The sequence below is a fragment of the Cibotium barometz genome, chromosome 25 (assembly GCF_041138505.1).
Source record: "Cibotium barometz isolate CiBa-2024 chromosome 25, ASM4113850v1, whole genome shotgun sequence".
NCBI lineage: Eukaryota > Viridiplantae > Streptophyta > Polypodiopsida > Cyatheales > Cibotiaceae > Cibotium > Cibotium barometz.
In genome coordinates this window covers 13,667,120-13,739,208 of record NC_141070.1, presented here as the reverse complement: position 1 = coordinate 13,739,208, position 72,089 = coordinate 13,667,120, and the positions used below count along the sequence as shown (strand labels likewise).

The 72,089-nt window shown below is 39.4% G+C and overlaps 1 protein-coding gene across 1 annotated transcript; it reads right to left on the bottom strand.

Moving 5' to 3' along the window:
• Positions 1-40,490: 40,490 nt before the first annotated feature.
• Positions 40,491-61,839, bottom strand: LOC147624263 (stromal 70 kDa heat shock-related protein, chloroplastic-like). The gene is made up of 8 exons (XM_086819233.1): positions 61,200-61,839; positions 59,957-60,209; positions 59,764-59,843; positions 59,509-59,651; positions 59,272-59,370; positions 59,007-59,196; positions 58,440-58,826; positions 40,491-41,159 (listed from the first exon to the last, which is right to left on the bottom strand). The coding sequence occupies exons 1-8, from the start codon at positions 61,773-61,775 to the stop codon at positions 40,776-40,778; spliced, it is 2,112 nt and encodes a 703-aa protein (XP_086675359.1). The 5' UTR covers positions 61,776-61,839; the 3' UTR covers positions 40,491-40,775.
• Between the last annotated feature and the right edge of the window lie 10,250 nt (positions 61,840-72,089).

Genomic DNA, 72,089 nt, shown 5'->3' with positions numbered 1-72,089 from the left:
TTATGGTTTTATTTTGTCTGAGTTATTATGTTTTCTTTCTATTTTGACCATCTTATTGTTCTAAATGTGATTTAGTCATGTGTGAAATTGAAGATAATAGTTGAGTTTAATGATGTTATTTTTTTGTTATTTGGGTTGTTCAGTATTGATTTTCTGACTAAAACAAGTGTGTGAAATATAATTATTGATTAATAGTTATGATATAGTTCTAGGTTATACTGATTATGTCCAATAGCATTATTTCTCATTTTAGTTTAGTTGTGTTATTTGTTAAATTTTTTAGTTATACAAATGTATAAAAGCTAATTTTGGGTCAATAGTTGTTCTTAATGATGTTTGCTTTCCTATTCTGACCATCTAATTATTATTAATGTGATTTACTCTTGTGTGAAATTGAAGTCAATAGTTACGTTTAATGATGTTATTTCTGTGTTATTTGGGTGAAACAAGTGTGTGAAAAATAAACATTGATTAAAAGTTATGATTTAGTTCTAGGTTATAGTGAAGTTATTTCTGGTTAAAGTTGTGTTCAATAATGTTATTTCTAGTTAAAGTTGTGTTATTTGTTGAATTTTTTAGTTGTACAAATGTATAAAAGATTTTTTTTGTTAATAGTTGTACAAGAGAATGAAAACAAGTGAAAAGCAACTGGGGATAATTCAACAAGAGAGAAATGCAAGGAAAAAACATGTTATTTTGGTTGAGGGGTGTATATATCCACCCAATCCAATGACCCAAAGACCTCCATAATTTAGTGGGCTTACATCTTTCATTAAGTGTGTGTGTGGAGGCAATGTAGAGTTATTGGGATATACTAGGAGGCTTGCAATGCAAGCTCATAGTGTTTACACATTTGTTCAGCTCACCGTGATGGGCATGGATGCAAGGATTAAGGAACTCACAAAATCACTAAGTGAAAAGGAGAGAGAGTGTCAGAATCCACAAGATGCGATGCATGTTATGGAAAATGTGGTGCATGTTATCGAGGTAGAAAATGTAGAACTACATGGAAAAATGTAGGGTTTGGAGAAGTATAATAAAAAGATGATAGAAATGCTTGTAAAGACAATGTAGAACTACATGGAAAAATGTAGGGTTTGGAGAAGGAGAACAAAAAGATGATAGCAATGCTTGCAAAGACCGTAGTTGCTGGACCCTCAATGAAAACCAAAGAAGCACGTGAGCGCGCGAGGTTGCTCAAACCACTTCATGAGTTGACTAAAGGTAGTGGGTAATATAATCGGTGGGTCTATGCATGATGTGCAAACATGAAGAATATGTTTTCCAGCCTAAGTGAAGAGCTTAATGATGCATTTGCAAAGGTTCTAAGCAAAGGTATGGTGAATTTTGCATTGGGAAACCCCAAGTTTAAAACATTGGTGATGATGCTACAAGAGTATGCTTAAAGGAGGTAAGCAATACCTTCATAGCTACAAATGCTCAAGACATACATAACAAGGTAGGGATTAGTTCCGAATTCTATGCTATGATTTATAAGGATTGGATGCAGGGTTTAAGGCTATTCTTATCAAGATACGGGTGGTGCCCACCCCTAAACCATTTCATCTGAAGCAAGCATGGAAAAATTTTAATGCAAAAGTCTTGGACACAATTAGTGAGCCAATGCATTTGGAACATACACATATGCTTAATTATGGATCAAAGGAAGTGTCCTTCAAATTCCATGTACACAATGACCATGTAGACAATCACTTCAAATTCCATGTAGACAATGACCATGTAGACAATCACTTCAAATTCCATGTAGCCAATCACTTCATATTGGATGTATGTATGCTACAAGTAGCAATGGTGAAATTCTACAACATACCCTCGAAGAGTGCAAAGGTAAGCTTTATTTATTTTGAAGCTTGATATGAGAGTGAAGTTGTTTAAGGCCAAAATCTTGAACGTGTTAGCTTGACACTAATGAATAGGGCATTGGATCCCAACATTAATTCAAAACATCCTAAATATTTCAATGTGTAACGAGAGAATGAAATATGGTGGCCTATTGCATTTGAGGTGCTAAAGGAGGACCATGAAGTACTAAAGTTTTTTCTAACTTAACAGAGATACCAGATATTGTATGATTTATAATTGAGAAATAACATTTTATGTTTATGAGAGTATTGGGGCAATCCAATGTTTAAAGAAATAGCCGTTCTCTAAATTTGGATTTGGATAACTTTTTCAAAGCGTTCATAGTGTTGATATATTTTAAAAGTTAGTGTCAATAACTTATAGTAAGTCCACTTCTTTCATTTCTCTCCATTCCTCATTCCTTCTAGCTTGCGAGTATGGTGTGTACCAAGGGACCGATTCATTCATCTGGATCTAGTGAACATACTGGCACCAAAAATTATGAAGGTCAAGCTCCTTCAAATGGGAAAGCTACTCTCCCTAGTCCACAGCTACACATAAGAAGAGAATATGGAGACCAGGCACCACCGCTCTTCATGAAATTAGGAGGTTCTAGAAGAGTCCTGAGTTGATTATACTACCCAAGGTATCTTTCTCAAGGTTGGTGCAAGAAATATTGCAATATCTACAAAGGGGAAATCACTATAGGTACTTTTCAAGAGATCAAGCATGTAATGTGGAGGGATGGTTAGCCCAAGCATTGCTTGCTCTTCAAGAGGTGGCTGAAACTTACATGGTGGACCTCATGCATGATGGTCAGGTATTAGCCATCCATGCTCGACGCATCATCACACTCAAGTCCTTAGATTTCTATCTTGTTCATAGGATTCGTAAACAAAAGTGATACATTCAACATTAACCAATGACATGGTTTGAAGAGCTACTCATGCATTGTTTTGTATTTTCATGTTTTCGTTCAATTGTACTGTGACTAGTTGTACTTGATGTGATGTACTAGATTTGGAATTACTATTAAGTTTTTTTTAAATTTCCAATATTCTATCCTAATGTCAGTGTATATTCTTATACATGGTGTATAGTGATTATAATGACCTAAATTTGGTTATGTGCATATATCATGTGGCTTACAGCATGAGCATGCATGTGCTATTTAATATATGACAATAATTTTTTTTGAGAAAAAATTTGTTGCATGGTGTGTAGTGATCAGAATGGGTTGAAATTTGTTCTATGCATGGATCATGCAGCTTACATAGCCTTAATAAGATATCAGCCCGAAGCAAACCTCCACACACGAGCCTTCAGATATACAGACCCTACAGGCCTCTGAGATGGGGCTGATATTTTTAGAGGCGGTATATGATACATCCATGCATACATAAAGTTTGAGCTCATTCTAGTCAAGAAAATAATTTTTAAAAATTAAATGGTTAAATTTATGTATTAAGCCAATTCTTGAAAAGAATAATTTTCAAGTAACCCTCCTTTCACCTCATTTCTTATCTTTTATTTATCTCTCTCACCTCCAAGAGCATGGCTTGCACTAGCAAACTTAAAAGAGAGTCTGGCCCCTAAAGGAGAGACGTGGAGGACCCCCCTCTAAGCACAACCGTAGCAACATCACAAGTGCAGGTGGAGGCCTGGCAATGTGGCTCTCCATGAGTACAAATTTTATTTTAGTTATGTGTTTAATTTGAATTAATTTTCTCGAGTCAACTAATAGAATACATTACAAGACACGTGTTAAAATAAAAAATGCCACAACCCAAATTTCCATTCATAGCAAAAAAAAGTTACATAGTCATCATGGCTATATTCTAGGCTTCTTACTGGGCTCTCTAGACTATGAAGTCGCCTTGATGGTTGGAATCAGAACATGAAACCATTCAAGCTCTACCTTAATGATGGTGGAATCATTTACCCCTGCAATGATGCTACTGGCCACACAGAATGCAAGGGCACCCACCTTTGAGTCGCAAACAAATAAGGTAGCTTTGAGGGTTAAAGTAGAACAACTTTTTTCAAACTTGAATTAGTATGAATCACTACTACATATTAGCCTAATACCGGGGCTTGTACCGGCGCTATTTAACGGGGTCTAAAAAAGCCTCGTCATCGGTATAAGCGCCGGTATCGTAGCATCGGTATAACTGTTGGGTGTTAATACCGGCGCATATAACGGCACCTATATCGACGCTGACCGGGGGTAATACCGACGCTTAAACCGGCATCTATACCGATTCATATACCGACGGATAAACCGGCGTCTATACCGGATTATATACCGAGGCGTAAACCGGCATCTATACCTATGTATATACCGACGCTAATACCGGGGCATATACCGACGCTGTAGCAGAAATTTTTTTTTGGGCAGAATAGTGCTGCCTGGCTGTTGCCTAGCTGCCTGCAATGAGCAGGATCAACAACAGCAAACAGACAGCACCATTCTGTCTACAATAGAGCACAAAAACAACCGTGCTCGTTTGCATATTTTCCTGATCGACAAACAAGAAATTAACTTAAACATTAATACTCAAGAATGTTTTGATCATATTTCATTAGTTTGAAGGTCATCTTACATCATGGTAATGCCTCCCAATTGACGGTCTCTCCTTCTTCTTCAAGCATCTCAGACAAGGCCACAAGGCCATGTTTGTGAGCGTACTTCTCCTCTCGCCTGCTTGGTGGGCGATTCATGGCCAACTCCTGCACACACGATTAACAATTATAACTTTTAAAAAATCAACATTTAGCCCACATACATACATTTAAATAAATAAAATTGCTACAAACACTTACGAATTCATGGCGCATGGTTTCGTAACCACCACTCCCGAGATGAGAAGCCCCTACTGTTTGGAGTCTTGCCCTTGCCGCCTCTCTTTGTTGTTGAAACCTGTCTGGTGTCTCGGTGAGCTCCTGAGCAATGGCTGCCCACTCCCTGTCATCTAGCCAAACAGGTTTCTCCTTCCCCTCTCTGAATGCGTCCCTCGCCTCTGACCTACGATGCCCCATCAAAATGCGAGCTGTATACTGTATCCACTCATTAGAGACGACATTCATAGGGTCAGATGGCTGGAACTCTTGCTTTATCTTTGTGTTTATATAATTTTTCTTCCCCTTGTCTTGCTGATCCCATTTAGTCATGACAGAGTCATGAAACTGTATAGTGCACAATTGTCGAATGCGTGTCTTCATTGCCTTCCCTGCACTATCCATTATTGGTGCCCCATCCCTAATTGTGTAAATCTTGCTGTTGTCATGGTCATGTGCACCCCAGGGAGTGGAAGGTGACCCTATGGGTGTGCTATCAATAGATGAGAGCGAAGGACGACGCTCACGTGGTGGTGGTGTCACAGCATCTGTGGCACTACCACCACAACAACCTCCCCCTGAAGACCTACTACGTGAGCGCCGTCTATGTGAAGAGGTGGTAGATCGAGCTGTAAGAGGAGTGGAAGGCTGTGTGGTATGAGGTGTGGGAGCTGCTGTCGTACCCACGGGTGTGGGAACTGGCGTCGGGAAGCCAGATGGTGAGGCAGATGTCCCTGCTCCAGAACCCCAATAACTCTGAGCCATGGCTCTCTGCTCTGGAGTCATGGACGAAAGAAAACCATATAACTGCTGGGGACTCATGCCCTGCGGTGTAGGATTAAATGAGAAATCTGGACTGTAGTCGTAGGGCGGTGAGTCACCCATGGCCTGTTGGACAAAAAACCATATGACAAACTTGTACGGAATGAAAATTACACGGTAAACAATGAATGAAAGAACCATAAGATAAACATTAACAATGATAAACAACATTGGTAAAACTATATCAACTTGCTCCTACAGTAGTGATTACGATGGTAAACATTAACAATGGTAAACAATGAATCAATGTCATAAAACCATTACAAATATGTCATAACTATTTGCATAATCATTAAGATACATCATCTTAAAAATCATTATCTATTCTATCATCCTCATTAAGATCAGTAGCCCCAAAGAGATCTATGTCTATGTACATTTCAGCATCCTCATCATTAAAAGTCCCTTGATGAAGGATGTCTTTATCATCTATGTCTTCTTCCTCAACTTGTTTTTCAGCTTCCTTGGTTTGCACCTCTTCATTTGGATCTTGCTCTAGTTGCTTCTCTTCATTTGCTTGCTCCTCTTCATTGTTGATATCGGCTTGTTCTTGCTGCTCTCCATTACCCTGTGCATCCACATCACCTTGTTGTAGCTCAAATTCTTCAAAAATTTGCTTACTGCGGGGGGCGACTTGAACCACAAACAGCCAGCGTGGATCTTTTGGATCCGCTTTAAAGACAACCTGCTCACAATGCTCTGGGCGCACAAAAGTATCTTGTTGATCACTCCCTCCTGCGATATCCTCATCCTTTGTTGGGGATGAGAATTCACAGGCGCAATGTTATCAAGATGCGGCTGCACACTTGCTTGGTTGTACGATTGAAACCGTAAATTTTGCAAGCGCTCCATTGGAAATATTCCAGCGTCATGAACATGCTCGTTGCAAATCCTTCGTTTTCGAAAGATTTGGTACTTACATCGCATGCATGGACACGCTATTCTCTCTTCAAGATTGAGAGGCTCCATCTAGCAGGATAACATGTATATGCAGCTCGTTAAACACAAATCAGCTTATCTCCTCTCCATACAAAATTAAATAGAATTTGAACAAGGATGGAGAGAGAAGCTATCTCTATTCATAAATAGCTGTTTATAAAGGCCTTATGCAATAATCTAAATGCATATTATAAGTATAAGCTTGCATAATAAGGCTGCAAGACTTATGCATAAGCTCTATGCATAAGCCTTATGCATAAGTCTTATGCATAAGCTCTATGCATAAGCCATATGCATAAGTCTTATGCACACGCTCTATGCATAAGTCTTATGCATAAGCCATATGCACACGCTCTATGCACAAGTCTTATGCATAAGCCATAAGCTCGGACCTAATCCCAAAAACCCTAGGACTGAATTACGGTTTTGTAAATTCCGCCAGAGTCTCCTTTGTAATTGGAACCAAATCTCAAATGAAAATGCAACTTCTTAAAACTTGTACGCAATACTCTTTGTATCCCACAATGTCATGAAAGATCATATGCATTTGCAATATCCACACAATATGACGGAAAAGGGGCCCCATTGCCCAAATGCATCCACAAAGTCGATGGTGAGGATTGTTGAGGACGCGCGTTGAAGCTTGCCGATCTCCCGGCCAAGCTCTTCTCACCCCTTCACCGAGTTTTCCTCCAAGGTGAAGGTTGAGGCCATTTCTTCACACCGGTGTACCTAATCCCCCTTCGTACCGCTTTACCAAGCAATCACGGCACAAAGAGTTCAAGCCATTCTCCCCTTGGCCTCTCCAACCAATGCTAAGGTACCCTCACACATTGCTAGATTCTATAGAAACTTGAAGTGGTTGCAATGGTGAGTGTAGGTACAAAATGATGTGGATAATATCAAATGATAGAACAAGTTTGTTGGCTTACAAGTATTGAGCATGACTCATGCCCTTTTACAATTTAGAACTCAGCAATAAAGCATGGACTCATGCCTCAATCCATCATCCAAAAGCTCCAACACAAACCAACAATTCACAATGCCCTCACCATGGCATTTGCATAAGCATTTGTTAACCACAATCAAGGCATTTGCAATTGCATTTCAACAATCCCTTTCACATAAGCCTTATGCACATGCTCTATGCAATTACGCTCTATGCATAAGCCTTATGCACACGCTCTATGCATAAGCCTTATGCATAAGCTCTATGCATAAGCCATATGCATAAGCCATATGCATAAGTCTTATGCGTATGCTCTATGCATAAGTCATATGCATAAGTCTTATGCATACGCTCTATGCATAAGTCTTATGCATACGCTCTATGCAAGACTTATGCATAAGCTCTATGCTATATGCCTTATGCACTATGCTAACCCTTAATCCCTTTCACATAAGCCTTATGCACACGCTCTATGCAATTACGCTCTATGCATAAGCCTTATGCACACGCTCTATGCATAAGCCTTATGCATAAGCTCTATGCATAAGCCATATGCATAAGTCTACCTGCGTACGCTCTATGCATAAGCCATATGCATAAGTCATATGCATAAGTCTTATGCATACGCTCTATGCATAAGTCTTATGCATACGCTCTATGCAAGACTTATGCATAAGCTCTATGCATAAGCTCTATGCTATATGCCTTATGCACTATTATGCTAACCCTTAATCCCTTTCACATAAGCCTTATGCACACGCTCTATGCAATTACGCTCTATGCATAAGCCTTATGCACACGCTCTATGCATAAGCCTTATGCATAAGCTCTATGCATAAGCCATATGCATAAGTCTTATGCGTACGCTCTATGCATAAGCCATATGCATAAACTCTATGCATAAGTCATATGCATAAGTCTTATGCATACGCTCTATGCATAAGTCTCTTGCATACGCTCTATGCAAGACTTATGCATAAGCTCTATGCATAAGCTCTATGCTATATGCCTTATGCACTATGCTAACCCTTAATCCCATCACCCAATGGTGTAATAAACATGATCTTGTTTTACGTACATGGATAATAGAGATTGCAAGCTTATTATAGGTTTTATGCATAGATATTAAATTAATCCTATGTGTAAGCTTACAAGAACCCAAAACTAACCCTAAACCATAAAACAAGGATGCAAAAATTCATAGAAAATAGCATAAACAAGAAAAATCGAAAGAGGATCTACCTCTTTTTTGCAAAGCTGAAGGAGAGGATTGGTGAAAGATTGGTGAGGTGAAAGAGCTGCAAAACAAAATATTAAACAAACTAATTAGTAAATTAAACACAAGAAAAAGAACTAATACAAAACCCTAAAATCTCTATGCATGCATTAGGAGATCTATGCATACATAGAGAGCTCTAGATCTCAACATGCATAGAGAGCCAAAAAAACACAAAACCCTAAACGTCCTAATTCTTAAATTAAAAACTAAAAGCAATTGCAATAACATGTTAGGAGAAGGAGAAGAGGAGAAAAGAAGAAAGAAGGAGAAAAGAGGAGAGAGAAAAAAAGAGGAGAGAGAGGGAAAGAGAAGAGGGAGAGAAAGCACCTTCTTCGCGTGTATACTTGCGCTTCTTCTGCGAAAAAACCAGAAAATAGGCTCTCGGCTGTGAAAAACTTACGAGCGCCGGTATATGCTACGGAATATGCGTCGGAATATACGTCGGTATATGCTACGGAATATGCGTCGGTATCGGTGTCGGAATAAGCATCGGTATAGGCGTCGGTATACGCGACGAGAAATGAAAATTTAAAAAAACCCCGCCATACTTGTCTCCTCCAACATGACGACGGACATACCGACGTTCGACATTTGCGTCGGTATTTTGGCGTTGGTATGTCCTCAACCTCTTGTAGTGAATAAGATTGAATGAAGCACCCTTTGTAAGTGCTTTAAATTTCAAGAAATTCTTTGCATACCCTGGAGAGCAACTCTTGTGGTGGAAGACTATCACACCATTGGCAAGTTTACCAATGTACTCCTTGAGCGCACAGTCTTGAACCCTTCCTTGGCCCTCCAGATCTTCCGCTCTGCTTCGACATAAACTCATCAAGATACACAATTTCCTGCTCACCAATAAGAACAAATTTCAGCATCAAACATGCAATGCATGGGAAAGGCAGATTTTTTTTCACAAAATGGAACCAAATTTGATGTGTGGGGCCTCCAAGGCATGTAGGGGCCCTACATGCCTTGGAGGCCTCACATCAAATTTGGGGAGCCTCTGGTAAAAAAGAAGTTACCTTCTCTACTTCGTCAAGCTCCTTCTCCAAGGGCACCTCCACGTCTACTCCTAGAATGGGTCTGTCTCATCGTCCAACTCGATGACAGGTGTGGCATGGTGTGGTTGAGATCTGAACAGTTCCTCTTGTAAGAACTCAAACTATTCATTGAAAATATCACGTTGAGGAGTTACATCCTTAATCTACTTTTGAACGGCGATGATAGCAGAGATGTCATCTACATTGTTTTCATCATATCTCCCAACCTCCTCATGGACCTATGGTAGAGCTTCTTGGAGATCAAAGTCCAAGAACTGATCATTGGCATATCGCACAAGTATATTGTAGAGTTCCTCCTCCCTTAACTCCAAGACCTCCAACGCATTCTGCATGAGGAGGTATTCCACCCCCCTTCAATGGCAATGGCACTCAATGAGGCTAGTGGTGGGTCACAACTTGGCGTTTCGTGAGGCTAGATACTTACAAGTGCCATGCAGAAGATCTCTATGGCCTCAACGGTAGGGTCAAGAACGGTCTCCCCCTAGTTCTCTGTCTATGTATTCCACTAGTGTAAGATCATGGGTATCATCATCCTCAATTTCTTCAACATCAAAGCTCAAGATGTAAATAACAAAAGCAATATGAGATCGAGTGGGATGTGCTCTTCAAAGGAGGTTAGGACAAAGGTGGTGCATAGATGTCCGACACAAGAGAGAGCTCTGCTCACTACCTTCTTGTGGTTGGATCCACTCTTCATACCAAAAAGAAACTCCAAAGAAATCCCATTCAAGGTGGAGTTTGCGATAGAGTAGGTAAAGTTGTCAACTTCATCACAAAATGCAGCTAACAATGGGCTATTAGGGTCCAAGGTGGAAATGGCAGCCTCGAGGTCTACATTCTCGCAAAACTTAGGGTAGATCTGGTACCTAAGGTGAGCATAGTGAGTGTTGCTAATCCACACAGTGAAAGCATGGGGGCGGCCATGATGAGTAGTGGATAGCTAGCACACAAATGGAGAGCTAGACAATAGATAGTATGAATGAGTTTGATCTAACTTATACACATATTTATATTTACGTCAAATTCATACTATTTTTACTAAAATTATAGCATCTATAATTTTTGGCTATGTTGACTAAGAAAATATTTTTTTGAATATATATTTATATTAATAAAATTGTTTAATAAAGCTAATAAGATTTTATATCTCAGTGCAAGAAAGAGATTAGGGTTAGGAGGAGAGATGCACTCAATGGGAGTACCACCATAGCCAAGAGCTTGGGCTCAAGATTTTTATTATGTTTGTAAAAAAGGTAATTGTCCATCTCCCCTAATTCCTTATATAGGCCCAAGGTGTGTTCACATGGCCTTATGGTCCATCATTTATTTACATATCCAAGCACCCATGGTCCATCAAGGTCTTATGGTCCATCATTTATTTACATATCTGAGTGCCCATGGCTAATTGGCCAATTAATATGTTCCCCTTCATTACAAACCATCCCCACCCAAATGGTATCATCCTCAAAACCCTTGATTAGAATCACATAATCATGAGGATTGGGTGTAGCGTTGTGGAGAACACAACATCTTCTCAATTCCAAATGTGAATGTAGCATGTAGAGGGTAAGGTCTTCCAAAAGAGTATAAAAACTCTTGTTTTGCTATAAACCTGCATAAGATACCCCCAAATCAGCTCCTTGTCTTTGCTCCATGAAGGTACATGCCTCTCTTAAAGCTCATTCCAACCATTGAGTTTACCACATAGACATATGGGCTAAAAACAGTGAAATTTCAAGAATTTTTAGTAAGCTTATTCATTGCTATACCTCCGCATTTCTTTCATTAAAATCATCCAACAATCCTTGGTAATGCTCTATCATAGAAGTAGGTTGCCAGGAAGCCTATTCTTTGGGAAATCCTTTCCATTTAACTAGGTATTCCACAAGAGTTTGATTACGAACAACCTATCTCTTTTACCCAAAACCTTCTCTGATATAGGTATTCAACCAACCCTTTTTCATCCAAGGGATGCACTTCCTCATGAAAAACTACTACTTTCCCCACATAAGCTTTCAAGTGTGATACATGGAAGACATCATGAATCCTTGTCGATGAAAGTAGCAATAATTGATAGGCTACTTCACCAATCTTCCTCAATACTTTGTAGGGTCCAAAATACCTATGAGCCAATTTGGTATTAGCATTACCTTTGAGTGATCCATATCTTGATTTTGGCAATCTCAAAAACACATAGTTAACTTCCTTGAACTCCAAGTGAATTCTATGCTTATCAGCATAATACTTCATACTCTCTTGGGATTGCTTCATGTGCATCTGGAATTGTTTATGCAAAGCTTGCATTTTATTGGCCTCTTCTTTTGTATTTTGATTCACCACATCTTGCTGACCATCATTGGCACATTCACTTTGTACCCATATAATGCTTCAAGAGGAGACATGCCAATGCTTTTATGATGGGTGCTATTATATGCAAATTTAGCAAGAGGCAACCACTCATCCCATGCACTTTTTATCTTATAGCAAAAATGTCTTAAATAGGTCTTCGAATGGTAAGCAATGCTAGGTGTCAACTTAGTACCAACCATAATATCAATCAATGTGCTCCAAAATAAGCTCGTGAATTTGACATCTGGGTCACTCACAATTTCCATAGACATACCATGCGTGAACCACAAATGACTTGGCAACCAAAGATGTTGTATACTTGATCTTGGTAGGGATAAAATGAGAAGTCTATATCATACAATCCATCACTACATATAAGCTATCCCAACCCCTCTTTGTAGAAGGTAATGCCATACCAAAGTCCATAGAAATGTGAGTCCACTTGCCTTTGAGGATAGGCAAAGGTTGTAATAAACCATTCGGCTTATGAGTAGGATATTTGTGAAGTTGGAAAGACATACACTTTGACACAAATGCATGTATGTCCTTCCACATTCCCTTTTAAAATAAGCTCTTTTTAATCTTGTCATAGGTTTTGAATATTCCCAAGTGGCGTGCCATATATTTCTTTTCCAAAACCTTTTACTTGTATGATGAATGAGGCACCAAGTAGACCTTGTTCTTGTAGTATATGAGACAATTTTGAAGTAAAAAATGTGGAAAATCACCATGAGTACCTTGCTATAGTTTCTAAAAAATTTGAGACATTTCCTTATCCAACAAGTACTCCGCTTGTATGTCTACAATCCAATCATCATGCACCTCACTAATGGTTGAAACCGAGCATGTCCACATTCTTGAGAGTGTATCCACTACCACATTTTCTTTCCCCTTGGTGTATATGATCTCAAAATCATACCCTTGAAGTGTAGCCAACCACCTTCTTTGCTTGGGTTCAGAGTGTCTTGAGACATAAAATACTGCAATACCCTATAACATCCAGCCATTTAAAAGTACAACTAAACCATCAAAAATACAACTCATTTTTGAAAATGCTAAAATATCTCAAAAAACACTATTTTGAAAACCAAAAAGAGCACAAGCTCCTAAAAAGCTCAAAAAAACTGTTAAAAAGTGCAAGTTTTACACTTTAATACTTTGAAAGATGATAGAGTTGCTCATAAAATCACACATTTTTTGAGAAAAAAAATACTCAATTTGCAATAAAATAATAATGTCCACAAAATTGGTTACAATGAGAGGTCTTATGCCTTTCGTGTTAAATCTTTGACTTTCTTCAGAAGAATTTTTTTGGTTTGTTCTCGTAGATGACCCGACTTTTTCAAGGTAAAACCATAAACAAGAACTTCCACATCCTCCATGCTTAGGCTATCCACTCGACATTGACTACGATTTGCTTTCTTTCCCTTTTTATTTACTCGAATCATCTTTGGATAATATTTTCCTGATAATGCATCATCTCCATTGACCTTGTACCAGTGGACCTCAATTGAGCTTACTTTTCCATTTTCCTCAAGGACTTTAAGTACCTTTGCCAACCAAAAAGGACATATGCTTTCATCATCTGTTGCTAACACTGTAATCATTGCACCTACAGTGAGCTCCTCAATATTTCCTTCCCACATTTCCTTCTCTTGCAGCCGTCGTTGACTAGTCCTTCTAGCACCAACATATGCTTTGCGAGTCTCCCCATGCACCAATGTTTGCAATTCTTCAGGCAATTCTGTTTTTGTTGATTTGGCATTTGAATATTATCATCACGGTCTTCAAGTTCTTGTACCCTCCAAAGAAAGGGCTCTAGATTCATCAGTGATCTTGAATTGCTTTGAACTTCCTCAATCAAGATTTCTTGCTCATGAAAAAATGTATTCCACCATCCAAGTGAGCAAGCTAGAAAAAATGTATTCCACCATCCAAGTGAGCAAGCTAGAAAATACACATGTGCTGATTGTATGGTCTCTTTAATTTCTATCAAACATTGCTGATAATTGATGGCTCGCTTTTCTTTTTGAGCTTTTGCTGCTTCAATGCTTGATGCCAAAAGTAATTTTTTTGCCTGATTGAAGAATTTGTCGTTCTGGGACACTGAGTAAAAACTTCAAGCCATCCTGAGGATGCCATGCCTCTGAGTTAGAGTACTTCTTACACCACAAACGTGTTTCAAATTCTTTTTCTTTTATTTTGAATTGATGTTGGAAACTATGGTCATTAAGCTGAGTGAATGCAGGGCTTGCAAAATCTCCACCTGTTTTTGCAAACTCTCTAAAATCATAAGTGCCTTTCAAAACATGAATTTCTGGCACAGGATCATAAGCTTCTTTAAGAATTGTGCACACCTCTGGAAGGTCAAATGCACTTTTCTTAGCAAGTTTGACTGAAAACCTACTAAATATCTGATCAATTTGATCATGAGTGTGACCATCCAACAAAAATCCAAGTTTGACCTTTTTGAAAACTTTCTATTGCACCAACATACTCAAATAAGCAAGCCCTTGCCGTATTATCTACCTGCACATAAAGTGTTCCAGGTAATTCTCCTTGCCATTCACTTACTATTTTTTGAATTATGGTGATGGTCAAGTTAGGGTCGTTGTGTAAATTTGGAAAGTTTATAAAAACTTTCGACGTCATGATGCCGTTAAAGATGAGGGCTCCAACAACGTGTAGTTGTATAAAATTCTCTTCCTTCAAATTCTTTGGAGCACGCATAAAATGGGGTATCAACGTCTTCTTTTGATCCATTCCAACTATGACTAATCCCAAATACGTTTCTTTCTGCTCAAGGCACTTCTTTCAATGCTTTGCTAGCTTTTAACGCTCTGTACTTTGTTGTTCTCGATGAGCTTTCAGTGCTTGTAGAATAGGACCTGAAAACTCAAAACAATATAAAGCTAGTTTAAATTATACCACTTGGAATTCTCATTCATAAATTAAAACGTACAAAAAACATAAATCAAACATACCTTTTTCTTCAAATGTCTTTGCAACATCTCTTTTGGCTTTGAGCTCTGCACAAATTTGACAAACCCCCATTCTAGTTTTCTTGGGAATTTTCACATCAGCAAAATATTGTCTCCAAACTCTAAGAAATGAAGTTAATGAAAGAAATGACATGTTCCTTCCTTTCAACGTTTCCACGTAGAGGTTGTAAACTTCTCCCTTTGTAAAATTATCAGGCAAATGGGTGAATTTTGAATTTGGCATGCGCTCACCATTGTAAGTGACAAATCATTCCATCTAGCTCTTGAGAAAACACAGCTGAGGAGTGTCACGTGTACTAAATGGGTACCGTGAATCTTCTTCCACCCGTTGCAACCGCTTTAAGATCTTCTTCCACTTGTTGCAACCGCTTTAAGATCTTTTGCATCTGCTGATTGCTTAAACAAAACACTTTCGACACACAATCGTACCGAAAACTGTATATTTTATCTTCTCTCCAAACCTTAATAAAAAACCATGTAATGCTGTATTTTGTTGAGCACGTTTTAAAGCAAAGAAGTTTTCACGTTCTTGCTTAATTTTTGTGAATCCAAGTGTCCTCAAGCAGTTTTTTTTATAACAATACACCCTACATGCCTCTCTCAATGCATTGCGATGCAAAACTTGTCTTTTCTTCTCAAGAGCGGTTGTCTCCACACGAATAGGCTGAACTAATGATGGAGAAACTGGAATATCGGTATCAGAATTTGATAAATTAGCAAATAGTGGGCTTGTAACATCATCGTCATTGATAGATTGGCTCACACTTTTAGGAGTGAGTACGGATACAAGCACTTGAAAAGAGCAAAACGAGCTTGAGAGAGAATTTTGTTGCCCTGCCATGATGACTAGGAACTTCAAACCTCTAAGTTTCTCTAAAAAACAATGGTCTAAGCTACAAAGTGGAGTGTAATCTCAAATCCAAATAACTTACTTTTAATGGTTGGATTGAAAAATAATAATATTAATTTAAATATTAAAAATGATTAATTATTATAAAAAATGGGACTTTAAAGATGAGAGGAAGTCCTTTTTAGACACACATTCCAAGGGTCTGCCCCGCTAAGAGAGCCACAAGAGCATTTTTTTGAATTTGGAGCATTTTTCTTGAGTTTAATTCTGTAAGGTATGCATTTTCTTATTACTTTGTTATTTGCTACAATTTTGAATTTTTCTTTCATTGTCATTTGGTTCAAAGTTTGCTACGAGGAAATTATGGCTAGGAAGAAAAACAAAAACATTATCTAAGGAGGTAAGTGATTTCAAAAATAGACTTTTTTTAAAAAGATATTTTTTTGAAAGAATTATTTGTCTTTTAAATACACAAAAATACCAAAAAGAAGATTTCATATGTAAATTAAGAAAAAAAGAGACTAAAAAAATAATATTTTATAAAATAAAGATTTAATCAATAATTTTTAAAAATTATAATGACTTCATTTTTTAAAAAGCTAATTCTTGTGTTGTATTCTGGAACACAACACAAAAATCGATATAAGTTGTCATGTTTCTTGTGTATTAAGTAGTTTGTATTCTAGAATATAAAGCTTGAAGTCACATTTTTAAAAATTTAACACTTATGCACTTTGAGGTTGTATTCCATTGCTTGTACAAGTTGTATTTTGGAATACAACTTCTCTTAACACTTGAGTTGTATTCCAGAATATGAAGCTTTAACAAGCTATATTCAAAAATATAATTTTTCTCTATACTTGAGATTGTATTCCAGAATACATAGCTTCAACAAGCTATATTCTAGAATACAACTTCTCTCTGTGCACTTGAGATTGTATTCCAGAATATAGCTTCAACAAGCTATATTCTAGAATACAACTTCTCTCTGTGTACTTGAGTTGTATTCCAGAATACACAGCTTCAGCAAGTTGTATACTGGAATACAACTTCTCTCTACACTTGAGTTGTATTCTAGAATAGATAGCTTCAATAAGCTATATTCTGGAATACAACTTCTTTCTACACTTGAGTTGTATTTCAGAATACACAACTTCATCAAGTTGTATTCTGGAATACAACTTCTCTCTACACTTGAGTTGTATTCCAGAATACACGGCTTCGACAAGCTGTGCTCTACAATAACCCAAACTCAATGTAAACCATTAGAATAGACCTTCATGCAAAAAGGATTTGCTTTTTATCTAATTTTAGAAGACGTGCAAAGAAAGCAAAAACTCTCGAGTTCACGTCGCGCGCGTGCGACTAAAAAATAGTAAACTGTAGTTTTAACATAAAAAATGCAGGAGGAGCGACCCAGGAGTATTTGGACCAGGTGTCCAGAGGTTTTACCCCCTAAAGCCAACGAAGCGGTCAGAATCTCCATTAGAGCAACGTAGCAGAAGATAGATTTTGGGGGCAAATTTTTCTCAAATTGTGTTCAAGAAAGAGGTTCTATAAGTACTTTGGTGATAAAAAGGGTCCTAATTATTTTGGGTTTGATCTATTCATCTCTTAGTGCTTTCTCCTCTCTTGTATATCTCTGTATTGTGTTTTGAAGCTTCTTGTGAGTTGTATTCTGGAATACATAGCTCTAGAAAGTCATTTTGTTGAAATTCAATTACAAAACACATCTTTGGAGAAAAACAACCTGTTATATTTTAGAATACATCTCTCTCTCCCTCTTTATCTCTAGTGTGCTGAGGAGCTCTCTCTCTTACATTCCTATCTCATGTTTGCTTACACATCTAGGTCCATTCTTGCATGGAGGTGAACACTCTCTCTCTCTTTCTCTCTATGTCTATTTGTTCTCTCACTTTTTGTCTTTCTCATTTGTTTGCCCTACATACATGTTTGCTAATCTTAAATGTTGTTTCACTTAACAAATCATATTTTTTCATGAGAAATATGATTTTGTCTCTGTTTGCTTATCTTAGCAACAAATGAGATAATGATTTTTTAGTGTCTTGTTTAGGATTAAGATAGCCTCACCAATACGTGATACTCGAACTTCTAAGAAGCAAAAGAAAAGTAATCAAGCAACTGCATCTGTCCTTGTGGGTGGCTCAGGACGTTCAAGAGTCTTGACACCTTCCCGATCTCAACCTGCTCCAATTAGTCCCCTCACTTTCAGGCACCTCGAGTGACTGTGACTCTTCTCCAAACCCTGATAGGCGTCCAAGTGAGCCAAGAAGACAGCTTTTAGCAGCTCACTGGTTTCAGAGTTACAAGATCAACCAACATCAAGCAGAATGGTTTTAGCTACTCATGGACTTCCTCCATCATCTCAAGGAAACTCACCTAAACATCAGCAGAAAAAGTCTTCAAGCATCGAAGCTACAACTCTTTGGAGTAGTGCAAGAGATAAAGCATGAGAAGGATTTGCTTGGACAATTCACTTTGGCATGGTAGGTAAGCACAAGACAATCGTTGAGCCAAACACACCTTTCCTTTCTATTGCTGAAGAAAAAGGAGACTACTCTGAAAATATAAAGTATTTAACTTATGGTCGCATTGTTGAAGTCAAAGAAAGTATATCTCGTGGGATCATTCATCATCTGGTAGACAACAACAAAGGGAAGTTTCTTACAGTTAGAGTTTTCTCTACAGATTTTTGGCTTGAAGAGATGAATCTTGTTTCTACCCATCAAGAGTTTAAAGATGCAATGATTACTCGCAAACGGGTATGGATGTCTTTCTCTTGACCTTTTTTTCATTAGTGTTAAAAAAATTTCTTATCTTTGTGTATTTTGGAATATGTAGAGAACTGTTATTCTTTTTCAAGTTTGTCTCAGTCATGTCTTTCCAGCTCATATATTGTAATACGTAGAGGTCTAGTCAACTCTAGTTTGCATGTATTCTAATATACATGAAGTTTGTCTAGTCTAGTTTGTATGTATTCTAGTGTTACGCGTAGTTTATAAAACTTCTTGTCTTTGTGTATTCTAGAATACGTTGAGAACTATTCTTTGTTTTTTAGTGTATTTAATTCTTATCTTTCTAGCTCATATCTTGAAACACTTAGAGGTCTAGTTAAGTCTAGTTTGCATGTATTCTAGTATACAAGAAGTTTGTCTGCTCTAGCATATGCTAGAATGCATTCTAGTATACAAGAAGTTTGTCTTGTTTAGTTTGAATGAATTTTAGCAAGAAGGAAGTTTGGCTTACTTTTTATGTCTGGTTTAATGAGTTTACCATGTATTCTAGTATACAGAGAGATGGTATAGTGTTCTTACTTTTGCACAAGTTACGCTTTGATTCTTACCTTTAAGTTCACTCTATCAAGTCTTCAAATCCTCTTCTACTTAGAATGATTTTTTCTTTTTTTTAAATGTAGTCTTTTTTTGAAGCATTTCAAGAGAATCATGATAATTTGTACAATACCAACCACTCCACTGATGATTCTGATTATTATGAAGAGAATGAAGGTACAGACATAGATGACTCAAGCTCCCACCTAGAAGTCAAAAGGCAAAGGAACAAGGAATGAGGACACTTTGAAGCCAATTCCTGAAGAAATGCGTATCACAAATTGGCGAGCAATGCAAGGAATACGCGAGAAAAATATTATCATACCCATCTTGGCACGAATGAAAGGAGGTTCTTTGACACTCGATGAAATGGCAAAGGAATTAGAACAGTACGTTGCTAATTCTTCTTTTTAAATCTACTTATTTTATTTCATCTAAAGTTGTTTTTTTATTTTGTGTTTTTTTGAAATAGGCAAAAGACTTTCTTGTACATGCAAAGAATCATGATTGAAAAACTTAATTGCAAGGATTGGAACAAGATTCAAATGTTTCATCCCATCACTAGTCAGCCAAGCTCCTTAGAGTGTTTCATTTATCTTTTCAAAAATGCGGTAAGTAAACTACATATTTGAATAGATTTTTTTTTATTTGAGTGTTTTGAAGGTTTTGTAAAAATTTAGATCAAATATTTCAAAAAATTGATTTTGATTTTTGTAATCCAGTCAATGTGTATTCTAGAATATATTTAATGTTTACTTATTTTCATTTTAACAAGTCTCGAGCACCTCGTGCTCCCATAAAGAGCATTCCTCAAGAGTTTGAGCAATATTTGAGTCGTGCAAGGGCAGAGCGGAAGAGATTAGGAAGAGGCACAAACTTTGGAGACCATTCAAGAGGTAAATATTTTCATTTCTGAGATGATGTCTTTGCAAAACCAATTCAATATTTTGTTCATGAAGGCAAAGTCGTGCGAGCATGAAACACAGGATTCCTGGCCACGGCAATGGCACTCTGACTATCAGTATAGATAGGTGTAGGATCCTCCACTGAAATATCCATATCAGTCATGAGACGACGTAGCCAGACACACTCAACGGTAGTAGTGTAGGCTGCTCTGTACTCTGCCTCACAAGACAAAGTGGCCACTGTGGTCTGTTTCTTGCTTAGCCAAGAAATACATGAAGAGCCAAGAAAGAAACAATTGCCACTAGTGGAATGTCTGGTATCAAAACCACCAGCCAATCTGAATCGCTGTAAGCATATAACTGCATGTCACCCCCCTCAGGATAAAGCACTCCAAGAGACAAGGTACCCTGCAAATACCAAAATACACGCTTCACAGCTTGCCAATGTGACAATTGTGGGCTGTGCATGAATCTGCTCAACTGAGATACGGCATACTGAATATCTGGCCGTGTAGTACACAAGTAAATAAGGCACCCAACAGCCTGAGCATATGTAGTGGCTCGTTTGTGATTGCATAACATTTTACTTTAGCCATTGCTGATGCTCTGTATGGATTTAAGGCACCACACTCAATACACAATGAAGTAAAGTACGGTGTAAGTGCATATAAAAGAGTCATCGATGCTTTCAAGAAGGTCACAACGGCTGAATCATGGGCACTGGTAATTTTTCATGCTCATGATCAAATCTCTGCTACAGAGAAAGCATTCGTTGACAATGAAATGGTCCATCAGCTATGTTAAATTTCAAGGATTCTTTTGTAAGTTATAAAAGCTTAAGTTAAAGCCTAACTTTTTCTTTTGTATGACAAAGCCTAACATCAAAGGCTATAAGCTTGATAGACTTTCTTTTGCTGCCGAGTTTGCTACCATTGGTTTTTGGTCTCCTGTGGGTTTGAACAGTAAAGGAAATTTTAATTTTACTTCGAAACCTAATCAAACAAATATTTTTGATAGACCAAGCGTGTGTCGAAAGCTTAGGGATCTTTCTGGTGATTCAAATGAGATAATGAATCCTTATCAAAAACCACAACTTTTGATGATGGATTTAATTGAGCTTCTATCTTTAAAAGGAGAGTGGATCATGGATCTTTTTGCGGGAATAGGTAATCATGCAACCTTAACTTTTTACATATTTTATATTGCTCATTTAAGTGAGCTTTACCATGATTTTTTTTTTCTTAGAAACTGAGAATCCCATAATGACAGTGTCTGTCAAGACTTCATAGCTAGCCTTCTGAAGTGGGTTTAGTAATGTAAACCACTGGCCTTCTTTTCCCTAAAGGCAAAGTCCAAATGAGAAGCTCTTGGTGGACCACCAATCTGTCTCATATGGCCTTGTAAATTTGATCAAACTTCTCTAAGTATTTAATGGGATCTCTAGTTCCATTAAATTTGGTCATTATCTTTGAGATGTGGATTAGCTTGGTTTTTTCCAACTTTGAGCTCTAGGTGCTATGTTCATTTGGCAACCCCCCTTTCCATTTTGAACACCATCCTATACATGTCTTCTACATATTCATGTTACGGTGGAACATAAGGGAGTGGTTGCACCAAACCCTCTTTTTTAAGGTTTCAGATTTCTTGCCCCATGGAGTTGGGTTGTGTAGTTTCTAATGGCACTTGTCCTATGTTGATTGCGTGGCTTTAAGGTTGCAAGCTTGTTGTTGGCAGCCAAAGAAATGTTATGTGAATGCCCTTGTGGATCCCTTTATGATGATGAGGTAGGCCATGACTTGCATGCTCATTACCCTTCCCTAGGTTCCCGATTCCTCATCAAAATAGAGAAGAACTGGAACTTGGTTCCATGGTAAAGGCACTTCTATATATTGGGCTCCTATGGAGACCAAGACTCCTGCATGCACTGTGTGCATTGTTAGGTGGATTAAGGAACACTTGTCTCCCTAGGTGGTAGAACAAAAGACATGTACCATTTTTTGAAATGTGGTTATGGGTTACTTGCTGGTCATGGTCTGCTTGGGATAAACCTAGCACACCAAATGTGGTTAAAATATTGTGGTGTTTAACATGCTTTAACTGCTTACTTTGGGAGCAAACCTTGAGGCTCCTGGTCCTACTCAAGCTGTGCCTAAAAATAGGGTGGTTAAATGCCTTATTCATAAAATTTAGGGCACTATTGACAGAGACAGTTGGTGAATCTAGGGCTCAAAGGCCCATGGCAACTCCTGTTTCTAGGTGTTCCACTATTCTTGCACTCACATATGTGTTTTGTTGGCTCATTTCTTCACAAAACTCCTCACTTTAGGGTGGATCCGAAGGAGTTTTTCCTCAGGGGGTTCACCTCAAAAAAATTTAGTGTACCACGTGCAATCAAAAGGAGGGGTATTTTAATTCAACTTCAAAAAAAATCCATTAGTTCATAAGCAAAGAGGGGTAGTTTTATTGGCGAAATTTTTTTAGTTAAGGGGTTTTTTTAATGCCCCTTGAAAGCACGTGATACATATGATTTTTTAGAAGTGCACCCTTCGAGAGTTTTTCCTTCTTAACAGGAGTGCTGGTCATTTGTGGGGATCAAAGGCTTGGTGGGTTTGTGTGAGCGTGGTTTAATATGCTACAATTGACTGTATTATCATTTCCAACAATTAGTCCAGAACGGGTTTTGCATCAAAGGTCCCTCATGTTTTTGATATGCCTGAGAATGGTTTTAGATAGGTTTATCATTTCCAACAATTAGTCCAGAAGCATCCATCACCACCACTCAAGCAATGGTAGTGCTCCCGTCGTCCACTCTCAAGCAATGGCAGTGGTGGTGACGGGAGCACGTACTCTCCACCTATATAGTTTTGCCTCCGTCACCACTCAAGCTGCAGTGTGGTAGTGCTCCCTCCCTCCCGTCTCACCGCTCAAGCAGTGTGGTACGTAGTGCCTGTGTCACCACTCAAGAAGAAGTAGGTTGCATGTATATTAATGACTTGGATAAGGAGCTCAAGGATAAGCCCGAGGAGGATGGTTGCATGTATACTAATGACTTGGATGATGATATGGTGGGTGCTTCCTTAATGGATATTGGAAAGAGGTTGTACTATTCCTTCCGACCATTATTGAACCAAGCTTACAAGGTTGCCTTCAAACCATGGGGAGAACAAAAAAAAGTAAAGACTTTATCTACGAAGTGTAATTTGAGAATGAGCAGTTTCCCAATCCCCAAAGCATGCATTTTTCCAACGAACAGTAGGCTAGAGACCGCATTATCAAGATACTTAACAATAGGAGGTCATGCATAGGGAAAAACATGAGGGAAAGAAAAGGTCTTCTGGACCATTGTATGAAAAAAGATAGAAAAAGAGTAAAAGAAGGCATGTAAAGAGCATCATGAGACAGTAAGGCTTAACCATGGCACAATTGGAGAATTATGATGCCACAAAATATGGTTCAAGAGAAATGGCAGCTTGAATTGCAGAATTGTAAAACCTCATACATTTCATATCCATATGCATGTTTCTTATGTGTTGCTAAAGTTTAATGTTTTCTATGCATGTTGGTAATTATTTGTAGAATTGGCAATTGGCCTCTCCCCAACGGGAGAATAGATATCATAAGCACCATAAAGAAGATGAAACTTGGAAATATGGCTAAAACAACAAAGAGTGATAATCGAGGAGGACATCCAACAAGGCCAAGAAAACGATGAGGTGAGATTGGTTGATTCTCATGGTTTTAATTTCTTTGAAGCTTTATATAAAAGCGATGTAGCACTAATTATGTATATTCTTCATAAAGCTTTATAAAAGTGATGTAGCACTAATTATGTATATTCTTCATTATATGTAATGTAGGACGACGATGAAGGTGATGAGGATGTAGCACATGGTGGATGATGACATTGAGGAGGACAAAGACAATGAAGATTAGTTTTCTCCCTAATTAGGACAATGTGATAGGACATAGGCTATGCTTTAATATCACATTGCTCTCTCAAGTTTATTTTGTAACACTTCATTTTGTAACATTTTTTTGGGCTTACATGTATATGTTATTCATAACTTTTTTGGTCTTATATGTATATGCTATTTGCAAGGTGATCAATGATAAATAATGCCCTTTTTGGACTCTTAATGTTTGTATTTTTTGGACTTATATATATAAATGTTTTTAATGTTCATTACTTTACAAAAGAAAGGGACATAATGGGGGAGAAACATCTCTCCCATTATATGTAAATGTTTTTAACGTTCATTACTTACAAAAAAAAATAGAGACAAAATGGGAGAGAAACATCTCTCCCATTATACCCCTTTTTTTGTTGCAATCTCTTTGCATATCATGGTGGCTATACACGAGGCTATAGCCGCATGCCCCAAGCCACGTGTATAGATGCATCACATACTTTTTTACTTTTATGTTTTCTTTGTTATTACACAGCTCTAGGCATGGCTATTCCTGCCTTCTCTTGTAGTGCTAGTAGCAGTATATTTTTTTATTCCCACTATGGTGTCTTATTTTATTGAAAAAAGTCACCTCTCTCTTTCTTCATTACACTTTTGAATGGAACCAAGCCAACTTTGCTTACCAAACTTCGTCCCTGCTGCAACCCATCATCTTGCATTGTCTCCCTCATTGTCTTCCCGACTCCATAACCACAACCACAACCACTCGAAGTTTTTGATTTTCTCTTCTTCTCATTCACATTCCTTCCATTTTGGAAGCTCATAGCCTCCCGCGTCTTTCTCACGCCACAATCTTCCTCTCCATATCATGAGTGCCTGCCTACCTCCAAGTTTGTGGCACATTCAATGGAACATTGATTCATCATACATCAAGGTTTGAGAAGAGACTGAGGCGGCAAGTTTTGAAAAAGGATGGAAAAGAATTTGTTCTTCATGCGCCATACCTGCTTGTGCATGAATAACAATCCCATTTCTTATCTTTTTCAAGTGAGGGTTGTGCTTACAAGTATTGTGTACATTTTGGTGCATCCAGGATACCAACAAGTTTGTTTGATGGACAAGGAGATATTATTTAGTGATGTTGTCTTTTGGTTTTAATGAAGCAATCTTCTTTACGGGAGATAAGTGTAATATCTTTGGTTTCTTTTGGTTAAAGTGTGAGTTCATGATGCTTTTTGGTATTGTTACAGCACAGAACAATGCAATGGAACCTATGAAACAAAAGAAGAAAAAGGTGGACATCCACTTCCAAGTAGAAGCCAATTATGCTCCCTGCTATAAGAGAAATTGGTCTAGGCCAGCATGCAAAGCCCACATTATTGAGCTTCGAAATGAAGGAAAGAAAAATATAGACCTATGGTTGGATGGTAGTATTTACCCACCAGATCCAACCTCCTCTCAATCTCCATCATTCTTTGGGTTGACAAGTTTCTTTAAGTTTTTGTGTGAGGGTGAAAATAGATTGCTTGGATATTGCAAAAGATTGTTTGGCAAATATCAAAGTATCATTCAATGTAACTTTGAAAGACATTTGAGTGATAGAGATGCCAGAATAAAAATGCTTGAAGGTGCGAATTTTTACTTGGCATCGATCACAACAGCTTTGCAAGCTTCATATGAGGACAAAGCAAAAGTTTGTTCTGGGTTACAAAAAGAGATTGATCATTTACAGTAGAGCAGACTATTCGTAAGATGCAAGCCACTATTAAAGAGAAGAATGAAATTTTGGCAGTTCGAGAAATCAATAATTTCACTTTGGAGATTGAGTATGCACACCTTAGAAAACAACTTAAAAAGTTCAACAAAAAATTACAATATTTGAAAGACACGCCATTGGGTGCTCGATTATGCAAGAGACAGTTCAAACCATTGGAAGAACTCAATGTTGGAGGTGGCCAATGGAAGCATTGTGTGAAAGCTTGTAGGTATTATGGAATCTATAATTTCTTTGAGCACTCACTTTTCATTTTCATCTTTAGTTCCTTTTTTGGAGGAATTGAAGATGTGACGAAGGGAGTTCCAGAACATGAACATGAGACTCCGGAAAATTTTCGAGCAAGCGCTCCAAGGGAACATCATGTGGAAGTGCTTGCATTGCAAACAAAAAGAGAAAATGTTCGCGCACTCCACGCTATGAATCGGGAGGCGATTCAATTTTTGTTGCCGGAGTTCTATGTACCCTATCATATTAGAGGGCAAAGATGCTATTTCCCGATTCATGCTAAGGAGATAAACATTTTGTTTGATCCTAGAACTAAAGTCAACAACAAAGTGCTCAAATGTGTTTTAAGGTATACTCTTTTCTCTATCCTCCCACAATTTTTCATTCTTGGCTCTTAAAAGTTTATGCCTAACTCTTGATATGTTTTCTTGTGAAGTTTTGTCATTTTGCAATTGCCCGAGGATGTACAGCATCGGGTGTTCCAGATTGATTCGCTAGTGTCAACACTTTTGCTAGTAGAGTCAGTTCCCTACCTTGATGTGCTGTTGAATTGGTTTCGGGAGGTCCAGCTGGACGATGCTCGAGTAATTTTTTTGGCATATCATGAAAAGTGAGTTTGTCTCTGTATCTCTCTTGCATGATATTTATACGAATCACTATACACAAGTTATATAGTGCTTCCTTTGGCACGTGCTCTCGCTTCACAGTGAATCAATTCACCACAATGCGAGGAGGCATTTTGTTTTTCATCTAGCTTGAAACTAATAGAAATCTATTTTGGATGTGATGCAGTGCCCATTGGAGTCTTGTTCTAGTCGATGTGCAAGACAATGTTATTTACCTTGCAAATTCGACATCTGGTGTCCATGGCAATGTTTTGCTGCTGTGAGTTAAAATCATTACGATACATATTATTGTTTAAGTTAGAAGTCCGGATTGATCAGGATATTGATTGGTCTTTGTTTGCAGTGGTGTCAAGAAACTAATGACTGCTTATGAGAGCCTGAGCATGGACACCGACACCCTGGGAGCGAGCGACCATTCGAAGGGTTAGTGTGCCCAAACAAGATGATGGTTTTAGTTGTGGGTGGAGGGTTGCCCAAACAAGATGATGGTTTTCAGCTCCCTTCAGAGGATGTAAGCATTTTTCACCTCCCATACGCATGCATACTCTTGTTTATCTTCTTGTATATTGTCATGTTGATCTTATGCCTTGATGAATTGTGATGGTAGTTTCCATCCATGTCTCGTTACGTGGACCTAGATGTCCAAACATTTAGGGAGGAAACGATTGCAAAAACGATCGAGGTCGTAGAAGCAATGTTTCCAGATGGCGGCCCAATGGACTTCATCCCGCCCAATCCACGAGGGGGGATAGGCCCCCCTGAGCCTCTTAGATGGGCTCCATACTTGGGAGAAGAACCATGGCTCCATCCTGAAGCCTAGGCCTATGGGTTCCAGTGATATATAGTTTTTTCCTTATCGATGTGTTGTTGGATTGCTTCTTCCAACAAATGTACTCCACTCTGTAACATGTTATTTGTAAATATGCAACTACACATGTACATTTATATTTTTTTACACATATTTAGTGTTATTGGAGAGAGAACATCAATTATAAATGCACTTTTAATTTGAAAATCAGAGGATCAAATTTGCTACTGTGTTCCTTCACTTCTTGTTTTCTTACTTTAGGCCTTTTTGTGTACATAAAAATTCAATTGGGGAATTTTTACCTTCAATACATTGTTTTAAACAATAAAGCATTACAAAAGCAATGTTCTGAATAGATAAGTTTATTGCATACGAAAAATACATTGTCACCGTATACATATACATGGTCACATCATATATCTTCTAGTGCCTCCAATTCATGTGGGGCTGCAACATCTTTACAAATGATCTGATGCTCTATTCTTCTACTTACCTTCTGACCATCGAGCTTGAAGTAAAATTGATCTGGAGGATTCTGAATAGCTACTTCTAATTCCTTCCTAACATATTCGAGAGTCCAATTCTCTTCCACTTCCAATGTCAATGATGGGTGACCTTGTCGAATCATAACTATATCTATCAAGCAAGAGTGGCTGCCATCTCTTGTATCTTGGTCCAAGCTTTGTAACTGTTTCACAAAAAGACATTTGAATGTTATAACACTCACCGAAATGCAATGTCGGAGGTGTTCAATCGACATTCGATCAAATCATCTCCCTTTGATGATTTCACTCTCCAACCTTTGTCAAACAAATGATCAAGCCAAGCTTCATCTATATCTTTGCACACAAAAGTTGTTCTAGTTTTTCTCAATTGTTTACAATCAGAAAATAAATCAACAAAGCATGCAATTGGAACAAACAAACTTAAGTGGACATTTCTTGCACCAATGCTAGGCTTCATAGCACATTTAATATCATTAAACATTTTGGTCTTGTACGACTCTATCACTTCTGTATCAAGCAATGCAGGACTATCAAGTGCAGGCAAAGGAATACATTCCAACTTTTCATGTCGACTCGATTGAGTGGGCAAGGTATAAAAATGAGTCATAGAAATATGTTCTACTTCTTGCGAGATCACTTGGTGCACGACCTTCATATTGAAGTTCCCCCACCTCACCATGTACGACATTCAAGAATCCCGTCAAGCATTGTGCAAGCTCCCACTCTCTTGGAGATTGGATGGGTACAAATCTGTGCAAGGTAGAAAAATGTATATCAATCACCTTATTTGCAACATTGGAATACAAAACATAAGCACTTACAATGTGGTCTGTGTCTTGGACGTCCTTTCAATGGTCCCACGTTGATCTCTTTTTGCATGAATACATACTGGATCAACACTTCTTTGACAGTTTTCTCTCCTAGTGCCATCTTGAAGTCAAGGATCCTTCCTTTCCAATGTTTGGCCAAGTCTTCAAATGCCTTTCCCTTCACTCGGTAGTGGCCACGTTTTCCTGGCTGCATAGTGACCTAAGAGTACTTCCTGTATACTTGGGGAATCCATTCTTCGTTCTCGTCTTTTATGTTATACAACACAACAAATGAGATACTGCTCCTTGCTCGTTTCAGTCCACCTTCGATTGCCATGAGAGATTAACAGACGTATGAGAAAGAAGAAGTAGCAGAAAGTGGATGACTGAGCTAACCACTTTTGTGTGGATCAAGGAGGAAAGAAGAAACGAGGGACAGTGTGTCCTTTTGGGCACCAAAGATGTTTCGAGTTTCAAAAGTGGAACCAAGTTGAGGGAATAACCAGGAGATTGGGTATCTATCTATTCCAAGCAGGTGATGGTTTTTTCAATATTTCATGAAGATAAGAGTTTCTCCACATTTTAGGTGGGTTTGTACAGAGGTCCCACTACCGGTGAATATCGTTGCTAGATTTCATGTCACTTAATCTATGTGTCTATTATTATATTATTATTGAAACAGCCCTCTTTTGAGTCCAAAATTTTCCTAATGCATGGCTTATCTTGAGTCATTATATCTGACAAATACTCAAAGTTTTGTAGCAACTTTTGGACTACATTGCTTAAGAACTTAGGCACTAAGTTGGATTTCACGACCGTATTCCATCTAGAATCTAATAGATAAATAGAAGTGACTAAGTTGGATTTTCCAACCATATTACATCCAAATCTAATAGTTACCATTCTGGATTTACTTAGAGCCTATGTTTCTCATCAACCAAAACTCTATGATAAATATATTCACCTTCTAAATTTGCCTATAATAAAACACCTCACTCACCTATTGGGCAAGCACTGTTTGAGATTATTTATGGGAAGGCTTTACCCATTTCGAGTACCTGCCTTTCTCATAGAATCCTAGCAAACTGATGACTTTGTACACAATGTTGATGCTAAATTTCAACAAGTACAATAAACATTATGTCAATCTTTATGCTATGCATGCAAATGATCATGTTCTCTTGGAAATTGTTATGAGACTAATAGGAAACACTATAAGGTAAGACTAGAAAAGATTATTTATATGTAAAATGTTTGCATATAAATAAGGTTCAAGGGATTTCAAATTGAAAATACCTAAAGCAATGGTTAATAGGCATTAAGGTTAAAGTAAAAGGGATGTAGATGGTGCACAAGGGAAGCCCAAAAGTCACAGAAGTAGGCACCCCCTTCTAGGGGTAGCTGAGGAGATATTGGAGAGTGAAAAGGCCATGCCTAGCCAATGAAAGATCAAAGGGCTGAAGTTGGAAGGTCGTGCATCACTTAGGCCTATATAACCATGTGTTTAGGATCCATTTGTTGGGATATGGTTGAGTGGAAAATCAAAGTTCTAATCTTACAAGTCCTCAAGCTTATAATGTAAGGAGCATTATATTAGTATCAGAGCTAAGTTCTATCTCTTCCATGTTTCCATTGATCTACTCATTTCTAACTCCAATCTCTACTCCTTAATCTCTTTTCTATTTATTTCCATAAGCTAATCCTTATAATTCTCAAATCTTCTCTATACAAATACATATTTCTTAATAGATTTGCCATACCTCTTGCCTAATAGATTTGCCATACCTCTTGCCTGATAGATTGACCATACCTCTTGCCTAATAAATTGGGCATACTTTGGAGATTCTACATGAAGCAAGTGAAGTATATGACAACCTTGAAGAATCATTGAAGCAAATATCAACAAGGAGGAATCAACAGAATTGTTCTTCACATCATTAGAGACAATTCATAATTACCCAATTGTTGTATTGTATCTTTTTTGCTTTGTAAGAAATTTTCCATTTTGCTTATTTTGTTAGAGTAAATGGCTTCTCAAGGTGGTGGGAAGAATGAAAATGGTGAGAAGGGGTAAAAGCCAATGTCCTCTTTCCACATGGAAGATGATATTACAAAACCAAATGAAATAGATATGCAAGATTTAGATCTTAATGAGCATGAGGATGTTGAAATGGAAAAAAATTCTCTAATATAGAAAATAAACTTGAGAAAATGATGGGTCTTCTTAGCTCCTCGATGGAAGGGGAAGGATTGAGAGTAAAAGAAATATCTAAAAATAACATTGATGAGGAAAGGGAAAAAACTCTAGAAAAAGGATTGAATGAAACCATAATTGAAGAGGAAAACTAGAGACCAGGGTATGGTATTCAAAGATTTAAAGGCACCCACTTTTAGTGGTGGAGAATAGAAAGAAAGAGAAATTATCTTAAAACTTAAGGGCATAGACAATTTTTTAAAAAGTAAGAGGCTTCATTAGAGGCCTAAAAAGGGAGTACAAGAAGGAACTATAAGATTTGCAAAAATGTTTGACGATACCATGGATAATGGTAATCGTTTAAAAAAAGATAAGATTTTTTCATATAAGCCTCATGGAGAAAATTTTGGCTCTCAAAAAAGAAAGGATTTTTTCTTTCAAAGAGATGAACCTTCAAAAAAGCAAAAATCCAATCCTAGTAAGTTTGTTAAAAAAAAAGATTTTGAGAGAGCGGTTAAAGAAAACCTTTTTTTCTCGTCTTAAGTCGAGACATGAGAATGGTAATGATAAACCTGAAGGAAAATTAGTGCACACTATTCAAGTGTTAACAATTTAGGATTCTCCTAAATATAAATCAATTGAGGTTTGTCATTCTGATGAAAAACATTGTTGTATGGTGGCAAAATCTATGTGGGAACCATCATTTGGACCACATAATTTGGTTTGAGTGCATGGAAATATTAAAGACAAAAAAGTTAGAATCCTCAAAGATGACACGGCCACACATAACTTTTTAAATTACAACTTGGTTAAGAAACTTATGTTGCCTCAAGTGCCAAGTTCTCATAAGTATATAGTATCATTAGCCAATGGCTATGATAAAGATGAGTGGGATACTGTGGGTAAACCAAGTTGGGATAAAAATTCAAGAGTATGAAGCACTTTTGGATTTTCAACTGATGCGTCTATTGACCGCAGATGCAATTATTGGGAAATAATGGTTATTTTCATTGGGGAAACACTTTTGAGAAGCTACTTGCATAACACACTAACATTTGAGCATAAAGGAAAATTTATTACATTGCAAGGAAAGCACAATGTACCATTGATATGTAATATTGAGCCCCAAAAGCTTCATCAAGATAATGGAATAGAACGAATGTTTTTCTATTATGCAATGCCTCAGTTTAAAAACCACTGTGAAAAGTTTGATTCAAGTATTTGTGAAGTAGTTAATTCTTCTTTGAACAATTTATTAGAAGAATTTAAGGATGTTTTTCCAAAAACATCGCCAAAAGGTTTACCTCCAGATAGAGAGATAAATCATTCCCCACCATAGAAGTTTTAAAGGATTCAAAGCCAAATTAGTAAGCCACCTTATAGAGTAAGTTTAACTGAAAGACAAGAAGTTGAAAAGAAGTTAACTGAATATTTAGAACAAGGCTTTATTAGGCCAAATAAGTCTCCCTAGGCTTCACCAATATTATTGGTGAAGAAAAAAGATGGATCTATGCGCTTGTGCATAGATTATCATGGATTGAATGCAAACACAATAAAAAATAAATTTCCTACTCCCAGTAGAAGTTATTTGATCAACTCAAAGGTGCTAAATATTTTAGTAAAATAGATTTAAGGTATGGATATCATCAAGTAAGAATTAGAACTGAAGATGTGCCAAAAACAGCATTTAGGACATCTTTTAGGCATTATGAGTTTTTAGTTATGCCTTTTGGTCTAACTAATGCTCCCGCTACTTTTATGACCATGATGAAAGGGAAGTTTGTGGTGGTTTTTATTGATGATATATTAGTCTTTAGTGAAAATGAACAAGAATATATTGATGATATATTAGTCTTTAGTCAAAATGAACAAGAACATATTGAGCACCTTAGAAAATTATTTTAATTATTGAGGAAAAATAAATTATTTGCTAAAAAATCTAAATGTGATTTCTTGAAAAAAGAAGTGCAATATCTTAGACACACAGTGTCTGAGGAAGGGATTTGTATGGATCCTGATAAAGTTGAAGCTATATTGAGATGGAAGGCCCCATCTAATATAGATGAGTTATAAACCTTTTTAGGACTTGCTGGGTTTTATCGAAAGTTTATAAGGAATTATGCTAAGATAGCTGTTCCAATGACAAACCAGCTTGAAGGAAAAGGAAAAGGAAAACAATTTAGTTGGACTCATTATCAACAAACTAGTTTTGAAAAATTAAAAGTAGCAATAGCTACTACTCCTATTTTGCAAATAGTGGATTTAAATGAACCATTTGTATTGGAAACATATGCTAGTAATTTTGTTTTGTAGGAGAAATAGTATTACAGAAGGGAAGGCCAGTTGCATTTGAAAGTAAAAAGTTGGACAAAGCTCAAAGTAACTATTCAAGTTATGAGAAAGAACGGTTTAAAAAGTGGCATCATTATTTGCATGGTGCCAATTTTGAAGTATTATCTAACCATGAAAGTCTTAAATGGTTAAGTACTCCAAAAGGAGTTAAAAGAACGGTTTGCAATTGTGCATGCTCTTAAAAAGTGGCATCATTATTTGCATGGTGCCAATTTTGAAGTATTATCTAACCATGAAAGTCTTAAATGGTTAAGTACTCCAAAAGGAGTTAAAAGGTAGGAAGGCTAGATGGGCTGAAATCCTACAAGAGTTTGATTTTCAAATCAGATATAGAAAAGGAAAATTTAATATTGTGGCAGATGCTCTAAGTCAAGCACCCATGATAAATGAGTTGAGTTTTACTCAACTAGAAAGTGAGTTGCAGGCTCACTTAAAAAGGAAAATGTGCTAATGACCCTAGCTATCAAGTAGTTTAGAATTACTTAATTAAAAAAGATAACTCTCAAATAGAGAGTAAAGAAAATACAGTTGCTAGTGATAAAAGAGTGTCACTTAAAAAAGAGTGTGGCTCAAAGAAATCACTTCAAACAGGGTCAATAGGTAAAAAATATCGTTGGGAAATTTTTTCCATCTCGATAATGGGTACTTGTCATATAAAGGTCGCATTTGTGTACTTGTTATATAAAGGTCGCATTTGTGTACTTGTTATATAAAGGTCGCATTTGTGTACCCAAAGAAGATTTTAATTAAGTAGTTTAGAATTACTTTTTTAATTAAGTAGTTTAGAATTACTTTTTTAATTAAGTAATTCTAAACTACTTTTTTAATTAAATAGTTTAGAATTACTTAATTAAAAAAGATAACTCTCAAATAGAGAGTAAAGAAAATACAGTTGCTAGTGATAAAAGAGTGTCACTTAAAAAAGATAGTGGCTCAAAGAAATCACTTCAAACAAGGTCAATAGGTAAAAAATATCGTTGGGAAATTTTTTCCATCTCGATAATGGGTACTTGTTATATAAAGGTCGTATTTGTGTACCCAAAGAAGAAAATATTCATAAGTATTTTACTAAAATGTCATGACAATCCCAGTGTGGGGCACCCAAAAATTTATAATACCTATGCACTTGTTAAAAGATAGTTTTATTAGGAAGGTTTAAAGAAGGACGTCCAAAATTATGTTATAAAATGCCCTAAGTGCCAAGTCAATAAAGCTAAGCGCCTAAAAGTAGGTGAAATATTCTAACCACTACAAATACTTGAGGGTAAGTGGGAAAGTATTTCTATGGATTTCATAGTCGGACTACCCCGAACAAGTAGAGGACATGATTCAGTGTGTGTAGTAGTGGATAGGTTAACCAAACCGGCACAATTTATACCAACTAAAAAAGAAGTAAAAACACCAAAATTGGCTAGAATGTTTATTCATTATCTATACAAATTGTATGGATTGCCAATAGATATAGTAACCAATCGAGATACAAAATTTACAAGCCATTTTTGGAAAGAAGTGTTTAAAAAGTTGGACACCAAACTAAGTATGAGTATGCTGAACATCCACAAAAAGCGATGGACATACAGAAAGGGTTAATCAAGTCCTAAAAGATATGATTCGAGCATATGTTAATCATAAGCAAAACTATTGGGATGAGTATCTACCATTATTAAAATTTACTTATAATAGTGCTAAACATTCTGCTATACCGGTTTTAGTCCATTCATGCTAATGTATGGATTTCAACCTAGAGCACCCATAGCTATTGGGTTACAAAAAAAAAAAAAAAAAAAGAGTGTGAAAGACTTTTTCAAAGACAAGCAAGACATGTTAAACATTGCAAGAAGCAATGTCAAAAGAGTGCAAGATCGTTCTATTAGTTATGAGAAAGGTAAAAGAAGACCAATTAATTTTGAGGAAGGTGATTTAGTCTATGTAAAAGTTTCTGAAAAGTCAAAAACTTTAAAAAGTAGAAAAGTTCCAAAGTTAAGTCCAAGGTATTGTGGTCCTTATAAAAAATTTAGCAGTGTAGCTTACAAGGTAGCTTTACCTAAAGGATTCAGAGTGCATCTTGTGTTTCATGTTAGTAGATTGATGGGAAACAATGACAACATCATTGGAAAAGAAGAAATAGTTGATTTCATAGAACCACCTATTCTTCCACATGAGCCTAAAAATATTCTTGAATATCGAGAAAAGAAAACTGGCATTCTGTGTTTAAAGAATGTTTAGTAAAGTGGAAAGATAGACCAGAAGAAGGATCAACTTGGAAAAGAGTGGCTACACTGAAGAAAAGGTTTCTTGAGTTTGTTTTGAAGGATGAAAACTTTTCTTTCAACAAGGGGGAGGAAATGTTATGAGACTGTGACTGGAAACACTATAAGATAAGACTAGAAAATATTATTTATATGTAAAAGGTTTGCATATAAATAAGGTTCATGGGATTTCAAATTGGAAATACCTAAAACAATAGTTAATAAGCATTAAGGTTAAAGTGAAAGGGATGTAGATGGTGCACAAGGAAAGCCCAAATGCCACAAATGTAGGCGCCCCCTCCTAGGGGTGGTTGAGGAGGCATTGGGAGAGTGAAAAGACCACATGCCTAGCCAATGAAAGGTAAAGGGGCTGAAGTTAGAAGGTCATGCATCTATATAACCATGTGTTTAGGGTCCATTTGGGATATGGTTGGGTGGAGAATAAAAGTTCTAGTCTTACATGTCCTCAAGCTTATACTAAGCAGCATTACAAAATTTGAGGAAAGAAGGCTTAAGAGTGTAGAGAAGCATCCAATTGTGAAATTGTCACCAAGATATTATGAACCATTTAACATTATTCAAAAAATTAATAACCTTGCTTATTGGTTAGATTTTCCATCACACTAACTTTTTAAGGACCACTTTCTACACATCAATTCTATGAAGAACCACCACTTATTGTTGATCAAGAAGAATTGCTTGATCCTGACACTATCATTGATCATCAAGACTAATTACTTGAGCGTGACACTATCATCAACACACTACCACATGCACAACTAATGTTTACACAAAATATGATTTGACCTTTAAGAACCATTCTAAAGAAGAGGCTCAATGGATGCCTGAGCAATTTTTAGGTCAAATGCTAACTCAAGCAAGAAGGAATGTTAGATCTCATTTCTTTATGGTGATTCGGGGATGCTTGGGTGACCATAGTACCATGCTGACAGATTGGTATCGGGGGTGAGGGCACTTAATTAATCGAATTTCTTTTTTCACTCATTGTAGGCTCCTATTGGTGTATGTATTTGGGGCCATGCTAGTGTTATTAGTATTGGGGCATGTTAAATAATGTGAGCTAGTGTATTATTGGTGTATGTGGTTATGATTATTTTCCATTGTCATTTTGGGATTGATTATGTGGATCCCAAAATTAATTGTTGTAACTAATATGGCTAACGTTTATGAGAAAGGTGATCAGCAATGCGATGGCATCGAGACTCAGGTGCAACATTGATGATGTTGATGAGGGTTGTACATAGCACATGAACATTGTACAACCCTCATCAACATTGATGATGTTGATGAGGGTTGTACATAGCACATGAACACCCACTATGGTGTCTTGCATGAGGTATTATTTTGGCTTGCCATGTACCACATTTTTTGTTTCATATTATTTCACCCATTTTGTATGGTTGGGCGTTGATTTATAAGCTTAGATGATTTAGTCATATATTTTATGCAAAAACCTTATATGCGTGGACATACATTTATTTTTGCAAAAAGAAACCCAATTTTGATAAGGGAAGCTATTATTGGCTCGTTGGTCTAATTTTTGCAATACAATTTTAAAAACCCGCATGAGAAGAGGGGCAAGGGGGGGGGAAGAAAAGATTGCACCAATGCTTTTGTCTTGTGCTTTTATTCATGCTTTGTCTTGGATCGTTAATTTTCTTATGTCAATTATTCAAGATATGGTTGTAGAAATGTATATGGTAGATTAACATCTCCTTGTCCAAGATCCTATCATGGTTTTTGGTGTGTGGCTACTACGACAAAGCATTACTAAACCCATTTTTGACCTAGTTAAAAGAGCATGCCTCCATTTTGTGCTCTCAAGTGGCATTATCAAACCTCATATCTATGGTCATCAATCACAACAGTTAAGTCATGACTTTCCTTATATTCTAACTACATCCCACAAGAAAACACACGCACACACATGCTAATGATCACTCAAACTTATGATCCATGTCATATAATATAATAATCACTGCTACTACAATCCGTGCTTAAATGAAAGTGTGATCATAAACCATGAATTATGCATAGAGAAGTGGTACTAAGTCTAATGCCATTAATCTCTTAATAGTACTGCAAGGTAAAGGAAGACACACCTACACACTTAATATAGAGCCTTTCATGATACTCACATGAAAATATTTCACTCTTTTCTTTATCATGTCTTGTTAGGTTAGGTTGTTAGTGAAGTCTATGTAGAATAGAGTTAATTGGCTTAGAGAAGGAGCGGTTTTTGTGCTAAAGGAATCTGTGCCATCCACCTTAACTTTTATTTATATGAACATATTAATAATGTAAACACAATGCCTACAAAAATTAGGCCTAGTACATGTGCATCATTATAAACATATAACACAAGATTGTAGACTCGAAGCTTCCTAAATGCAGACCTAGACTTAAATGAAAATAGTATTGTCATAGATATCTCAAAGGTATGTGCCCATATTTTGAGAAGAAAAGTGACAGTTCTTGAAATACTTGTGGCGTAAAAACTAATAGAGATCGAACTCAATGACTGAACTCAATGATAATGATGTAATTTTTTATGAGAATTTGTTTTATAAGCTTTCTTCTTGTGTAGAACCTATGATCAAATAAAAATGAAAGTCTAAAAAACATGAAAGTATAAATTTACTATAAGAGTAATCGTTTCCCAAAAATTGGGGTTTTTTAAAGATAGTTCAAGTTCTTTACAGTTTGTGTTGAAATTTGCTTTACGAACACCTTTTTGAAGAGGATTTTTTAAAGATGCCAAATGTTTCTTAAGAAGTAACACTTCCTATTCAATTTAGATTTTTTAAAGATGCCAAATGTTTCTTAAGCAAGTAAGACTACCTATTCAATCTAAAATAACGTGGAAGAGAGAAATCTTGTATGTTGTGTGTGTGTGTGTGTGTGTGTGTGAGAGAGAGAGAGAGAGAGAGAAAGAGAGATTGAATTTCTACATCTTTTTACATGATTGTTTACCCCCCTTTTGTAAGTAAACACGTTTAGATCTCCTCCTCCATAAATTCTCATAAACGACTATTTATTTAATCTCTTCTTGCATGTGTATGGCATGTAAGTCCCTCCCCTCTATAGCACTAGGGTGCTATGTGTGTAGAGTGATCCCTCCAGAGATGCAATTCACGGTTATCAAAGAAGGTTCATCATCTTGAGCCAATCAAAGCAACCTCTTAGCCAAGTTTTCTAATAGAGCAACTTTAGATCAATTTAAGCGCACATAAATATATCTCAAATCATTTAAGAGACGGATCTCAATACCCCATGTAGTTTTTCTAAATAACATCTATATATATATTACTTGTCTATATATATATTACTTGTAACCTACCATGTGGCAAGCAAAGGAGAGCCCCACTTAGCGAAAGAGAAGGAGAGATCTTTCACTTAAAGAAGAAAGGAGAATTTTTTAAATTTTTATACGTATTTTTTACACATGCCTAAATGCATTGGGGCTCACAATTAGTTGTCACCATCAAGTCATTTGCTCATTGAATGAGTTATATATATATGTATGTATGTATGTATAGGAGAGTTTCACATTTTTGAACTTAAAAAAAAAATGATTCTTTTCCACAAGCCTAGATGCATTGAGGCTCATAATTAGTTATCACCATCAAGTCATTTGCTCATTGAATGAGTTTCTTATATATATAAACACACACACACACACACACACATTAGAGAGTTTCTCATTTTCTCATTTGTTTTCCCTAGCACATACACACAATATTATATTATGTGCACGTATGTGAGAGAGCACACACGCACATATATATATATGTATTTATAGGTATGTATATATGTATATATAAATAGATCTATATGTATGCCAACATAAACACATGCATGTGCATGCACACAACGCACCACATGCACACAAAAAACATGCACATAAAAAAACACATGCACACACCCGCATGCACATGCACATACACAAATATGCACACTTACAGGCACACCCTTCCTTAACCTCATACACATACATGCATATAAACTTACATATATATACACAAATACACACTGAAATACACAAATACATGTGCACACATCGATAGGCACACATGCATACATAGATGCACATACACACATTTGCATGTGTACATACACACAATCTCACAGACATGCACGTGCACGTGCACACATAGACAAAAAAAATGTCCACATAAAAAATTTACATGTCTGCACACATATATACATTCGCATATGCACACCTTCATATATGTGTGTATTTGCATATATTTACTCACACACATATATACGTATATATATATACATACATACATACGTATATATATATACATATATAATTTTTATGTTTATTTAAATACATATATATTTAGAATATATACGTACGTGCGTGGGTGTGTGTTTTATTATATTAAATATGGTTATTTGTTATAATAAATATATATTATTAAAAAATTTATGTATATGTATGTATATACATATATATGTATATATATATGTGTGTGTGTGTGTGTGAATATATATATATATATATATATGTATATGTATGTATGTATGTGTGTGTGTTTATATATATATAAACACACACATACACACATATATATAAACACACACACACACACACACATATATATATATATGTATGTATACGTATGTATGTGTGTATGTACATGTGTGTGTGTGTATAAACACCCGTTAACAATCGACCTGCTCGCCCACTCATGCATAATTCATTTGAATGAGATCACCTCAATTCCTTGCATGCTTAATCCCACTTTAGGCGGCTACTTCATTGATCTCAAAGAATATGTATCTCATTGTTATTTAAGGCTCTTTCTTAGAATTCATCAAAACTTAAATCGTCACTATTAAATATGTATTTACAACTTTCATTTAAACATTTAGCTATCACCTACGCCAAAATATATATATATATATATAACATAGATGGGCACACACCCTCATTAGCAGTAATCTGCAGAGGAAAACTTAGCAACTACTGCAGAGAACCCAACGTTCTGTTTCTATCTGCCATCAGAAAAGTCTCCATCGATGATTATGGATGGTTATCTCAGAGTTAAGACCCATTAACATACTGTTTCTACATGAACCTATTATCTGCTCTCTGTAAAGTCTGCATCGATGATTTCGTCGCCACCAGAATCTTTCGAGGCAGTATCAGTTTTGGGTGCCCCGGCAGCAGGACCACCACCAGGTGAACTGTACATAGACTGCCCTAGCTGCATCACTTCCTGATTAAGTGCAGCCATGCTATCTTTAATGGCTTGCGTGCGACCTCGCACAACAGTGTCTTTCAAATCCTTGAGCTTCTCTTCCACCTTTTCCCTCACGGCAGCAGGAACCTTATCGCCCAGCTCTTTCAATTGCTTCTCGGTCTGATATATGAGAGAGTCTGCTTGATTTTTTGTATCGATGGCTTCTCTTTTCTCCTTGTCGTCTTTGCTGAACTTCTCCGCTTCTTGAACCATTCTCTCTACCTGTGCATTTCAAGATACAATGGTTAACATATTATCTTCTTATGTCATAATTTAGGGAGGGGTGGGGGGGGGGGGGGGGGGGGCGGGGGGAGACAAGAATCTACAACGGATAATAGCTTGCAATTAGCAACAAAAGCATACGGTTGCTGCATGTACCAATGCCGTTTGTCGTACAATCCTCGCTTTTTGCAACATAAAAATGTCTTTTTATAAAAAAACAAAAGCTTCGTCATGACGCCGACACAAGCCGCCTCTGCTGTAGAACAGGCATTCCTCAACCGGTACTCATCACAATACTGAGATATGGGTCGTCCCCCACCCCGCCTGCCATTTGTAACAAGCTCGATCACAGATTTGAGTGGCTGAGACTTGCTCATCTGAGGCCGGACTCGATGTGAACATTATTACCAAGTCCATGATTTGCGTTTGCGTGGTCCGAGTCATGATGGATTCACTCTGAAAAGAAGTAGAGATGCCATGGCAACCACTATCATTCGAATACATATTCCAAGTAGAAGCTGGCACGGTCTTGGTCATGTAGCATATACATGTAAAGTAAAATTTTCCAAGAACAAGGACTAGTGTGAGGTTGATGGGGTTTGGCTCCTCTCCTCCTCTAACTACCCTCGTGGTCTGATGCAGAACCAACAAGGATGACTGTTTTTCCCTACATTCTTTATGTTAATTCAATAGGCTTAGGAGTCGGGCTAAGGGCATGTGCTAACCCAAGATTAGGGTTAAGGTGTAGCGGGGGTGTGGGGACTTGGAGAGTTCACACGCGGACTAAGGGCGCTACAAGATGAGGTCTAGATTGCTTAAGAGCTTATAAACAATAGCCTAGGGCCAATAATGGCTAAAAGCTATAGGAGAGCTAGTAAATAAAGCAAGGGCCAATAATAGCCAGGTTATTACTATATAAGTGACCTTGGGATCATTTATTAGACACAAGTACTCACGCAGTGGCCTAGGGCTATCAAGAAAGCGTGCGGGATCTTGTGGCCATGGAGCTGCAAGGTAGGTGGTTCAGCCTAGTGGTATGGGATGCCAAGTTGGGGTTATTGATACCAAGCAAGCTTGCAATAATTAGATCTCAGGCTTGGGGGTGGTTGTAGGCACTGAACCTACGGTTGGGTGCTGAGTCGCTAGCCACAAACTATCGCAGTCATGTGGTGTAGGACGATGTCGGGTCTATGACATGGTTAGGGTTTCGGTTCTAGGTCAGATAATCCATGGTGTGGTCTATGGAGACCACCTATTGGTATCAGAGCCAATATCTCACACAAAGAGAACCCATGGATATGGGGGATTAATGAGTTAACGCGGAAAGTGCACAAGCTATCACTATTTGGGCATTCTCTATGCTTTAGGCTTATGGACGAGTTCCATAAGATGGACTGGCATGGTCGAGGACTTGTCGTCAACACCAAAAGCCAGTAGGTTGATTATGTAGGCTGGGGATATTGATCCGCTCCCATATCCAAAATATAGTACCATGGGTTACAAGCTAAATGAAATGGAAAACTATTCCATGGTGCATTCTTGCATTGCATCTATGCGTGTAAGGTTTTGAACCTGTTTTCGCATGAACTGTTTTATTGCATGCGTGAATTGTGCGTGTAGTTCTCCCTCTTGTGAACCATGCGAGTGAAACTGTCTTCTGACCTCGCTTGTGGGATGTAGACAGGTGGTAAGTATACTACTTTACTCTATGTCGCTCACTTTGTGAGCAAATGGCAAATTTTTAGTTTTGTAAGTCCACACTTTAATAAGTGACTCCAGCCAAGTTATAAGTGAGTTTGGGCGTCCACACTTCATTAAAGTTCGAGCGGACGATTCATAAACAAGTTGGACCAATTTCCACTACCGGTCAGCCAAGCACATACTCAGGCGTCCTTTTCTGCATGTTAGGAGCTTTGGACAGCCTCCCACATGTCAAGAGGAGGGATGGTTTGGACGGGTGGCCCAATAGGCACCCTCCACTCATCCTCTACATGTTATCTTCCCTCTCTCTCCGTCAACCATATGGGGGCTTCTCTTTTCATTTTTGGACACACACACTTATGGGAAAACTGATTTTCTTCTTTTTCATGATCCCCATAGCCATGAAAGCTTGAGAAATCTTGTCTTCTACTTACATAGTCTCCATATGATCACCAATTTGCTAAATTCCTCTTCTATTCATAAATAGGAGACTCCTAAGTATTTTATCACTCCCAAATTTTTTGTAAACCCTAATTCTATCAAAAAACCCTAATTTTGGGGCAACCATAGTACGTGTATAACCCTCTGCTTTCGGCACCTTTTGCACTCAAAAGCCCCAATTTTGGAGTCCGAATACCTGCTGAAAACCCTAATTTTCAAAAATCCTAATTTCAACTAGGAGTGGAAATGGATCCTTGAAAGCGTGGACATCAACCATATGATGGTTGTACTCAAAAGGCAAGAAGCATAATTGCAGTAAGAGCTTATTTAAGCTCTCTTTCACTTACTCAAGATCCGAATACTAGTCATTATGGTCCTATATCTCGGTCTTGGCACACACGATGTTTGTGAATGGATACCGATGGAGCATAGTTGCATTTGATTAGCTATGAGGGATCGAGGAGTAGACTGTGAAATCAAATGGAAGCTATGGAAGCAATCAACGGCATCAACAACCATGTTTGCAATGTTGTTTTCATTTGCATGAATGCCTATGAACAAATGTGAATGCCTGTGAAGCTTGTAACAAGAACCTTGATAATACAATCTATTACAAGGGGGAGCGGCCAGTACATGGTCTGAATCATCCTGTTCACAAGCTCGACCTACTCTCCACAAAGCTCGACCTACTCTCTCTTGCTCACACAGAGCTTTGTCTAGCCTAACCATCGAGGCAGCTTTCTCCACTGATGGTCAGCCGTCATACCATGAGCATCGCTCTCTTTGTGCAGCACACTTAGGTGAGTAATTCAACCTGTGCAAGGCAATTGCACCTTGCTGTGCCACATCTCTTGCTCCTCTTCCTCTCGGCTAAGCACAGGAGCACATAGAACTAGGCATGAAATTTAGGCTTAAGAAAGTTCTTCTCAGCCAAAACTCTTAAAGAGTCCAGCCCAAAGAGAGCAAACTAAGCATGTGACCAAAAGCATGCGACAGTGGGTTAAGGATAGAAACCCCTTTACAGAAGCACAAAAAACACCAAAAAGGTCCAGGCTTTTCGCTCTGCTTTTTCTCATGGACATGGAGCACATGCACCGCTTCCACACATCCAACCACACTGATTCTCTCCCTCGAACCTGGTAACTCCCCGCTTCCTGTCTCTGTGTTCAAAACTTGGAAAGCGAAAAAAGTAACACAAGGCTCAAGCTCCGGAGAATCCAGGACATGGATTTTAGTCACACATCCTTCAGACCCACCCCCAAGCCTGAGGTCGGATTGCCAGGAGTCAATCGACCCCGATAGCTCGCTCTAGCGTCCCATATTACCAGACTGCATGCGTGCCTGCAGCTACTCTGGCCTAGAGGCCTAGCTTGTCCCATGAAACTCCTCCACCACGAGGGATCCTCAATAATCCTCATAAATGACCCTCAAGTTTATATAGTAATAGCCTACTATTATTGGCTTGTAGCTCTATTATTAGCTTTTTGCCATATATAGTCCCTAGCTAAAACTTCTAACTGACTCTAAGTCAATCCAAACCTCATCTTGCTAGCCCTTAGCCCTTTGGACGGATCCTAGCGGCTCCCACGCCCAGCTAAGCCCTAACCCTAATCCTAGGTTAGCTTATCCCATAACCTAGGGTTATCCTAACCCTAGTTAATACTAGCCCTAGGCTAATTTAGGACGGAACATCTTTAGTCGCCTAAAAGGGGAAGATGGCTGAGTATTTGGACAAGGCATGAGTGTATGTGGGATGGTGTAAAGGAGGGCAGAATGGCCTGTGTGTAAGCTCTTGAAGTGAGAGGAGGAGGAGGCAACCTGCTTTTTCATGATTGTACAGGCAGCTATGGTGAACCGGCCTCGGTCTTCAGACAAAACCAAAGGGCGGTGCAAAAACAAACTTGCACACAAAACACTTCAACACCATCAAGGATCTAGAAAATGAAAACAAACAGGGGGAGCTAGAGTGCTCCTGCAAAAACAGTACACGGACACCGATTGGCCCCAAAACACAGTGGCACCCCTTGCGGTATTTCTTTAATTGATTAAAAGTAAGCTTTGATTACAATAAGGCTGGAAACTCAACCATCATAGTAGAACTCTTGAAGCCTGCAAAGACCCGGCTTCATATCCACTCGGCATCCACAAACAAGTCCAGCCATTGTTCACATCAAAAGACTCTCACACATTGAGTTTGCAAACAGAAGCTTTCTCCCATGATCAGGGCTGCCACAACCATCCATAGCCTCTCACCCTATGAACAGCATCACACCCTGACACATCCAATGCTTCTGCATCACAACACAGACTCCCAAACTCTCCCAAAAGAGAACTCGCATCACAGCACAACATACCATACAGTCGACACACCTGTATCAACCCTCTCTACCTTCCAAGGGTACTATCCATATCTGTCATGGATTCCCTGTCCCCTGTCCAATCAGTAGCAAGGTTGTACCAAACATGTGTCCATTTCTGTACCTTCTACCTGCATGTGACCTATCTCCTGGAGAACCATAAACATGTTTCCTCGAGAAACCTACGACCTGTTTCCACGTGAAACCCTCAAGTTTGTTTCCCCCTGAAACCTTTGTCCTGTTTTCCATACATAACCATTCACGGCACCATTCAACAACAGTGCCAACAACGGCATACATCTAGTTACCTGTTCCCTCATGAAACATCAGGAAACATAGAGATGCCCATAACTGTACTCAAAGAGCGAGAGAAAACATGCTCAATCCAGCCCCGCCTCCTAGCGCGCGAGAGAGAGAGAGAGAGAGAGAGAGAGAGAGAGAGAGAGAGAGAGAGAGAGAGAGAGAGAGAGAGAGAGAAATTCGTGGGTGAGCCTGCTGAACTGTACGGTGCCTGCCGCCACCCTCCAAGGGGGGAGAGAGAGAGAGAGAGAGAGAGAGAGAGAGAGAGAGAGAGAGAGAGAGAGAGAGAGAGAGAGAGAGAGAGAGAGGGAGAGCGCGCTTCAGTCCTGTGCGCCCTGCTGACCAACCGTCCAAGAGAAAAGCACACCTCCCTATGCTGCAGCCCAACCAGCCCACTAGCCAAAAGCAACAGAGTCTGCTGGCCCGACCAGCCTGCCAGCCTTTTTGCAAGGAGGGAGAAGAATGCGTGCTGTTCAGCCCTATGTGCCGCATGCCATGCCCTCTACTCGCCCCTCTCCAAGTGAGAAAAAGAGAGAGAGAGAGAGAAAGCCCAAGCGCGTGTGCAGCTTTAGCCAGCCCTCCCAATAGAGAAAAAGCACACGCCTGAAGATGCAGCTAGCGTCTCCCGAAAAGCATGAGAGAGAAAAAGTGGCGTGTCCCCCCCAAAAGTAGAGTAGCCTCCCAAATTAGCTTTTTGGGCCACCCAAGGTTATAAAACCTTTTAAATTTTAAATTCTCTTTGTCCCCTTCAAACTTGGGATTGTCCACACATGGGTTTCCTTTTTAACTCCAAACTGATGCCATTCACACTATCACCATGTCCCCGTGCACACCTGCATACTGTCTAGAGAAAAACACAGGGTCGTGATAGCTATGGTGGAGGTGTGGACACCCAACATGCGTGCGCAGCCTGTAGGCACAGCCAGCATATGTGGGGGGAAACTCCCTCACATGGGCTGGGCACAGTCCCTCACATGGGCTGGGCACAGCCCATGTGATGCTATCCTCCCTCATATTCTGGGCGGGCAATTGTGTGTATGCGCATATGAAAACACGGGGCAATTGGGCGCCTATAAAACGCAAGAAAGGCCATGAGTATTAATAGGTGGTGTGGAGTTGTTTTTAATTATAAAAGCATGTTGGCTTTTTCTTGTGCTTAAAGTGTGGGGCTTCAAGCCTTAGCTTTTCTCATCCACCCCTAACACTTTTCTCTTACCCTTTCACTTCTTTCTAGCCCGTAACCCATTACCTTTTTGTCATTGCTTTTCTCCAAGTTAGCATGTACGTTTCATGTGCACCAGAGATTCGTAGAATCAATAGGCAATAATTCTATAAAGTTATCCGACAATAACGACATGGAGTCGGCAATGAAGACTTTGTGCAAGCGAAGCCACCAAGATGGCTAGGATTTTACCTGCCACTAGTAGTAAGGCTGAAAGATAAACAAGAGCACGTTACCTAGGATCCCTTGAGGGAGGATAGCGTCGAGCCAAAGCCTGATGGATGCTCCAAGCCTTCACCAACCGATAACCATGGGGTTGTCACATAGTGTTAGGAGACTCTTTCTAAGTGGGATTCAAGTTTGAATTCGCACACACATTGGTGGGTCCAAGAATGGCTCAATAGTCTAGACTTCAGAGACCCTAAGTCGCGACGCTTGTTTTCACATACTTTTTTTGTAAAACCCCTAATTAGTAATTTAAAATTTTTTAAGTCTTTGCTGAATTGTGATGGAATCTATTTTGTTGCATGCTCTTGTTTCTCTTTATAGGTGTCGAAACTTTACCATGAACCCTCGGTGTTAACCGGATAGCCATTGCTGGGTGGCAGGTGTAAAACAATCATGTTGACTATTAACCCAAGACGGGATGCCAAATTAGGCAGCCTTGTGGTGATGGTCATAATCTAGGATGCCTATGCCGCCGAGATTTCTATATGGCTTATAGACAGTGAGTGGAGTTGACTGCAGGAGCCACACGGACAGCGATCGGGGTGTGAATATGGTGGTATATTTCATCCTTGACTTTTCATGGATAGGATTGACCCTCAAGTTGACCTAAGGTTTGACCTTAGTGTTCAGAGTGGAATTCGGTTGCCTCAAGGCTCGGTTGTAGGGGGGGAAATTTGCCATTCCACCTATGCTCATGCTTAACACGAGTCTTATGTGCAGTGTGCTCTGGGGGTGGTATGGGGCGCCAAAGTGTGTTCTTATGTAGAATCTCTCGAGACTTCACGAATTTCTTGTCTAGGACACACTATGCTTTAACGTAGTTAACCTCTAGTAACTGTGAGTGACAACAAGATAATGGAGTTTCTTGGTTGTTTAAGCATTGCCATGCCACTTGTAGGGTGACAATTTGTACGATTCATCACTCTCTCTCTTGTGATGGCCAAATGATATTGATGCATGAGATAGCCTAAAAATTGTGCATGAGAGAGAAGAAGTTTGGAACTTCTTGATCTTAGATTGAATGTCTTAGACCAGTTGACGGTTGTACCATTTGATACTCATAGTTCCACGAGGTTACTTGGTTTCCAGGACTTTGGAGTCATGTGGATTTTCCACATGTTTGAGATCGATGCATGAGATCCATAGTTTTCTTGAAATATACTCTTACTCTACCACAAGTTCATAATGTGTTTTCATTGGTTACTCCCTTGAGCAAAAGGGGTATAGATGTTACAACCCTGTCATACGTGAGATGAGGGTGAGTAGGGATGTTGTATTTGATGAGATGAGTAGCTAGTATGCTGATGTAAAAGACTCGATAGGGACTGATACACAAGAACAAGTGGTTGCACAAAATGCACGTCAACAATCACAGTCATTGAGTGGAACAAGAGAGTGGGACACTGTGTCAGAATGTTAGTCCTACAAAATCAGTAGGTGCATCACGTAAAGGCAAACAGAAGGTCAATGAGCCTCTTGGTATGCCTGACATTTCAACAGGGCATTCATCTGTTGATGGAGAGTCTTGTGGCTCAGATCAGAGCCTTGACAAGTTTAGGATTCCAGCTATGAAGACACCTTGTGTAAGGAAGGCTAAGGTAGCCGTGAGGACGCCAAGGACATATCCAGGACCACACAGGTCGAATAGGGTGAAAAACATTGTTCATAGATTGATGTATGATATTTTTGTAGCTCACCATTATGCATACATGGCAAAGGTTATGAAGGATCTTGAACTGAGGATGTTGTTGGGCATTCAAGCTGTAAGCCCAACGGGGCGTGGCGTGACAAACTCAACCACGTATCCAAGAGATAGAGATAGAGAGAGAGAGGAAGAGAGAGAAGGGTTTAGGAAACTTTGCACAATACACCACACTGAGTGGGAAACATGCCCGCCTCCTTTCACATATGCAAGAGATCGAGATATAGAGAGAGAGGGAGAGAGAGAAAGGTTTAGGAAACTTTGCACAGTACACCACACTGAGCAGGGAATAGGCCCGCCCTCTTTCAGGAATTTATTCAGGAACAATCCACGGGCTCACAATCCAGGCTCAATACAATCAATGAATACAAAACAAATAGATATGCCAATGTAGGATATCCAAGTCGATGTCGATGTCGATGTCCAGGCAAGTCCAAGTCCAAGTCCAAATCCAAGTCCAAACCCAAGTTCCAAGTCCAAATCCAAATCGAAAGTCCAAGTTCCAAGGTCTAAATCAACTCCCAAATCTCAAAGATGTCCAAGTGAACTCACTACCCAATCTTCAAGAAATTCCTCAAGAAGCTTCTTGAAAAAGCAAACACCAAGGTGGCGGATATATGAGTCTGATAGCCGATTCCCCCCTGCTAAGGTTTTGGAGGAAAACGCTAGTGGCTATGGGCAGCGGTGGCAGCAAACGGGCGGCGCATAAGCAACGGGCGGCCGTGACACAAAGTGGTTTTCAGCGCTGCACATGCGGTGGCAGCAAGTAGATGAAGATGAGGATCTCCTTGCTCTCCACAAGCTTGATGCCCAAAACAAGAGGCGCTCTAGCTTCTTTTATACTTGAGAAAGGCCCTGCTTTTTTTTGCCAAAAGTGGACCAATCTTTGTTATATATATATATATATATATATATATATATATATATATATATATATATATATATATATATATATATATATATACTTGCTTTTGTCTTTTTTGACTTTTAAAAATAAAACATTACTAAACTTTAATCAAAGTTCTTTAGTTATGCTTTTCTAGTTTCAAGGCCTTGCTTTTTGGCCCTAGAGCTGCTTTTTGGAAAAGCGGCCTTTAGCTTGTTGGTTCGGCTCAATCTTCCTCTTTCCAATGACGCCCTTGGCTCGTGGTCAACTCAGTTTGACTTTTTGCTTTTCCTGCTTTTTGTCCAAAACAGGTGTCCAACTTCATGATCCCTTTTCCCATGCTTTCATCAACCTATCCATGTGTCCAAACATATGTTCCATCACGTGGAAAAGAGCTAGGAGGGCCAAATAGTTACACAAGCCATAGATTGCATTGGATGTGAATAAGACATCGGAATTGGTGCCTTTTCCTGAGGGTAAAAAGGCCATGGATGTAAGTGGGTGCTCTACTTGAAGTACATGGCACTAGGACTTGGTTGTGCATCAGTGGATGAGGGTTTTGCCAACAACTAATGCAAGATACCATTTGGTATGATAGTCGAGTTGTGCTATGGGTCTGTGCTAGGATTATTTACGGAAGAGCTTGTTGCACTTTGTGAGATTCAGCTCTCGGACGAGAGTTGGATTAACAGTAAGCAATTGGATCTTTGTAGCACGATCTAGAAAAGGAGTCTTACATCGATGGGTCTGTGCTAGGATTATTTACGACGGAAGAGCTTGTTGCACTTTGTGAGATTCAGCTCTCGGACAAGAGTTGGATTAACAGTAAGCAATTGGATCTTTGTAGCACGATCTACAAAAGGAGTCTTACACGCCTAGGTAAGAGGCGGTAGAGTTGAGTAGATGCTATGGACAAATATCCCAATCTGGGGATTCGCTTACATAGGCTTGTCTCCTTATGCATTAACAAGGACATGAATTGAACAGAAGAAGGGCGGAAGTATGTTACATCCTGGCAAGCCTAGGATTAGGGCTAGGAGCGTGTGCTAACCCAAGATTAGGATTGGGGTTAAACCGGTATTAGGGTTAAGGCTTAGCGGGGGCATGGAGACCTTGGAGGGTTCACACATGGGCTAAGGACGCTAGCAAGATGAGGTCTAGATTGGCTGAGAGCCTAGGGCTAATAATGGCTAAAATTTTATAAATAAAGCAAGAAAGCTATAATTGCCCCAAAAAGAATTGAGCACAATCTTGACACACACTTAAACTATTACTACTATTTTAAACAAGATGAAATGGCACAAAACCAAATGAGATAGCAATGCTGAAATTTAAATGACACTTCAATAGAGCCCGAAAGGGGCAACTCCCCTTATAATATGATTGTATTATCAAGGATTTCTTAAGATACAAGCTTCATGGGCATCGCATGCCAGATTTCCAATGACATCCATGCAATGAAAACATTTGCAAACATGTTTTGTCGAAGTGAGGGTTGATTCCACAGCTTCTGTCACGAAGAACCTCGCTTTCCAATCCCTGTGTCTTGCTACAAGAAGCTATGATCCACTGGCATCCATACACAAGCATGTGTGTGCCACGGCAAGTCATAGAAGACCTTAATGGTCAAACACGTGCATGTAGAGTAGGTAAAGAGAACTTGAAGAATCTCTTACCGCTGAATTTGCTGATTTTGAGAGAAGAAATCGGCTTTTGATCAAATTGTCAATGACAGGAAATGCTCCAAAACATTTTCGGCAGAGGTACATATCCAAGAGAGCAACTGAAAATGACTCCCAAGGGCTGGACAGCCATGTAGCACTCATCTGCTGGCTGATCCAAGAGTTGGAGAAGCAAGAAACCATGCCAACATTAGGACCTCAATGGAAGGCTTCTTGGGCCCTTTTATTTGGCAGTTTAAGGAGTCAAACCTTTTCTCTTAAGAAGAAACGTTTTCTAATTAAAAGCTTCAAAACGGCTACTTTATTCGAATTTGAATTTTGGAGGGAAAATGGAATTTAAAATCTAGCGGACAAAACCATATCATGTAACATATCTATGGAAAGCTCTTGATGCGTAGATCACGGATCTATAATCTCCGCTCAAATCGGAGCTTGTATGTAGAAGTTATGGAGGTCCGAAAATTGTAAAATTGCCTCCCCCTCTTTTTGGGGGAAAAAGTGCACCCTTTGACCACTCTTACACCTCTCTTACAAACCCAACATTTCAGTCCACATGGCAACCCCCCATTTGGCTATTCCTTAATCACCTTGATTAGGCTTGGGCAAATTAAAGGGCCCAAGAAGACCCCATTCACTTCCTAATGAAAGTATGTGTGTGGATTGGTTATGCTGAAAATTGTCTTCCTTTACCTCATGAAGAAGGCTATTTTCCTACAAGGGAGGGAGAGGCTAAATCTTTCCATTCATGTAATGGGTGGCCATTGGGCCACCTCAATAGGAGCCACACCTCTCCCATAAGTGGAGAGGGTGCCCAATAAGTTGTCCACACTCTTTTATTTGAAAGAGTGCCTGATTTATGAGAGTTTGGCCAACCGCCATCCAATAAGTGTCCAAACTCACTATAACATGTCTGCCTAGTCTTTAATGAAGTGTGGACGCCCAAACTCACTTATAAGTTGTCCGGTCGTTGTAAGCCCAACGGAGCATGCAATGACAGATTCAACCACCTGTCCAAGAGATATAGATAGAGAGAGGAGGAGGAATACACCACATTGAAGCGGGGAACAAGCTTCACCCCCTTTTCAAGAATTTATTTCAAGAGCAATCCACGGGCTTTTCCAAGCCAAGACCAATACAAGCAAATGACTACAATATCAAACAAATAGAGATGGTGTCGGTGTTGAGTCACAAGATCTCTAATGCTGAGCACACCACGAGGATGACCCACAAGAGAGGTTTGAACCAAATTTTGATGCTCACAAATACCCACAAGAACTCTGAACCTCAATCTGGAAGGGATCTCGAAAAGGCAGGTGGTGGTGCTGGCAGGACAAGAGGAAGTGGTGCCAAACAACTCAAGGTTCTTCCCACAAGGGTGGCGTAGGTACAACAGGGCGGCGGCGGCGCTCTTAAGGTGGCGGCAGCCCTCTGCCGCCCTGCCCGCCTGCTTGCGCCGACTGTGTGCCTGTGCCGCCTACCAGTGCTGTGTGCGCTGCCAGCAACGAGCTTCAGCAGCGCCGCTGGCAGGCGTGGGGTGGCACAAACAGGGCAGCGGCGGCGCTTTAGAGCTGTGCGGGTAGAGCAACCGGCGGTAGCACTGAGGGAGATGACGGAGCGACGATCTCAGGTTACGCACAGAGGGTGGCGCTGGCGCAAGGTGGCAAAGAAGCTAGCCGTGTAGGTGACAGAGGAGATGATGATAATACTCTTCCACAAGATTTCTCTCCATCGGGGTCAATCTCCACCAAGTTTGTTATGTTTCATCAAGAGGGTATAAGCTTCTTTAATACTTGAAGGGGGTCCTTGCTTTTTGCCATGCTTTGCTTTTTGTCTTTCCCTTTTCAAATATTTTAATAATAGTCAAATATAGCCAAAGTTTTTGATTTATGCTTTTGTAGCTTTAGGGCCTTGCTTTTTGGCCGTGGAGCTGTTTTTTGGAAAAGCGGCTTTTAGCTCTTTGATCCAGCTCAGTGTCCTCTTTCCAATGGTGTCCTCAGCTCATGGTCAACACAATTTGACTTTTTGCTTTTTGACCAAGTTTGGTACTTTTTCCTATGGCAGCTTTATGAACCCTGTTCCCACGTGTCTATCAACCTGTCCATGTGTCCGGACATGAGTTCCATCATGTGAGAAGAGTACGGAGGACCAAATAGTTACATTCCCTCCCTCTTATATCACAGTTGTCCTCAACTGTGGGTACAAATATTCCATATGATCATCGTACTAGCGCCATCTGGTGTCCTTGTGCATCTGGTCTTTCCTCATATATGTGGTGTCTTCTGCTCATCTGGCAACATCTGTATGCCTTTTCTTTGACCGATGTCCTTGTTCTTGATGGTACATGTTCTTTATAGCTTGCCACATGTAAATGCATACTTACCTTCTGCAAAAACTAGACATAAGCTAGTCAACAAACAAGTATGTATCATTCGCGTCTACTGGATATGTATCATTCGCGGCTACTAGGTACTCCAAGTACTGGCCAAGTAGTTTAGAGCCCAGTGGACTATCACATGCCATAAATCCAAGCATCGTCCACACGTCAAAAATAGCACACAAAGTCAAAGAAATTCAAGCATACACCTGTATGCAATGCACAAGTAATGATCCTCCTGTTCATGGATTGTCCTGTTTGGTTTCATCGAACACCGTGCTGAGCGATCTGGCTCTCAAGGAAAACCACTTAGACTGTCGCTCAAGCCTATCTCATCACTAAGACTTCTCGAGAATTCTTTCATAGTCATATGGGCCATTTGGTCGCATTGACCGTCCGACTATGAGATCCAATATAGTCATCTGGCCATCTAGTCGCAATGACCGTCCGACTACGAAATCCAATACAGTCATTTGGGCCATCTTGTCGCAATGACCGCCCGATTGCGAAATCCAATATAGTCATCTGGGCTATCTGGACGCAATGACCGCCCGACTACGAAATCCAATACAGTCATCTGGGCCATCTGGTCGCAATGACCACCTGATTGCACAAAGTCCAAAAATATCTCGCATCGTTGTCATCCAATGGGTCATCGAGCACCGTTGCCACCCATATACAAATCTTGCTCTTTGGGCTTTCGGGCATCATTGCCACCCAAACTAAAGCATATCCAATTAACCATTACATAAGCAAGATAATGATGAATTCCATTTCAGTATAAATATATACAATGAAGAGGGCTAGAGGTACAATCCCTCCCTCTTAAATCTGTCTTGATCACAAGACGTTTAAGCCTATACTTCAAATACATCGAGACCACCTGCTTCCGAAGAATATCTAGATAGTCCTTGGTACTCTTCTGGCATCCATTTCACATCCATAGGCGAATAATTCTTAAACTCCAAGAGGAATTTCCTAACCACTATCATTCCTCTTTTTTCCACGAAATGGAATACAATATGTTCCGGCTGCAAGATTTCTTCTTGTTCTTTCACTTCTGGTGGATCCTCCAATACAGGCTCCTCTGGGGGTAGTCCTGTATATGGCTTCAATAAGCTGACATGAAAGGCATTATGTATCCTCCAATGATCTAGAAGGTCCAATCGATAACATACATTGTTGATCTTCTTGGTAACCTAAAAAGGTCCAGCTTTTTTAAATCGCAATAAGACCCAATCCCCTTCTTCAAAGGTGACCTTCCTTCTATGTTTATGTGCAGCTTTCTAAAGGCTGTAACCAAATCTTGAACAAACTCGTCCACATGAAAGTATCTCTTCCTTGTCTTTAGAATAGGCAACAACAATGGTTTGCCATAAATAATCTCAAAAGGCGCTTTGCCTGTCGAAAAGTGAACGATGGTGTTGTAAGCAAACTCAACCAATGGCAAGTACTTCTCCCATTGATACGTTGCTTCGAGAGCATAACACTTTAGCATATCCAAAATAGTGAGGTTTGCAATCTCACTTTGTCCATCTGATTGAGGAGTTATCAAAAAGAGCTCTCCAAAACTAGTAGTGTGAGGATCTCCATCCCCCACAATGGATTTGGGTAATCCATGATATTTGAAAATCTGCTGAATAAACAATCTCGCCATATGTTTTGTGCGGATAGTCTTCTTGTGGAATAAAGTGGACTTGCCTACTCAATCTATCAATAATAGTCGATATTCCATCATTCCCAAATCCTGACTTTGGCAATCCAAAGATAAAGTCCATAGTGATACTTTCCCATGGAACACTAGGAATTGGTAAAGGTTGTAATAATCCGGCGGGTTTTTGTCGATCAAACTTGACCTTTTGACAAACCAACATTCTCGAACATATTGCTCAATGTCCCTTCTCATGCTAGGCCAATAGAAATAACTCTCCAAAGCCTGAGTTGTCGTCAAGATACCTCTATGTCCCATGTAAGGTGGGGCATGGCATTCCTCCATTACTTTTGGCCTAAAGTCCTTAGCCACACATAAACGGGTTTGCATCATAAAGCACCCTTCCTTGATGACATAAGAGGTCACCGAGTCTCCATTTTGCAATTTGTTCCAAGTGTCGTTGAAATCCTCATCTGTAGCATAAAGACCTTTCATTATAGTGAAGTCCATATGATACCCCATAAAAACTACATGAGTCATGGGTCTCCGAGATAAAGCATCTGCTATTTTGTTGTCTTTACCATGGGTATGCATAATCTGAAAATGAAATTGGGCCAAGTAACTAGCCCATCTTATATGCTTTTCGGATATCTTAGGTTGAGACATGAGACACCTAAGACTTTGATAATCCATCTTGATAATAAACTCAACACCCATAAGATAGTGCTTCCAAATCTTTAGAGCAATGATAGCCATCAATCCTTTCTCGTTTGTGGGTGCAGTCTTTTCGGCTCCTTGAAGTCTTCGACTCTCATTCAAGACTGCTCCAATGCAATCTCTTGAGGCATCACACTCTACCATGGAAGGCTTTGATAAGTTTGGAATAATCAACACTGGTCCTTTGCTAGCATAAAATTTAAATGCTTCAAAGGATTCTTTTTCAGCTTTGGCCCACCGAAATCCCACGGCCTTCTTTGTTAAATCATGCAATGGACTTGCTACCATGCAAACCACTTGATGAGCTTCCTATAGTAAGAGCATAAGCCAAGGAAACTTCGAACTGCATGCACACTTGTCAACTCTGGCCATTCCATAATAGCTTTGACCTTTTCTGGGTCCATCCTGACCCCTTCCTTGGACACTATATGGCCCAAGTAGTAAATCTTTGACAAAAAGAACTCACTCTTCTTTCCATTCACATACAACTTGTGCTTTCACAATTCTTGAAATACCATATCCAATCTCTCATATCCAGCCTACTGGCCCTTGGTGTAGACATCAGCCCCCTACCATGAGGTGCCAATTCACATGACCCTTGGCATAGACGTAAGTCCTCTGCCACAATGTGTCATGTCCACACTATGGAGCCCGTCCATAGGTCCGGAGGCATAGAGAATGCCCAACTAGTGACCCTTGGCGTAGATGTAAGTCCTTTGCCCACGATGTGTCATGTCCACACTATGGAGCCTGTCCATAGGTCCAGAGGCATAGAGAATGCCCAACAGTGACAAAAGCTAATAAATAAAGCAAGGGCCAACAATAGCCGGGTTATTACTATGTAAGTGTGACCTTGGGGGCACTTATTAGATGCAAGAGGTCAAGTAGTCACACGATGGACCCAACAAGGCGTGTAAGATCTTGTTGCCATGGAGACTTGGAGTTGCAAGGTGGGTGGTTCACCCTAGTGGTATGGGACGTTAGGTTGGGGCCATCAGTACCAAGGAGGCTCCCAATAATTAGACCTCAGGCTCGGGGGTGGTTCAAGGCATTGAACCTACGATTGGGTGTGGTAAGTCACTAAAACTATCACGATCATGCGATGCGTACGACGATGTCGGCTCTGTGAAACCTTGTTAGGGTTTTGGTTCTAGGTCAGATAATCCACGTGGTCTCACAGTCATGCGATGCGTGCGACGATGTCGGCTCTGTGAAACCTCGTTAGGGTTTCGGTACTAGTTCAGATAATCCATGGGGCGTGGTCTATTGAGACCTTACAGTTTAGCAGCTTCATAGATATCACTTGGTGATTTCTGATTTTGTTTGGAGAGGGAGAGGCAGAGGCAGAGGCAGCAGGCTCCACAATTGCAAACGTAATGGCCAATACCATCCTGATTTATAAAGATGAATCGTGATGCCGGGCTTCCGCCATCGATCTCTCCAAAATGGCCGCTGCTTTGTTTAGTCGATGGCTGATAGAGGTTTTTGACTCGTGATGAGTGATGGACCTCTCTTAGCTGCTAGATTGTGATACCACATGACGCTGGCCAAATCTGCCAAAGGTAAGCGCCGGGGTCCCGATCTAGTGAAGCTAATTGCGAGCTAAGAATTCTACAGGATGTAGGGCTCTTCAACGGAACTAGTAATAGGCTTGACTCGCAAAAGGTAGGTATCCTAGCCATTCTGATTCGCCTTGATGTATCGTGATTGCACTTATTTTTCACATGGAAACAAAAGTGGGCAGTGCAGCATGCCAACCTGTTGCGTAAAAACAATCTCCTACAATTGAAACGATCGATGTGTCTCCAGCAAAAACAAAAGGTATTAGGTGTAGTGCTTGGAAAAAACGACATTTTAGTACATTTGTAGCCGCCAGAATTAAGAAAAACTTGCTGAGATTTGGGCTTTTTTTAGGAATGCTGCAAATAAAAAGTTGAGCGAGAGAGAGAGAGAAAAAAGAAGAAACATTAAATGTTTTGTTTGCGGAGGAAAGCTTGTCGAAGTAGTAGTAGTTGTTACCTCATCTTTTGGCAGAGTACTTGCCCCAGTTATAGTGATATCTTGTTTCTTTCCAGTGGCCTTGTCTACCGCACTCACGGAGAGTATTCCATTTGCATCTATGTCGAACTTGACCTCAATTTGCGGTACACCACGTGGTGCAGGCGGGATGCCATCTAATCTGAAACTGCCTAGAGATTTGTTATCCTTCACAAATTCACGTTCACCTTGCAACACACTGGTCTGCCCATCAGCAGCAGTCGAGAATACTTCGGATTTCGCAGTCGGCAATGTCGTGTTTCTTGGGATTATTTTTGTCATGACACCACCGAGTGTTTCCAATCCCAACGACAATGGTGTCACATCAAGCAGCACGATGTCGCTTACTTCTCCAGCTAAAACGCCGGCCTAAAATGTCCGAACATAATGAATATAAATGAAGAACCTTGCAAATTCTGACAGATAATTATACATTTGAAAGCGTTTCATTCAAAGGGAGATTCTCTGTTAAAAACCAATCGACTCATCTGCGGCATCATATTAAAAACCACGACAACAAATTAGACGTTTGTCTGACGCAGTACATACCTGCACTGCAGCTCCCAAGGCTACCACCTCATCTGGATTGACAGTCATGTTGGGCTCCTTTTTAGTCATTTTTCTAACAAGATCTTGCACAGACGGAATTCTAGAAGATCCTCCAACAAGTATAACTTCATTCAAGTTACTGTAATCCAGCTTTGCATCCTTCAGTGCAGTCTCTACAGGCATGCGGCATCTGCATCAAGTAGCTGTTTGAAACAACCACATCCTTAATTCGAGGTACTTCACAACCTGAAATAATAGTTCATACCGGTCCAACAAATCCGAACAGAGCTCTTCAAACTTTGCTCGAGTGAGGGTAGTGTCGATATGTTTCGGCCCATCTGCAGTGGCGGTAATAAAGGGCAAACTGACCAAAAAATACACGTAATTATCTAATCAAGAGATCGAACCATCATACAGATTAGCCTAATGGTCTACATTCTGAGTTTGTTTCATTTTCTGGCCGATACCTTGTAACTCTGCACACAGATCAAAAGAAACCCACCTGAGAGTTGTCTGTGTAAGTGTGGAGAGCTCAATCTTTGCCTTCTCTGCAGCTTCAGTAAGTCTCTGGAGCGCTTGCTTGTCTTTCAAGAGGTGTATGCCTTCTTCCTTCTTGAAATTGGAAGCTAGCCAGTCCACAATGCGCTTCAAATACAGTAAGGTGATGAGTTGTTGGATTCCTACATTTCCTCACATAGCAAACTAAAATTGATGTGCTTAAAAATAAGGCTGCATGATCTGGGTTGCCCCTCCATACCTTGTCAAAATCATCACCTCCGAGATGGGTGTCTCCCGCTGTGGAAAGCACTTCAAAGACACCATCTCCAACCTCCAAAACTGTTTTTTTTTTAATTCTTTAATAGTAGAGTAATTCAAACTTAATTACAGCTCAAAAGATATGATGAGAACAGCATCCACGAATGCACATCATCATTATCTAGTTCAAGTACCTGAAACATCAAAAGTCCCTCCACCTACATCAAACACAAGAATGGTTTCATTTCTCTTTTTGTCGAATCCATATGCTAATGATGCAGCCGTGGGCTCGTTGATGATCCTTAGGACTTCTAACCCAGCGATTCGACCAGCATCTTTTGTAGCTGTTCTTTGAGAGTCATTGAAATATGCAGGTACTGTGATCACAGTCTGTCTTACTTTTTCGTTCAAGAACTTTGAAGAATCATCAACAAGCTTTCTTAAAACCTGCCATTGAGGATTAGATCAATTTTTGAAAATCCCAAAATATAGAAATTTAGTGTAATTTTAGTTATGATTGTATGTAAGCATCATGGGTTTTTCAAAATTTGATTAAAAAGAAATCTTTTTTGAGAGAATCTTTTAAAGATGCCAAATAGTTCTCATACTTAAGAGATATTACCGATGCATCTGCAATTGTGTTGAGTGAATTTTTTTTAAATACTATTGAAATTTAATAACCTCTTGGGACAAAAGTTATATATTTTCATTATAATCTTGAAAAAGAGAATTTGGGGTTGTAACTAAGGTCTCCGTGGCTGCAATGCAGAGACAAACAGAGCAAGAAAGTAAATAAGGAACAAGATGACAGATTGGTCATTGCAACTACTGAAGTGTATTGATGTGTATGCATGAGGTGTTGGTTACAACAGGCATGCATAAAGGACAAGTGCTCACAACTGAAGCCATCGGACACATGTACATGATGGTATGTATGTGCATATATGCCTAAGGTGTATTATTTTTAACAAAGGCCTCTTGGAAAATAGGGTTGCAAAAGAAATCCACTATTTTGAAAAATTCTCTAAATTTTAGAGAGAAAACATATATATATTTTGAAGGTCAACCCAGTTTATGGTCTTCAGGGTCAGAACCAATCACAAAAAGCATGGGTCGTGATTGTACAACTAGGAATTTCGCAATGATCTCACTTTTCTAAAATATAATTTGTTAGTTTTCGTTCATCATTTACGATGGACATAATTTTGGTGCAATGGCTTACTCCGTTCCGGAAAAAAAAAAATTTCAAACGTGTTTACAAACCCAATCATCCAAACAATCCATTTTCCCTCATTAACCTTTTTGAAAGAGTGGATTAGAAATGTACTTTCATGTTTAAATAGACAGAGTTCTTGTGGAAAACCCTTTCCTTTTACTCTTTTTTTTAATAAGCATTTAAATCTGTAATTTTTACAATATAAAATTTCCTGAACAGACCTGGGCGGACATCTCCTCAGGGGCAAACAATTTGCCGATGGCAGGGGCGGACAGCTTAACGTTGCCATTCTCATCGCGAACTACTTTGTAAGACACTTGCTTGGCTTCATCCGTAACTTCGTCCATTTTTCTCCCAATGAAGCGCTTGACAGAGAAAAATGTGTTCTCCGGATTCACCACAGCTTGGCGTTTGGCGATGAGGCCCACCAAACGCTCCCCTGTCTTGGTGTACGCCACCACGGAAGGGGTGGTTCTATGGCCCTCTGCGTTGGTGATGATGGTGGGCTTTCCCCCCTCCATCGCCGCCACCGCTGAATTTGTAGTGCCCAAATCGATCCCCACCACCTTCTCACTGTACACACGCACAGGACGGTCCCTCCCGAACTTGACCTTGACGCCCTTCATGGGCTTGGTTTTCTGAGATAACCGTAGAATGCAGGGAGATATGGCTCCATATTGCAAGAATTTCCGATTCTGGACGCCGCTCAAGAATGAATGGGGGCCTTTGTCCGACGAGTAAAATGGGCCGCACGGATCAACTGCTTCCCTGCTGCCTACCAGCAACGCCGCACACATTTTCACTCGCTCGCTCGCCGCCTGAATTCTAACACTGGACCCTCTTTGTCTCTGTCTCTCTCACACGGGGGAGGGGAAATACAGTTTCAAGAGAATTCCAGAAAAAATGAAAAATACAGATTCAAGAGTATTCCAAAAAGAAGACTGGAGCGAATTCGAGCGAGACGCCTGGACAAGTGGAAAGTGATGACTGGCGTATCTCAGAAAAGTAGAGTTTTTTAATACTTCTCATTCAAAATATATAAAAACCACTTGAGAAATTAAGCCTACCAAGAGAAGATAAGAATTTCTCTATAAGGGAGCTTGCCTTCATATATATATATATATATATATATATATATATATATATATATATATATATATATATATTGTTGTTGTTGTGTGTGTATATATATATATATATTGTTGTTGTGTGTGTATATATATATGTATATATATATAGAGAGTTGTGCCCAAGATTGGTTAGCTACAACATCGTGTTGTGCTGTGCGTGTAGCATGCCCCAACAATGCTTCATCGAGACGATCCCTCAGCAACTAACATAGGCCTTTGGAGATGGGATCAAGGATAGGAATGTGTTGAGAGTCACATCTTAAATGGAGAGCCGTAGATCTTGAGGGGGGGGGGTGGCAAAAGTAATCTCGGGGTAAAAAGTAATCTCGGGAGGGGCAGCAATGTGACGGGAATCTCTCCTTCTTATTCCCTTTTTCATTCTAGGTCATTTGTCTTGCATTCTCCCTTGCCATGAATTGGACTCTTGGAAGTGGAGGGAGTGTGACATCGAAGATTACTCTGAAAGTAGCACAAGTGAGGATGAGAGTTGTGATAATGTAGATGTTGAGGAACTTCATGTGAATGTACCTGATCCTCTTCAATATCTATCCCCAACATATTTCTCTTTTGATAGAGAAGTATATAGCTTGATGATAATGATGCTACGAGATGGAATATCCATATCATTGGAGACCCTAAAGTTTGTGATACAAGCGGAATGCTCGATCTCAAGAAGTGGCGAAGAATCAAGGAGGGCCTTTGCTTAGTAGAGATTGAAGGTGGTTCACCTTCTATTTGTCTAAAAGTGGAACCTTATCTGAGGATTGCATGTATTGAGGATTGGGAAAGCATTGTCAAAGATGCACATTGCAATGAAGGCTCAGAAGATCATAGAGGTGTCAATGCTACTCTAGATGCACTAAAGACAAAATGGTACATTGACTCCCACCGTCATGGGATACCCATAGCTTACATCAAAGCATTTGTGACTTCATGGTGTGGATGAAGTTTTGGGAGGAAGCATGCGTCATCTACTAGATGCCAAAATTTGGATCTCAACAAGCCGTCGATAACCATAATAAACACAAAGAAAGGTGATGTGGAATTCTAGAAATTTTTTGCGAAGTGTCAACTCTAGGGCAATGACATCATGAGCACTTGCATCCATTGTACACAACATAAACCATATTGGAATGCCCACGTCAAGTTGATTTGGCAACACTACCCAAATGCGTTTGTCTTAAAGGTGCTGTCAATTGCCCAAGAATTATTTTGGGGAAAACACATAGATATCTCTAGTAGATAACATCCATTCATCATGTAGAACTAAGATGAATGGCCTATCTTTTGGATCCATCGCACTTGGATTATATGGTTGGACATACAACACTTACAAGTGAGAAATTTCAAGAAACATTTTAACATAGCTAGAGCCCTAACATCGGTTTGCATATCACCTTTTGTTGTTTTTGCAAAGCCAAAGCCTCCATATACATTGTTGCCCAATCATCATTCGTAACCCTATCTGCATCAACATTAGAGTGAGTATAAGCAATCAAACTAGATGCGATTATTGAAATGAAGGTGTTGAGAAGTACCTTGAATGCGAGCTTGGTATGACAACATTTGGATTTCTTTAGGGATCATAAAGAACCTGTAGATTGTGGGATCAAGTGCAAAAGCCCTCTCCATTTGAATTCTTTCTTTGGATAATGAAATTTGTGCAACATGGCGAGAGCTTCCAACATCAAACAAGTCCTCTATGCAACATTTTATAACAATTGGGTGAACTGGCAAATGGTACAAGTCACTTCTCGACCGTGCGACATGCCCTTCATGGATTGGATTGACAATAATGTGAACATCATCACTCCCATCTATGAATTCTAATTGCACCTTAAATGGGCAACCACACTTCTTTGATGTTCACAGTCTCTTTATCTTTCCACTTCGCTTGGGTGTACCTCCTCGATTGCATATATAGTTGACCCTAAGGCAGCTCTAAGGCCTTAAAGCCAAAAAAGCAAAGCACCAAAAGTTGAGTAATATTTTATTAATAAAAGTAAAAATAACAAAAGCAAAGGCAAAAAGGAAAAACCAAAGCATAAAAAGGCAAAGCAAAAGCATGGACAAGCTTTTGGTAAAAAGCAAGGCTTCCCCAAGGTATACTTGAATGAGTGCAGAAAAAGGCTTGCAAAGGAGAAGAAAAGGGAAAGCGGCATGGCTATAGATTCTTCTTCATCACCTGTAGGGAAAGATGATGCATCAGTAAATCTCCTGCAAGATGAGTGGACTTTCCTTACTTGCAGTTACGATGCATCATCGAAATGAAGGAATAATGGTCTTCTCCACACAAACGATTCTACCAAATGGGGAGGGATGTCTGGAAGGATATCTATTTGCTTAAAATTCATTACTTACATAAATTCTTATTTGTGGCTTGGATAAAGCTCTAAATAACTCTACCTTTATATGTAAAAAATACAGAAGGGACCGAGCTATTGGCTCTAAGGGTGGCATTCACTCTTCCAAAACTTAAACAAGATTTTGACTTGGGTTTGTGCACTTTAGTCAAATTGGAACCCAGAATTATCTAGGGATCAAGCATATTCTCAATATTGTTCTTCTCTACACTAGCTCATCTCAAATCCAAGCTTTTACACTGAAGAAATTACACCTATACTTAAGCCTCTTTGATTTCATCATCTACCTCCAATTCCTCCAGTAGGGAAAAAAAACATCTCAAGTCTTAAGAGCACTGCCAATATCTCTCCTTATCTTAGGAGTCAATTGACGTTCCTCAGAGGTATACATAAGGTCTTCCCTTTGGAGAGAATTCACTTTGAGTACCTAACTGACCAACACCATTCAACAATCCACTAACACTTCCAGCTTCGGTCCCTTAAGCCAAAGTGATGTCATCCTGCCCCCAATCTGAGGACACCTTGGTGCTTGCTTCTAGCCACCTTCCAACCTATCTAAACACACCTCATTGTAAGTGAACTACGATAGTTATGAGCAAATACATTTGTTTAAACAACCCTTACCTTCCTACCTTGCAATTTGAAGCAAGCATTACTGATTCCCTGGTATATCCCAAGATGCGTAGGTGATCACAAACATTTAATAGGCTCCAATGCTTGCTTGCTTGGACAATCTCTACCCCCACATTGAGAGAGCTATGGGCTCCGCAACCTCCTCTCAAGCTTGTAAGGGAATCGATGCTCCCTTCTTTCTCATCCACTTCTCATAACAAAATCGAATGCACAAAGTGGCACGTGCTCGTGCAAGAATCGAAAGGAGAAATTGGATTGTACTACATTGCACTTGAAATTATCCCCTTTGTGCTCCCCCTCCACAAGGTCCCACCCTTGGCCAAGTAAATTGACCATCTCTTCAACACCCAACAACCTTGCACATGTACATGGTGGGCGTTTGTGTGCACTCAAGGCCTGAAACATGTGGGCAAACACAAGTATAAGGCATGCCCAAGTAAGACCCAATGATCTTGAGGCCTTGGTGTACTTCAAAGAGGCTTCTATATCACTAGCCATCTTTGAGTTAAGAGAAATCGTAGTCCAAACATCACAGGCATTGGCCATTCAGTGCTAGAGAGAGGAGGGGAGGTGATTTCTTCAAGCTTACCAAAGCCATTGTGTGGGCACTACATAGTTGTGTGTGTAGAAGAAAACTTTTCGATGAGCAAGGTTAAAAGGGGCAATGTTGGAGAGTATTCCATCCCCTATATGAGAATGAACAGCATAGAATGTTCGTGTTAGGCTTCGTACAAACTGCTCCTCAATGAAGTTGGAAGGGAAAATATCTGGAAACAAACAAACCCATCAAATGAGGTTGAAAACATGAGCCCATGTAAACCAACCTACTATAGTGAAATCCATACATTTACAAGGAAAAAGAGGAGTGTGATGCTGGGGGGTCGTAATGAAATATCCATTGCTAAGTACACATGTTGTACAAGGGCCACCAACCCATCACGCCTTGAGTCCTTGAAACCTAGTCTATGCCCCTTCCAATGGTGCTCAGCCACATCTCAACGTCAAACTTGATGGGGTCCAGTGGCACTGGGTTGCAAATAGACTTGGTCTCTCGTTTGAAATTGCATCCCAAGCCATCCCTCACATTGTGCAAGAGCATAGACTTTATTGTGTCTCTTGGCCTTCTCCTCAACGAAGATGCACTACCCTCCATGGCTGCTTATGCTGCAATAATTGGAGAGAGAGAGAGAGAGAGAGAGAGAGAGAGAGAGAGAGAGACGTGAATAAGATGTAGGTCTAAGCACTGTTGAGAGAGACAGAGAGAGGAAGGGAGGGAGGGAGGGAGAGAGAGAGAGATTATTGTAGACGTGAATAAGCTACAATACTACGCAGAGTAGAGTAGAGTAGAGAGAGAGAGAGAGAGAGAGAGAGAGAGAGAGAGCTTTGAGTTGCTAGTTTTGGGGGGAATGTACAGTGATGTTGGAGGGGAGAATGGAGTGTAGAGAGAGAGGATGGTGGCGAAAAAAGCTCTTTTTTAATACAATATGATTTGGTTTGGGTTTTTAGGTGGGGAACCACTTTTTTGAAAATTTTGAAAAAAACCCATTTTTTCACGATTTTTTAACCCATGAGATTGATGGGGGCTGAAAATGATGGAGCCCCCCTACTTTTAGTTAACTACCCCCCCCCCCCCCCCCCCCCAATTTATGAAGGCCAATATCTTCTTTTTGAAGCCCTACATTTGTATTAAGAGGAAGACAAGCCTAGTTTCCCCCTACTTTTGGAGGAGACCAAATGTTCCCATTGGTCCATTGCTAATGAGGGTCATTAGCAAAGGGCCCAAAAGATGTCCAAAGGCTTTTTAATGAATTCTTCCTTCAATGGAATCTGCATGGTCTTGACTCATGCGTTGAGAAAATTTATCCTCCATAGCTCCCATCCTTGTAGATTCATTCAATAAAATTTAAGATCAAGGTATGGTTAATGGTATCCAACCTCTCCATAAGGGGTTTGAAATCAAGTCTTTCCATAAGCAATTGTAGAAGAGTGTTTTTGGATATTGCTTATGAACCTTGAGGAGTATGCTTATGAACACTTTCCACATTCACTTCATTTTCAACTCCTCTTGAGGCTTGACCCATGGATTGGGAAGTGTGTTTGTGAGTAATTCCTAGATTCAATTGCTCTTCAATCTCTTCCACCCATAGTGTCCATGGTGCCATGATCAATCAACTCTTCTCCTTCCATGCCCTTCATTACAAGGGAAACTTCCTTGGCCTACCTTTTAGCTTTCTTATCGAGGCATAACAAATGCAAAAACATTTAGTGATTACAGGCTTTCTCCCTTCTGCAATCAAAGTGTGGGCTTCTTCACATGTGTAGGGCAAAGGTGATAGGAGAAGTGTGTGGGAATGATAAAGAGCGTGTATAGGTTCAAGGTAATGTAAGCATTATGCAAAGAAATGAAGAGAAACCCTTGGTTTATAAGGATTCTTCCCTAAACCCTGTTTTTTTCTAGAACCCTGATTCCCTTAGCCAAATTGATCAAGCAATATGAGGAGATAAAGAGGAATAGGATTATGGATTGAAACTCAAAAAATCCCACTATAAACCCTAATCTTGGAGAAAATCCCTTAATCATGTTTCTACCAAGAAATCCTAAAATTGTAATCATTATTATAAATCAATGGTATGGGAGGATAGAGGAGATTTGGGCACTGCTTTGGTCATCGGGGATCACTGCCTTGTCAAGCTATGGCAACTCCTTAAGCACATCCTTGGGCTTTGCATTGTCGTCGACCGTAGACACCTCAACAAGCTTTGCTACATCATTGGAGTTTTTTGCAGTACAAAGAGAAACATACTACTAAACAACAAGTACAATAGCATGCGTATTAGAACGCACAAGGAAACATGGAAATCAACATGAAAGTGAACTGTTGAAACTTCAACAAAACTGAGTTTTCATTATACTCAACATCGTGCTGCACACAAGAGTCCTCCATATGGACAAGTGACATGGTAACATAATATAATGAATACATAAGATTGTAACTTCTTGCATGCAATGGACTTAGCAGACATAAAATTATAGGGTGATACATGCATGGGACTTAGCACACACAAAATTATAACTTTTTTGCATGCTTGGGGTTTAGCGTGATTGGAGGTGGGGGAAGTGTGCACAACAGTTAGTGTACTTTAGATGTCTCTCTTCAATGCTAGCAGTATGTGTAACTATGATCCACTCAAGGAGTAGGTTGGCAAAGGGGATGTGTAGTAGAGGGGAAACTTGGTGGAACGGTAAGTGAGGTTGAGGCACCCCCATCTCCCTTTCTTTTGTGCAAAGCTGAAAAGCAATGGAAATATCATTCCACCTTTAATGTGGACAGTAGTAGTTGGCGTACTTTTGGTTGGCTTTTCCTTATCCCTTGAATGCTAGCACTGCGTGTCACTCTGACATTCCATCTGCCTTTATTTTTTTGTGACCTACAAAGCAATGGAGATAGTACTCCACCTTCCTTTCTTAGGGGGAAATAATTTGGACCACATGGCTCATATGTACCGGTATCGAGATTGCTGCTCATGTTTTTGTCAGTCTTTCTCTTCTTTGACGCACCATCTTTGCCAGTTTTTCTAGGGCTATATTGTCGCCAACTTTAAGTGATGTTGTGCCATCCTTCTCAGTGTTCTGCAATGATGTAGGGTAGGCTACATTCATGTAGACTCATCCAACACATTAATGTTGAGATTGTTATCACTACCTTCTCTGGTACCTCATCTTAAGCATTATGTTCCTCATCATTGGCGTCAACAATGATGTCCACATCGCCCCCCCTTCCCACTAAAAAGCTTCCTCTATGCAAGGGTTTCCTTCTAATTTCATATGCACAAAATGAGCTTTTATGCTACATGCCAATTGAATTTAGAAGCCCACATGTATTGAGGAAGTCTTCATCCAAATACTGTTTCACCACAATCAAGGCCCGTTTACCATTACTATGAGTGGGGCTAAAATGCACCTACAACTTGTGGGGTAGAGCTTGCTTGGGAGATCTCTTGATTACTTACGCAAAGGAATTTCAAACCCATGAAACATTCGATGAGAAATAGCATGCACTCAACATGGGTTTAATAAGTAGACATTACCATATCTCACTCATCATTGAAATAGTGGGTTCCTTCAAACTCTTGCTATAGTTTGGTTTCACTTCGATATTCCCTTGTAAAGTGATTCAAAAAGACCATGTGTAGCACTATGTCTAGACACCATGCTCTTTTCTGTAGGACGGATTACCTAAGAGCAATCAAGTTATGCACATAATGTGCTGCACATGCTTGCAAAGCAAAGAGGGTGGTATTGGTGTGTATAGGGTAGGATGTACCTAAGAGCAATCAAGTTATGCACATAATGTGCTTGCAAAGCAAAGAGGGTGGTATTGGTGTGTATAGGGTAGGATGTACACCCCAAGAACATGTGTTTCATGTAAAGAGAAGTCGCATGCTACACAATCTCCTAAAAATTAAACTCTACCCATTTCAATTGGTGGTGCCTCCGAAGGCTAAGGAACCAAGTAGTGCCTATAATTTGCGAAAGCAAACCACCAACAAATAAGCATCGAGATTGCGCTTCCTCCAACTCTCTCTCCAATTTAGCATTTTGTTCAAGTAGTACATATGAAGACATTAAATCAACCATTAAGTTTTGTACTGCTTCAAACCAAGTATCCACTTTTGCCACTGCTTCAAAGTAGTGGTAAGCTATACTTGTTAGAATTTAGGTGATCTAGCATAGAATGCTTTGTTCTAAGTTTAAAAGCTCATTTACTAGAGTTATTGTGTATAGGTCTAGTAGGTACATTCCCTTGATGTAGGCATCACCTTTTAGGTGAGTCGGGTGAGAAATCTAAAGGAGATGGAGAGATTCAAGGGCTCTAAGAATGCCCGTCTGCATTGAGTCTATATTAACAAGGTCTCACACACATCCTCTAGAAGAGTGTGTGGAGAGTGTGGTGAGCCTACTTTGTGTACTTGCTTAGTGCATAATATATTAAGTGGTCCTTTTTGGAAATTCTCTCTCTACATTTGCATTGTTATGTGATTTACTTCATTGTGACTATATTTATGTTTATGTGATTTACTTCATTATGGCTATATTTATGTTTATGTGGTGACTTTTAAGCACACTCCATTGCTCATTGGCTATACCTTATCTTAATCTAAGTGATTTACTTCATTATGGCTATATTTATGTTTATGTGGTGACTCTTAAGCACACTCCATTGCTCATTGGTTACACCTTATCTTAATCTAAGTGATTGCATATGTTGCTTCATTGGTGTGGGTTAGCTTATGTGCTAATCATCTTTATTGTTTGATTCACTTACCCATTGCCAAGCGAAATCTCACACCATGTCTTTGTAAGGATATGGCACAGAGGAAGAAGATACAACAAGAGAAAGTACACTAGACAATGCAATAGAGAGAATAGAGAGAATTTTAAAATTTTGATTATACAAAAAACAAGAGATATGTACAATATGATGGTGTTGTCCACCCATGCGCTCTAGTGTAAAGCTTAAATGGTGATCTAGAAAGACTCTGGATGGAGGGCGTATTGAGAGTATAGGGAATATATGCTCACAAGCAGTAGATGCCTTAGCTTGTGCCAAGTATGTCCATTTATAGTGCTGCAAGTAGTGCAGGGACATGTCCAAGACGTGGGCGGCTACGTTGCATTGACAAGGCTCACTGCCCCCGCGTATTCATAACGTGTCCCAACCGACCACTGCTCACCAATGATGAAATTAGTATCCAAGGAAATATCGTGGAATATTCCCTATACCTTTTTAGGCCGCAGTCCCCAGCTAATGCTTGTACCCCTCATCATCTCCTAACCATCAACAGTCACAACTACGACCCCTTCCAACATCTAAGCTGGGGTTCCCACTAAAGATATGTGCACCAATGGCTTCTCCTCATAATGAGGGCCATACAAATGTGCACCATACATCAATGTGCGATACATGATGCTGAGAGGCAAGAATTGAACATATACTAATAGCCCCCCCCCCCCTCAATGTCCACCCGAAGATGTACTAAGAGTTTCATGGCCCAATGCCAAGTCCATGAAGATGTCGAGTGAGCTGGTCCTTCCTAAGAGCTTTGGTGAGGATGGCGATGCAGTTCTACTCCGTAGAATAGTACTCTAGCTCCATAATCTCATCCTCAATCAACTCCCACACATAATGATATTGAATCTCAATGTGCTTTGTATGAGCCATGAAACACAGTGTTCTTTGCAATGGCCATGCAACTCTGATTGTCACATCATAAGGTCGTGGTGGTTGACCTCAATGGAAATCCCATATCTTCTAGAATCCTCCTCAACCATACTACCTCACAGGCAGCAAAACAAGCAACCTTGTACTTTACTTCAGTTGAAGAAAGTGCCACTGTGGGTTGTTTCTTACTAATCCAAGAGAGAACGCACCGGATCCAAGTGAGAAGCAATATCTAGAAACTGACTTTGTGGTGTCATAATCTCCAGCCTAAATGGAGTCACAATATCCCACTAAGAAGTTACCAGACATGTACGTAATTCCATACTCAATGGTACCTTTGATGTACCTGAGCACACGCATTGCTGCATTCCAATGACTTTCCCTTGGTTTGTTGGAGAATCTCCTCAACACACACTGCATAGCAAATGTCTGGTCTAGTATTGCACAAGAAAATCAAAATCCCAACAATGAGCTTCCTGTACATCTTGATGCCAACCAAAGGTGAAGTGTCCTCAAAAGAAAACCTAGAGTTTTCCTCCATCGGTGTACTTATTGGCTTGCAATCTGTCATACCAAATGCCTTCAAGATCTCTATTGCATACTTCTGCTGAGAAATGAAGATTTTGTCAGACTCCTGCCAAACCTCGATCCCCAAACAATAATGCAAGAGCCCCAAGTCTGTCATCTTAAACTCAGAGCCAAGCCTTTCTTGTGTTTGCTAAATCAAGTCTTCATAGTTGCCTGTGAGACAATCAGGTCGT

Bases quoted from the DNA above. Each gene is read 5' to 3' on its own strand.
- LOC147624263 (XM_086819233.1), bottom strand. From the start codon at position 61,775: ATGTGTGCGGCGTTGCTGGTAGGCAGCAGGGAAGCAGTTGATCCGTGC. The intron at 60,210-61,199 runs GTCTGTTCAGGA...CCTCAATGGCAG, and splicing joins CTGAGGAGATGTCCGCCCAG to GTTTTAAGAAAGCTTGTTGA. The intron at 59,197-59,271 runs GTATGAACTATT...TACTTGATGCAG, and splicing joins TGTTCGGATTTGTTGGACCG to ATGCCGCATGCCTGTAGAGA.